This window comes from Rhinopithecus bieti, unplaced genomic scaffold (assembly GCF_001698545.2).
Source record: "Rhinopithecus bieti isolate Rb0 unplaced genomic scaffold, ASM169854v2 scaffold_7580, whole genome shotgun sequence".
Classification (NCBI taxonomy): Eukaryota; Metazoa; Chordata; class Mammalia; order Primates; family Cercopithecidae; genus Rhinopithecus; species Rhinopithecus bieti.
The window spans coordinates 2,094,592-2,162,469 of record NW_016805470.1 but is presented as its reverse complement, the minus strand read 5'-3'; the positions used below and the strand labels follow the sequence as shown (position 1 = coordinate 2,162,469).

Genomic DNA, 67,878 nt, shown 5'->3' with positions numbered 1-67,878 from the left:
TCCAAGTGCCCACTGCCTGGCCCGATGTGGCAGACCAGCAGGCAGTTTTAGGGCAGAGGGTGAAGTTTGTTTCTAAGACATGTCATCCCCCACCTAGGGCTGTTAGCACTGAGGGGCTGTGGAGAGAACTTTGCATGTCCCTTGCCCCCGGGCTCCTGCCCAAGCCTGGCTGCTTGTTCTCCAGAGCTTGGCACATGCGCATGTGCATGTGCACACACACATTCACACACACACATGCATGCACACACACATGCATGCACACACACACTCATGCACACACAATGGGGAGGGCAGGTGCCTCCACCAGCTGCCTTAGGAGGGAAGAGAGGGCAGGCAAGGCTTTCTTCACCAGTGGGCCTTGTTGACTGAACCTCAGGTGTGCTGGTGCCCTGCTGGGTCGCCTACCCTGATGCTTCAGTTAACCTCGCCACAACCATGGTGGGGAGGGACTCTTCACTCTCTTTTTACAGATGAGAAAGCTGAAGCTTAGAGACAACAGGTCACTGCCCCATGCAGACCTCATGGGCCCATGCTCTTGCCTGTGCCACAGCTCAGGAGGCTGGGCCAGAAGCGTGGTACCTGAGCACCCAGGGGTGGCTCCCAGCCGGTTACCCGGGTCCACCTGCTTATTCATAGGGATAGGAGGTGGGCAGCTCCTGGGCCACCCCTGTCTCTAGTGTCCCTCTACCCCAGTGCTGAGGGGTGAGCTTCCTTCCAGGAATTCCTCTGCCTGCCCCACCCAGCTGAACTTCCTCCCTGTGGCCAGTTGCCTCAGGCTGCATCATCTTCCTCCCTGGAAACGGGAGTGTGAGAGGCTGAGCTGCTCCCAGTTGCCTGCAGGAGGCTGGTGCCCCAGGGTTCAAGGCTCAGCCTTGGTGGCTCCCTGCTGTCGCTGCTCTGTCAACAGCTGGTGCCTCCTCCTTAATAAAAAGAAAGCCTTGGGGTCCCACCTTCCTGCTGAACCTCCCCAGTAGCCTGTCCCAAATGACACCCAAGGACAGGTCCAGCCAGGATTGGACCCACCTCCCACACCTCTGTACTGACTCCCCCACTTTTGGCCTCTTCTCCCAGTGTGATGTGAGGGTTCCCAGCAGACAGGTGGAGACTTCTTGGAAGAGGTGGCTCCAGATCTGAGCCTGAGGGGTGGCTGAGAGTATACCACGTGGAGGAGCGGGAAGGGCATACCTGGTAGAGGAGATGGTACAGACAAAAGTGCAAAGGGTGGCACAGGCAGGAGGCAGAGTGGAGTTGATGTGCTTGGTGGCCAGCGGGATGAAGGGCTGGGTGACTTTGCCCCTGGTGCTTTCAGTAGAGACCTGCCCTTGTGTCCTACTCTGCTGGCATTCTGCCCCCTTGGACAAGAACTCTCAGCCCCATTTGCTCCGCCTGGACATCTTCTGTTTGAGGTTTTCAGTGTTTCCTCCAGACCCCTGGAAATTCAGCTTCCTTGCACAATTCTCTCTGCTCACCCTTCACTAAGCTTGGGTGAGACCTCCCCTTGCCACTGAGCCCACCCCACAGAATTGCCCCTCTGCTAGGGTATGGGGTACAGAAAAGGAACAAGACTAAGGGAAATGAAATGCTGCGGGCAGATGCTCTTTTTATTTCAGCCACATCAAGCATGAGGAGGTTGTGGGGCTGCAGTGTAGCCAATGCTGGTTGTCCTCCCGCAACCCCGTCTATTCTCATTTTCCTAAGAACAGAGCGTTCTCTTTTTTGTCATGCATGTGGTAACCCAGCAGAAACAGTATATTTCCCAGCCTTTCTTGCTTCTAGGTGTTGCCACGTGACTAAGTCTGGCTAATGAGATATAAACAGAATTATTATGTGGCATCTTCCAGGAACTGTCCTTGAAACATCTGGAGGGCGCCTGTGGTTCCTCCTTCCTCAGCCTGTTCTTCTCCATTCTGTTGCCTGGAATGTCAGTGGGAGGACTGGTCCTTCAGTCACCACTTTGGACAGTATGGTTGAGGGACACACCCTGGTGATAGCAGAGGGGCAGCCTGCAAGGAGACGGAGCCCCCCAGCAGTATCTCCATTCCAGCCCAGGGCTGTGTACTTCCAGACTTTTCAGCACAAGAAAAAGAAAGTCTTTTGTTTAGGACTCTTCATTTTCAGTCTCTGTTAGTCACAGCAGAATATAATCCTATCTGATTCGACCCCACAGGGAAAATGTTGACTAGGCAATTAGTAGATGGGTCTGGAGCTCAGAGTGGAGTTTGGGGTTGTGGGTAGAAATTTGGCAGTTGATCTCCTGGAGGTGGAAATTGAAGACACGAGGACGATGAGCTCACCCAGGCGGAGCGTGTGGTGTGAAAGAGAAGGGAAGGGAAGAGAGGGGAAGACATGAGCCTGCTCCCCTCTACTCACTGCCCCCATCTTTCCACAAAAGAGATTCTGGCTTTGTCTGCTCAGTTTCATCCACCTGCTTCCAATATCATACGAGGAGGCTTCTGCCTCCCCAGAACTCTTCTTGGCTTTTATGATGCAGAATCAAAATGGAGCAGGGTCGAGGGGAGGACAAGAAGTGGATAGATATGTTGGGGAAAGCTTTTTTGAGTTTTAAGGAGATAATGGTAAAAGCAGCTTTGGTGTGTGGTAAAGAGGATAGGAGAAGAAAAGGAAGGCACTTGAGAATGTGTTGCCGTTTAGTATGAGTATCCTTTTGACAGTATGTAAGAAAACACACAAGCCAGATGTGGTGGCACATACCTGTAGTCCCAGCTAGGAAGGAGGCTGAGGTGGAAGGATCACCTGAGCCCAGGAGATCGAGGCTACAGTGAGCTGTGACTGTGCCACTGCACTCCAGCCTGGGTGACATAGGGAGGCTCTGACCCTAAAATAAAGTAAATAGAAAAAAAGAAAAGAAAAGAAAACACACAGAACTTGAAATTTGTTGCAGCTTTTTTTTGTTTTTGTTTTTGTTTTGTTTTGTTTTTTGAGACAGAGTTTTGGTCTTTCACTCAGGCTGGAGTGAAGTGGCACAATCCCGGCTCACTGCCACCTCTGCCCCTTGGGTTCAAGCGATTCTCCTGCCTCAACCTCCCAAGTAGCTGGGATTATAGGCGCTCGCCACCACACCTGGCTAATTTTATATTTTAGTAGAGAGGGGTTTTGCCATGTTGGCCATGCTGGTCTCGAACTCCTGACCTCAGGTGATCCACCCACCTCGGCCTCCCAAAGTGCTGAGATTACAGGCGTGAGCCACTGTGCTCAGCCACAACTGTCTTTTGGTTGTTCTCTTCTCATAACACTGCTCTGAGACAGGTCCACTTGTTTAATGACATTAAGTAAATGTTCCACAAGTAACAAAAACTCATTAGAGCACATGAAGGAAAGGAGAAGTTGATGTCAAGGATCCAGGGTTTGTATGTAGGGGTGGGCGGGGACATCTGGGCTTCCTGAGGGCTGGGAACAGGGAATTGAACATATGCCAGGAACCTGGGAGCTGCCACCACGACCACTTTCTTCTCCCTGTTGTTCATGGACTCTCCTCTGTCCTGCTCTCTGTTTACCTGCTACCTTCATCTTCTCTTGCTGCAGATTGCCTTTTTAAATTTTATTTTTGAGACAGGGTCTCACTCTGTCACCCAGGCTGGAGTGCAGTAGCGCCATCACAGCACACTGCAGCCCCGAACTCCTGGGCTTGAGAGATCCTCCCTGCTCAGCCTTCTCCCATGGTGCTGGGATTGCAGGTGTGAGCCACTGCCCCAGCCAGACTGCCTTTTAAAAATGGACATTTTAGACCAGGCATGGTGGCTCACCCCTGTAATCCCAGCACTTGAGAGGCCTAGGCGGGTGGATTTTAAGGGTTTGTTCTGTATTTTGAGTCTTCAGATATGTGTTTTGCAAATATATTCTCTCAGTCTGTGGCTTGGCTTTTTATTCTCTTAACAATTGCTTTGTTGTTGTTGTTGTTGAGACAGAGTCTCACTCTTTCACCCAGGCTGGAGTGCAGTGGTGCAATCTTGGCTCACTGCAGCCTCTGACTCCCGCGTTCAAGCAATTCTCATCCCTCAGGCTGCCAAGCAGCTGGGATTACAGGTGCACACCACCACGCTTGGCTAACTTTTGTATTTTTAGTAGAGACAGTGTTTCACCATGTTGCCCAGGCTGGTCTTGAACTCCTGACCTCAAGTCATCTGCCTGCTTTGGCCTCCCAAAGTACTGGGATTATAGGCATGAGCCATTGCGCTGGGCCAACAACTGCTTATTTATTTATTTATTTATTTATTTATTTATTTATTATTTATTCTCCATGCATACGACCATTCCACATCTCTTGAATTTAGTTGCCCAATTCCAGCTACCAGCAGATTTCAAATATAGCTAACCCTTGAACAACATGGGCTTGGGGGGCACTAATCCTCCTCCTCATCAAAAATCTGTGTATAACATTTGACTCAAAAACTTAATTACTACTAATAGCCTTCTGTTGACTGGAAGCCTTACTAATAATATAAACAGCCAATTAACATATATATTTATGCAGTCATGACATACCTAACTTTGTTTCAATTTTTTTGATATTTCTAGCTATGTGGTTTGCAAGTTTTTTCAAATTGTCACAACTCTCCAAAATTTTTTCAATAAGTTTATTTTTTTAAAAATCTGTGTATACGTGGACTAGCACAGTTCAAACCCTTGTTGTTTAAGGGTCAGCTGTAGTGTCTTTTAGTCCCAATTCTAACATTTTTTTTTTTTTTTTGAGACAGAGTCTCGCTCTGTCGCCCAGGCTGGAGTGCAGTGGCTGGATCTCAGCTCACTGCAAGTTCCGCCTCCTGGATTCACGCCATTCTCCTGCCTCAGCCTCCCGAGTAGCTGGGACTACAGGCGCCCACCACCTCGCCCGGCTAGGTTTTGTATTTTTTTTAGTAGAGATGGGGTTTCACCGTTTTGGCCAGGATGGTCTCGATCTCCTGACCTCGTGGTCCACCCGTCTCGGCCTCCCAAAGTGCTGGGATTACAGGCTTGGGCCACTGCGCCCGGCCGCCAATTCTAACATTTTTAGAAGAGACGATTATTGACCAGTTTGGTGAAGTGGAGAATCACTAATGGCTGAATGAGGTGGTGGCATTAAGGTAGCTGGAAGGGAATCTGGGTGATATAAATTTAGTTTTCTAGCCTCTGCAGTACAGGAAGATGAACTGGAAGGAGACAGGAATGATTGCTCAACCCTCCATGTAAACACAGCAGGTGGAGCCTGGTGCATGGGTGGGGGCTACGGATATGACGTAGTACATGTAGGTTAAAAAAATGTCAAAATATACAGAGAGAAGAAACAAAATGCAAAATTTCCTACCCTGCAGTTCCACTCTTCCGCACTCTTTTTATTTTTATATATTCTGGAATTTTCTTCTTCTTCTTCCCTTTTTTTTTTTTTTTTTTTGAGAGAGGTTCCTCCACTCCTTCCTCAGGCTGGAGTGCGAGTAGTGAGATCTGAGTAGCTGGGGACTACAGGTGTGCACCACTATGCTTGGCTAATTTTTTGGAGCTTCATCATGTTGCCTAGGCTGGTCTCAAACTTCTGGGCTTAAGTGATCCACCCACCTTAACCTCCCAAAGTACTGGGATTACAGGCGTGAGCCACCACACCCAGTCTTTTTTTTTTTTTTTTTTTTTTTTTGAGACGGAGTCTAGCTCTGTCGCCCAGGCTGGAGTGCAGTGGCACGATCTCGGCTCACTGCAAGCTCCGCCTCCTGGGTTTACGCCATTCTCCTGCCTCAGCCTCCCGAGTAGCTGGGACTACAGGCGCCCGCCATCTCACCCGGCTAGTTTTTTGTATTTTTTAGTAGAGACGGGGTTTCACCGTGTAGACCAGGATGGTCTCGATCTCCTGACCTCGTGATCCACCCGTCTCAGGCTCCCAAAGTGCTGGGATTACAGGCGTGAGCCACCGCGCCCGGCCAACACACCCAGTCTTTTCTGGAGTTTGAACATCACACCTCTAAACAATATACTTTATCTTTGTTTCTCAATTTAGTAACTCAAGAGAGTATCTAGTGACACCTCATCATTAAAGCAGGGTACTGAAGTCACACTTTCTCATGTGCCCCCCCATGTCTGTTTTCTCAGGTGTTTGCTGTGTTATTATTGGAATCCTATGTTGGTGCTCCTTGAAGTTCTAAACAATCAATATTTAAAATTTTGTTTTTCATACATCAATTTTAGACAGAATTTCTTGAGCCCTATCACTATGTAAGAAAATTGTGCCTCCCCCAGCCCCATGCCACCTGCTATCTCCCTCTAATTTATGCTGTTTTCTTTTTTGTTTTTGTTTTTGAGACGGAGTCTTGCTCTGTTGCCCAGGCTGGAGTGCAGTGGCACAATCTTGGCTCACCACAAACTCCGCCTCCTGGGTTCAAGTGATTCTCCTGCCTCAGCCTCCTGAGTAGCTGGGACTACAGATGTGTGCCACCATGCCTGGCTAATTTTTGTATTTTTAGTAGAGATGGGGTTTCACTATGTTGGCCAGGCTGGTCTCGAACTCCTGACCTTGTGATCCACCCACCTCGGCCTCTGAAAGTGCTGGAATTACAGGCGTGAGCCACTGCGCCTGGCCTCTTTTTTTATATTTTCATGGTCAAAGTTTGTAACATTTACATGCTGTTCTGTAATTATAATGAAATCTTCCATGCTTTATCTTCAGGTTGATTCTGAACATTGAAAACCAACTAATGTTATGATTGTATAAACGTTATTTACTGCAGAACCAAGTAACGAGATAGCTCCTTTGAGAAGGAAATATAGTATCATTTCCTCTACCCTAAAGTGGATTGATGGAGAATATTTGCTGTTTCAGATGTCAAGGTCAAATAGATTCTCTTTTCTTACACTCCACTAATTGCTCAACATCATGCCTCAGATGTGTTTTCTTTCTATTTGGTCCTGGAATAGATTTTGTTGTTTCTGGTTCTCCAATTGCCTTTCTTATTTCTTTCTGAGAGAAGAAACAGTTGTTGTCTCCATTATGTCAACCAGAAAGACTACTTGCTGTGCCCACCTTCCTGTGCCTGTATTCTTTGCAGGTGCACTGAGATGAAGTAGTTGTGTTTATCCAGCATTCCTTCTCTCCTCTCTTTTGGGGAACTGCAGCTCTTTCAGTTCAATGATGTGACTTGGGTTTTTTCCCCATTTTCAGTGGGTGGGCTTGTCACCAAGGTCTGGCAGTTTCCCTTGATGGCAGCTCATCCGAGGGCTGGAAACATAACTGAGGCAAGGATAATTGGAGTCCTTCTCTGGGATTCGATCAGCAGCTATTAACGCCGAGAAGCACTCATCCCTTTAGCTTCAGGTAAGGCTTGATCCAGGGACTCAATGATGTACAGAAGGACCCAGGGTCAGTATATAGCTTTCCTCTGCTCTCAGTGTTGTCTTTACCCGCTGGCTCCTCATAATGAACTGTGAGCAGCAACATGCTTCTCTTGTGCAGTAAATGGAAGAGGTGTCAATTCCACCAACCCACAGGGCTTGAGAATACAGGAGGAAAATCAGGGTATTTTTACCAAAAGAGTGAACTAATTTTGGAAACCAAAACCACAGATGTTCACACCCTTTTCTATTGGATTTCTTTTTATTTCAGCAATTCTATTTTAAATTTCCAAGAATTATTTTTTGCTTTCTTTTCATAGCTGCTTTTTTTTTGTTTGTTTTATGAATATATTGGAACTAGAATCTTTCTTTTCATAAGTTCTTTGTATTCCTTGAATTATCTGTTCCCTCTGGGATTGGTTTGTTCACTTTTTGTTTAGTTTATTAAAGAGGGAATATTGGCCAGGCACGGTGGCTCACACCTGTAATTCTAGTACCTTGGGAGGCCGAGGTGGGTGGATTGCTTAAGCCCAGGAGTTACAGACCAGTCTAGGCAATACAGTGAGACCCCCATCTCTACAAAAATTTTTTTTTTTAATTTGCTGGGCATGATAGTGGGTGCCTATGGTCCCAGCTACTTGGGAGGATGAGGTGGGAGGATCACTAGAGCCTGGGAGATCGAACCTGCAGTGAACCATGATTGCACCATCCCACTCCAGCCTGGGTGACAGAGCGAAACCCTGTCTCTTTGTTGTCCAGGCTGGTCTCGAACTCCTGGCCTCAAGTGATCTGCCCGTGTTAGCCTCCCAAAGTGGTGGGATTACAGGCGTGAGCCACCGCACCCGGCCAAACCCGTCTCAGTAAATAAGTAAATAGGCAGTATGGCTCAGTAGTTCAGAGCTCAACTCAGGAAACAGGTTGCCTCGGTTCAAGTTTCATTTCTCTGCCCCTTACCAGCCATGTAAACCTCGGTCAAGGTTATTTTACTTTACTATTCTATGACTCAGTTTCCTATAACTGGAGATAACAGTAGCACCTAGCTCAGAGGGTTGCTAAGTGAGTTAATAAGTATAAAATTGTCAGAACACTGGATGGGTGTGGTGGCTCATGCCTGTAATCCCAGCACTTTGGGAGGTTGAGGCGGGTGGATCACCTGAGGTCAGGAGTTCGATACCAGCCTGGCCAACATGGTGAAACCATGCTGTAACCCCATCTCTACTAAAAATACAAAAATTAGTCAGGCATGGTGGGATGTGCCTGTAATCCCAGGTACTTGGGAGTTTGAAGCAGGAGAATTATTTGAACCCAGGAGGCGGAGATTGCAGTGAGCTAAGATTGAGCCACTGCACTCCAGCCTACGTGACAGAAAAAACACTCCAGGTCAAAAAAAAAAAAAAAAAAAAAAAAAAAAAAAAAAAAGTTGTCATAACACTGCCAGGCCCACAGTAAGGATGCAATAGCTCTTTGCTGTTGCTTTTCATTTTTTTATTTATTTTTTAATTTTTTGATACAGAGTCTCACTCTGTCACCCAGGCTGGAGTGTAGCGGCGCGATCTCAGCTCTCCACAACCTCCACCTCCAGGGTTCAAGCGAGTCTCCTGCCTCAGCCTCCCCAGTAGCTGGGATTACAGGTTGATTATACTGGAACTCACATGGGGCATTTCCTCTGCCCTGCAGTGTTACATGTGGGGGTGGAGAGGTACATGTGCCAGCTGCCGACCCTTTGGGGTGTGTTGAGTCCCCGTAGAGAGTCCACTCCTGCTTCAGCCTCTGGGGCAGCTTTCTCTCAGCGTGCTTTGGCTCTGGTTTCCTTTACCCTCATCTGTTCCTGAACGTGATCCTTCCTCTTTCTATCTTCTAGAAGTAAATCAAAATCAAAATCCCTGTGCAGTGGATACTCCCCATCCCCCAGCCATCCTGTTCCCAGCCCTTCTATTTCCTTTTCCCTTTGCTTACTGTGCTCTCAGTGGTATTGGATGGGCCAGGGATGGCAGAGACAAGTTCTCAGTCCACCACCTTGAACCAGATGTTGATGTGGTGGTTTAAATGTGTGTGTGTGTTTTTAGATGAAGTCTTGCTCTGTCACCCAGGCTGGAGTGCACTGGCGCAATCTTGGCTCACTGTGACCTCCGCCTCCTGGGTTCAAGTGATTCTCCTGCCTCAGCCTCCTAAATAGCTGGGATTACAGGCACCTGCCACCAAGCCTAGCTAATTTTTGTATTTTTAGTAGAGATGGGGTTTCACCATGTTGGCCAGGCTGATCTCGAACTTCTGACCTCAGGTTATCTGCCCACCTCAGCCTCCCAAAGTGCTGAGATTACAGGTGTGAGCTACCGTGCCCAGACTAAATGTTCTTAACTCCATCTGACTGTGCACAGATGGTGTCCCTTGGGGCCTGCATGTGTTCACACTGGATGCCTAGACCCTGTGCAGGGAATAAAAAGGGAGGACATGTACTTGGGTCTTTCAACTTTCTTGTAACAGGCATCCTTGGGCTTGTTGACTTTCCCTGGGAGTCTGGTTTCAGAGCCGGTCCCTTAGTGGGTCATTCCACCTAGACCCTGTGGCTGTGTTGGGAAGGGAGGTCTGTTCAGTGTCTCTGAAAACCCCAGAGCCTTGAAACACTCAGGGACGGAAGTGGGTGAGTACAAGATTCATGAACAGGAGAGGAAGAGCCGGAGGAACAGATGACAGGCTGCGTGAGGCGACTGAATGAGCGAGGGTCCATGGTGTGGCTATGAGAGCAGAGGTCACCTTGGGTGGAGGAGAGAGGAGAGCCAACATTCTCAGAGCTCTTTTGATGTTCCAGGCCCTGGGAACTCTTCATACAAGCTTTCCAGAGGACTCCAGCTTTTGAGTCATTGAGCGACTCTGGGGATCACACAGCAGATAAAGGATATGTCTGGATTTGAACCCAGCTTTATGCAGGGCTTAGGCTTTTAGCCACGGAGCTACATGACTCCCATCTGCCCCAAGCTGACTACAGCATGGGTCTCAAAGATCTCCCTTGGGCCTCTATAGACTGAGCTGTCCCCACCTGAGACGCAACAAGTGGGTCTGAAGGCTGAGGAAGCAGAGGGCTCTGGCACCCTCTGGGGGAGGCAGGAGGCCCTGCAGAGATACTAGCAAGGAGGTGGGCAGCGGCCTGAGGCTGGAATCTGGGTAGGTCCAAGGAATGAATGAATGAATGAATGAAGGTCCTGGTTGCTCCACAGGAGGGCAGGGCTTCATCTCCCCCTACTTCTTAGCACTGGGCCCCCAGGATTTACTTGGGCACATCACCTGTTAGAATAAAGACATGAGACCATGTGACTAACTTCTAGCTTGTGGAATATAAGCAGCAATGAAGTGTGCAATTTAAAGAATTACCTTTTTTATTGTTGTTAAGAGACAAGATCTCACTCTGTCACTCAGGCTGGAATGCAGTGACAACATAATTATAGTTCACTGCAGCCTCGAGCTCCTGGGTTCAAGTGATCCTCCTGCTTCAGCCTTCTGAGTGGCTGGGATTGCAGGAGTGACCCACCACATCAGCCATTTAAGGAGTTATCTTAAAGTAGAAGGCATGGCCTACTTTGTCCCTTCCTCCATCCTGCTTTCCTGAATGCAGATACAGTGGCTGGAGCACAAGCAGCCACTTTGGACCGTGACTGGAAGAAGCCTATTGACAATGACAGAGCCAAAAAATAAAAAGGGATCTAGTTTCATGATTGTGGAGTTGCCATATCATCTCGGATGCCAACACTTACTTGAGGGAGAGGGTGAAACACTTCTGTTTTATTTAAAACACCGTTATTTGGTGTTTTCTGTACTCGTAGCAAAACTTTTTCTTTTCAACCAAAAAGTTTTGCCTCCGGCAAATTCTCTAACCTCCCTATTCCTTAGTTCTCCTATCTGGAATGAGAATAATTGGCCAGGTATGGTGGCTCATACCTGTAATCCCAGCACTTTGGGAGGCCAAGGCGGTGAATCACTTGACTGGAACTCTCAGGAGGGTGAGACCAGCCTGGGCAACATGGTGAAGCCCCATCTCTACAAAAGAATACAAAAATTAGCTGTGTCTGGTGGTACTCACCTGTAGTCCCAGCTAGGGAGGCTGAGGCAGGAGGATCACTTGAGCCTAGGAGGTCAAAGTTGCAGTGAGCCGAGATTGTGCCATTGCACTCCAGCCTGGGTAACACCGAGACTCGGTCTCCAAAGGAAAAAAAAAAGAATAATTATTATTAGATGAATGTATAACAGTGTGACCTATTGAGAAATTGCATTTTTAAAAAATTTTTTGAGGCAGAGTCTCGTTCTATCATCTAGGCTGGAATGCAGTAGTGTGATCTCGGCTCACTGCAGTATCCACCTCCCAGGTTCAGTTGATTCTCGTGCCTCAGCATATTGAGTAGCTGAGATTACAGATGCCCGCCACCAGGCCTGGCTAATTTTTGTATTTTTAGTAGAGACGGAGTTTTGCTATGTTGGCCAGGCTGGTCTTGAACTCCTGGCCTCCAGCGATCTGCCCACCTCGGCCTCCCAAAGTGCTGAGATCACAGGCATGAGCCACCGTGCCCAGCCTACCTAGTTATTTTTATTTGTTTACTTAGGCTGCTGTATACTCAAGGAAATGACAGGAAGCAATGCTCCCTGACTAATCAAGGTAGATAAGTCTTTGTTCTCCTCACCCTAAGGAAAGGTAAGCAAGTTCTGGGTGTGTTGTTCTGGGACTTGTATCATGTTGCTAATGTAGCCACAGAATTCTCAGCAGCATCCAGCAATAAACTGATGCATCCATAGGTTGGCTGGGGTCTGGTGGACATAGGCTGGGCTCAGCTGAGTTTTGTTTCAAACCATGGGTCTGATTCAGGTCATGTGCATGTGTTCGTCATCCTCTTTGGACCAGCAGGTCAGTTGGAGCCTGCCTCTTGCCTGGCAATGACAGAAATTCAGGGGAGGCCAACCGCTTAAGTACGTTTCAAGACTTAGCTTGAGTCATGTCCATGCACATCCACTGGCCAGAGCAAGTCATATGGCTAAAGTCAAAGTCAAGGGATGCTTTCCCAGCATGCAGCCAAGCCATGTATACAGTCCCAGTGGACTGAAGGATCAGTACCTATGTGTCACAACCCCACAGGCCTAGAGCTGGGGGTCTCTGTACCAGCTGTTGAGGGAGGAAGTACTGGGATGAACCCTTTGTGTTTTGGTCAAAAGAGGAAATGGCCCAAGCATAGCAGTGGACACAGGGGCTATAAAGAGGAACAGAGTGAAAGAGACCTAATATCTCTGGAGCCTGAGCATTTCAGGGTAGAATGTCACCAGACATCTGCTTTGGGGCACCATGGCCTGAGATTCTGGATCCACCCTAATTCAGGGTTTCACATCCTTTTATACGTGCACATTTGGCCTTGCCCTCAGGGTATAGGGGCCTAATTTGCTGTGGCCAGCTCCTCGCCAGTACAGGTAGAGAGGGACTGAGTTGAATTAAGTTTGAGTTGTGAAATTTTTTTTAAAAATGGCCAGGAGGCCGGGCGCGGTGGCTCAAGCCTGTAATCCCAGCACTTTGGGAGGCCGAGACGGGCGGATCACGAGGTCAGGAGATCGAGACCATCCTGGCTAACACGGTGAAACCCCGTCTCTACTAAAATACAAAAAACTAGCCGGGCGTGGTGGCGGGCGCCTGTAGTCCCAGCTACTCGGGAGGCTGAGGCAGGAGAATGGCGGGAACCCGGGAGATGGAGCTTGCAGTGAGCCGAGATTGCGCCACTGCACTCCAGCCTGGGCAACAGAGCGAGACTCCGTCTCAAAAAAAAAAAAAAAAAAATGGCCAGGAGTGGTGGCTTACACCTGTAGTTCCAGCACTTTGGGAGGTCGGGGTGGGAGGATCACTTGAGCCCAGGTGTTTGAGACCAGCGTGGGAACATAGGGAGACTCTGTCTCTACAAAATAATTTAAAAAATTAGCCGGGCATAGTGGCAAGCGCCTGTAGTCCCAGCTTTTCAGGAGGGTGGGGTAGGAGGATTGCTCAAGCCTAGAATTTTGAAGCTGCAGTGAGCCAAAGTGAGCCAAGATTGCACCAGGACACCCCAGCCTGGGCAACAGAGCGAGACACTGTCTCAAAAAAAAAAAAAAAAAAAAAAAAAGTCTTGTTGCTTATATCTGGGATTGTTTGGAGTAATTAACATCTGCTTCACATGTCAAGTGCCTGCACAAAGTAGCCCCTCAATAAGATGGGCTGCAGTAATGTAACAGTAACTAGCTGTGGCGGGGGCTTTCCTTTCCTGTCCTGTCCCAAGGTAGGGGTGAAGATATAGGATAGTGGCCAGGTGCAGTGGCTCACCTCTGTAATCCCAGCACTTTGGGAGGCTGAGGCAGGCAGATTACTTGAGGTCAGGAGTTCAAGACCAACCTGGACAACATACAAAAATACAAAAATTAGCTGGACGTGGTGGTTCATGCCTGTAATCCCAGCTACTCGGGAGGCTGAGGCAGGAGGATCACTTGAACTCGGGAGGTGGATGTTGCTGTGAGCCGAGATCGTGCCACTACACTCCAGCCTGGACGACAGAGCGAGACTCCATCTCAAAAGCAAAACCAAAACAAAACAAAGCCAACAACAAGAAACCAAAAACCAAAAAATGTACAGGACAGTAAGCGGGGGAAGAGAAAACCTGAGGAGTGTCCTGGACATTGGGGCCCTATGTCCCCCACAACAAGGGACTGCCTCTTGGGGGCCCTTAAGGGTACCCAGTGGTACAGCGAGGCTCCCAAATGGCTTGGAGAATAACTGCCTTGGTCACGGCATCGTGTAGTGTGTCCCCACCCCAGGCTGCGCGTGCCTCCCTCTCAGGTGTCAGGGAGGAGCCGTTTGCAGGAAGCCCCCTTCCACCTCCCCAGCCTCCCTAGGGGCTCAGAGAGAGTGGGGTGTGGACTTGGCTGGTGAATGGGAGCCCCTCACCCCATTTCTCACTTTGCCTGGGGAGGCTCCAGCGTCGCAGTGGTCCCACTTCTGCTTGCTCGAGTCCCTAAGTCCCTGGCCTTGCCGAGGGCCTTCCCCTATGGAGGTCTTTCCCGTTTTGGCATTGTGCAAGGCCTGCAGATGCCTCCCTGACCAGCCTCCGGGCTGGACAGTAGAGCTGAGGCTTTGGGAAAGAGGAAGCCGCCCCCGAGACGGGATCCTTCTCTCTTGAGCCGGCAGAGCCCTGGGGAGCCAGCTGCACCAGGAGCTTCTGCCCGGCCTTCCTGTTCTCCTCTCCGCAAGTCCAGCACCCCCACAGCCACTTCCTCCTGTGGAGCAGGTACCCCTGTCCCTGGTCTCTGGGCCCGGAGGGTGAGTGGAGCATTAGGAGCAGGGCTGGGCTGAAACTGTCTGAGCGGGATAGGGGCAGGGGTGGGGCGAGTCCATCTGGGTATGAGTGGCAGATCCCAAACCAACCCAAGCCCAAGGCACTAATCAAAGCTAGACTCAACTGAAACCCTTCCACCACCCCAAATCCTTCCAACCAGAATCCCAATCCCAGACCATCATCCTCCGCTGACCCTGCCTTAGCCCCAGCCCCAGCCCCTATTCCAACCTTACCTCACCCTCACCTCACTTGCACCCAACCCCAACCATTTACTCATCTCATCCAATTCCAACTATCCATCATCCCAACCCTAACTGCAACTCCAACTCTATCATCCTCATCTCAACCCAGCCTCCACCATATCTTAACCATCACCTGCAACCAAATCCAACCTTCACCCTTACCCCCACCCATCACTCAACCTCAATGTCCACCCCAATCCCAGCCTTAATTTGCTTCCAAAATTCCAACCTGACCATCACCCTGACCTCAGCCCCAGCCTTGCCCAATGATAATCTCTCCTTACTCTAACCCCAGCCCCATTCCACTTCATCCATCACCACTTTGTCGGTCTACGGGAGGGCTTCTGGTGCTGTCCAGCACAGTTCGGAGAGTGGGCACTCCAGCCAGTAGTATTCACAGCCAGACTAAGGAATGAAGTGTGAAATTTCTACTGCCCATGTCAAAGCCAATAGACATTCATTATGGATTCTATGGCTCTGATAATCAAACATTTGGCCTGTGATTGGGGATTTCCACTATTTTGACCGTAATCTGCTCCAGGAATTGCCCATCTGTACCCTGACTCCCTATCTGTGGACCAGCAACCTCCAGCTGGCCTTGTCACCCTGTGCCCTTCTTTCTCTAGCCCAATGGGGAAGTTGGGGAGAAGCCTTGGTGTCAGGAAACAGAAACTGAATCCTACGCCAGGGCCTAGCTGTCCAAAGGGAAACTGCCTCTGCCCTTTCTTCCCCAGCTGAACTTGGCCTCTGGAATCAGAGGTCAGGAACCTGGGGCCCCAGCCCACCCTCCAAGACCTCCTGAGGCACTTGGTCTCAAACAGGCAGCAAACGTGAGTGCCCACTGTGTACCAGGCCAGCCCAAGGTACGCTGATGCAACATATACCAATACTAGGAGGGGGGATTTAGAATCCTGTCTTCAGAGCACCCAAGACTTGGAGACCCAAGGATGAACCTCAGGAACTTCTGTCTGGGGGACAATGATTTCCAAAAGAGTCACCCAAGATCGTTCAGGGCTGCAGAGCCACTAGCTCCCTGTTCCTAGCACGCCGCTCCCTTCCCCGGGACCTGCAATCCTGCCTCGACCACCAGGGGACGCTGGGTACTCACTAGGCCACAGCTGCAACCCAACTTGTTGGGCAGGGGGCAGGTGCAGGGGCAGGGGAGGGGACAGGGGGAGGCGCAGGGTGGGCAATGTCCCCTCAACTCCAGGGTTTCAAACTGGGACAGAGGTCTCCTTTCTGGGCTGTCCCTGCTCTTTCTCTTTCCAGAACAGTTATCTGGGCTGAAGCTGGTCTTTGTGGTGGAACAGGCTGAACCAATAGGCTGGACTCTGGTGGGGCTGGCCCCTTTGAGGTTGGGGCCGGGCTAAGCATAGGTGGCCTCTACATGATGTGATTGTAGTAGTCCTGGAAAGGGTCCTCCCCTGCACCCTGTTCCAGGGTCACTGTGTCCATAACCCCACCATTCTTCCATCAGGTTCACGTTGCACTTTTCGGGACCCCAAATGGGAGGAACAGGGGAGCTGGGACAAGATAGCTGCCCTGGCCATAGTAGAGCTGACCCTGACATCCCCTGTGGCCAGGGACACATCTGACCCTCAGTGTGCCCAGCAGGCTGCTTTTCTTCACGGGGAGGTGTCCAGGCCCCAGCCCCCAGCTACACCATTCTCCAGTGGCCAAGAACCAGGTGTGGAGGCTGGGGGTGCATCTTCCCAGAAGGGGAGGAGGCCTAGGGCTTCCCGGAGAACTGGAGACGAGCCCTTGGGCCTCCACAAATGGCCAGACCGGTCCACTCCAGCAGCCCATGAGAGGGCTGGGTCCCTGGGGAGAGGCATCCTTCCTGTCCCAATCCCGCCCTGTACTGTGCTCCCTGCCGGAGCACCTTCTGCCTTCTGCAGTGCGCTAAGTCCCGCCTGGTCAGCCTGACCGGCCCTGGGCCTCGGCTCAGCCCCTTCCCAGGTGTGCCCCCTGGTAGTCATAGGAATCTGCTGAGCCCAGCCCCTGAGGCGGATAGGCTGGGGGCTGGGAGGTCATGAGTTTCCTGTCCCCACTTCCAGCCTCCCCGTTCACTTGGCCAAGTCAGCATTTAGGACCAGGGAGGACTGCAAAGTTGGCAACATGGGTGTGTATGTGGTGAAATATACATAATATAAAATTTACTGTTTTAACTGTTTTTAAGTGTACAACCCATGACATTAAGTACGTTTGCAATATTGTATAACCATCACCACTGTCTATTTCCTGAACTTTTTCATTATCTGAGAGACTCAGCAATCATTAAACATTAACTCCCCCTCCCCGCAGCCCCTGGTTACCTCTATCCTACTTTCAGTCTCTGAATGTACCTAGTCTAGATATTTTATGTAATTAGAACCCTACAATATTTGCCCTTTTGTGTATGGCTGATTTCACTGAGCATAATGTTTTTAAGGTTCACATATGTTAGAATTTATTCCTTCTTATGGCCAATTGATATTCCATTGTATGTACATACCACAGTTTGTTTATCCACATCCATTCATTGATGGACATTTGACCTGTTTCCATCTTTTAGTGGAATAGTGCTGCTGTGAACATTGGTGTACTCTGTTAGAGTCCCTGTTTTCAGTACTTTTGGGTATATACTTAGGAGTGGAATTGCTGGATCATATGGTAATTCTATGTTGACATTTTGAGGAATGACCAAATTGTTTTCCCCAGTGATTGAACCATTTTATATTCCCACCAACAATACACAAGAATTTTAATTTCTCCACATCCTCACCAATATTTATTATTTTCTGTGTTGCTTTGTTTGTTTGTGAACAGCCTCCTAAAGTGTTGGGTTCACAGGCATGAGCCACTGTGTCTGGCCAAGTTTTAAATTTTGATGAAGTCCAACTTACCTATTTTTTTTTCTGTGCTTTTAATTTCATACTTAAGAAAGCATTGCCTAATCCAAGGTCATGAAGATTTTCACCTATGTTTTCTTCTGAGAGTTTTATAGTTTTACTTATATATGTTTCTGGCATCTCTTCCTTTTGGACTCAGGTCTGTGGTACCCCTTAGACACTCCCTGACCAGGGACACTCCATGGTTGAGGGCCTGCCTTTTTGGATATGGTACACTCAGCACACATCGAGCTCATGTTTGTGGGGTATGTGTTCCACAGGGCTCTCACGCTGCCTGTCAAACCTAGACTTGCCCTGCACCTCCCCACTCCAACTCTGAACCTCAACTCTGAACCCCTAAAGACCTCACCCCTCTCTTAGTCACTGAGGGGTTTGCTGAATGCCTGGTGGGCTCTGCACTGCTATGGGGCACATATCTTCAGTTCTAGGTCCTGAGAAATGGGCTCTCACATGCTGTAAAAAACAAGGCAAGGACAGAGATAGCTCTGGGGTAGCTACAGGAACCTCAAAGGAGAAGTTCCAGCTGGAAGTCAAATTCATGCTGCACCTTGAAGGTTGATTAAGGTTTCAGTAGGCAAAGATTATTTGTGGTGGAGATAGAGCTGGGCAGCTAGGGAGCCCGTGAGCAGGCAGAACTGCCCCCAGAATGGGTCTGTGGAGAGCAGGGAATGGGGACAGAGCTGGGGGCAGGAAATGAGGACCTTTCACATCTCACAGGCAATGGGGAGCCACAGAAGGTTTTTGAGCAGGGGAGTGACTATTAAAGGCAGCACTTTGGCAAGTTCAGTAAAGCCCCATTATGGCCTATAGTTAGTAAGGCAGGTGGTAGGAGACAAGCCTCGGGAAGAAACCATCTTTCTGGCTGGGTGTCTTGGAGTGAGTCACTGGGCATCTCTGAGCTCCAGTTCCTGTTGGTTTGGGTGGTGGGGAGGGGGCAGGGAAGTGGGGAAGAGGGAGAAACAGCTGTTCATCTGCCTTAGGGTGGTATCCTTGAGGGGCTGGGAAAGCAGAACTTGGGGTAGGGCCAAGGGACACAGAGGCTTTTCTGAGGCAGGCCACCAAGTGAGGGCATTCCTGGGCACAGCCTGAGCTGGGAACGTGGCCTCCTGGCTCTCTGCTGGTGGCTGACTCAGAGGTCCTTAAGAGCCCTGCTCTCTTGTTGAGTTGGCCAGCAGAGGAGGTGGGGACACAGGCTTGGACTCCCAGCAGGTGCTGGGGCTGAAGTGCCCAGAGGTGTCCCTGGAGGCCCCTGTGTGCCCAGCCAGTGCGGTGTGCACCACCCTCTTAGGCAACAGGAACAACACAAGAACCTGCTATGGGCTTCTTGCCCGAGCTTCTCCTACTGGCCTCATTCTTCCCACCAGGTAAGCTTTGCGGGCCTAGTGCCTGTCTTCCAGGGCCCAGCCTTCATAAGTCCAGCCCTTGGCAGATTAGACTATGCCTGGGTCACAGGTTTGGTTGCTGAGGTCAAGGGAGAACCCAGTAGGGCAGTGGCCGGGAGCCGGGCAGGAAGCTATGATCTGTCTTGGAGCCACCCTACCAAACCTCTGAGCAGCCTTGGGCAGTGGACTGACCCCGGGGGCACTAAGAAGGGCTGCTCTAAGTGTGCATTTCTTGGGGTAGGGCAGAGTTTGGGAGCCCATCTGGAGCACCTTCCCTGGGGCAGTTCTCTGGGCTCTGTATCACCCTCCTCTCTGTCCCCCTGCTATTCTTCCTCCAGGCCAGGCCTCATGGGGCGTCTCCAGTCCCCAGGACGTACAGGGTGTGAAGGGGTCTTGCCTGCTTATCCCCTGCATCTTCAGCTTCCCTGCCGACGTGGAGGTGCCTGATGGCATCACGACCATCTGGTATTACGACTACTCGGGCCGGCGGCAGGTGGCAAGCCACTCAGCGGACCCCAAGCTGGTGGAGGCCCACTTCCGCGGCCGTGCCGAGTTTGTGGGGAACCCTGAGCACAAAGTGTGCAACCTGCTGCTGAAGGACCTACAGCCCGAGGACTCTGGCTCCTACAACTTCCGCTTCGAGATCAGTGAGGTCAACCGCTGGTCAGATGTGAAAGGCACCTTGGTCACAGTGACAGGTGATAAGTGGGGTGGCCTGGCTGCTCCCCGGGAGGGATTCCCAAGCTGCTTCTGGACCCCTTGGCTCTCAGCCCCAGCCCTTGTGCTGACTCTAACCCCAGCCAGTCTCAGCCTCCGTTCCAGCCCCGGTGTAGGCCCAGGCCTGGTTCTCCCTTGTTTTCACCCAAGTGGGGCTGGAGTAGAAAGCGCCTTTCCTTTCCTTCCCCTAAAAGCCGCCTCCCCAGGGCTCTCTCCTCAGCTGGGGTTTCCAGGGCAAGGGATCTCAGGGGTGGTGAAAGGGGGTCCTGAGCACTGCTGTCTGTGTCCTCAGAGGAGCCCAGGGTTCCCACCATCGCCTCCCCGGTGGAGCTTCTCGAGGGCACAGAGGTGGACTTCAACTGTTCCACCCCCTACGCATGCCTGCAGGAGCAGGTCAGACTGCAATGGCAAGGCCAGGACCCTGCTCGCTCTGTCACTTTCAACAGCCAGAAGTTTGAGCCCACCGGCGTCAGCCAGCTGGAGACCCTCCACATGGCCATGTCCTGGCAGGACCACGGCCGGATCCTGCGCTGCCAGCTCTCCGTGGCCAATCATAGGGCCCACAGCGAGATTCACCTCCAAGTGAAGTGTGAGTTGTCTGGGGACACACCCTTGTGGCTGAGCACATCTGTGGATCCCTGACAAAACCCAGCCCCTCTTCAGCCCACAGAAACAGAACCTTTGCTCCTGACACAAAACCAGGCTGCACCTGGGCCTCCAGGGTAGGGCAAGTGGAGAGACACTGCTGAGCCCCGAGGGCTTCGTTAAATGGTTCCCTTCCACCTCCTACTGCTTCAAAGGGGCTTGTCCTTGAGGCCAGGTTGGGCAGAGAAAGGGAGACACAAAGGGTTGGGGAACAGGAGCTCCCACACAGCTTCAGGGTTGGCAGCAAGCATCCTGGGATTTCCCCCGCGCTGGAGGATGCTGCGCAGGTAGGGTTTATCCCTTTCCTGCCTTAAGCCTGTTCATGACAATGGGGACCAGGGTGTCACGCAGGCACGGCTATGAGTCAGTGGGGAGAAAGCCCGGGTTTCCATTGGTTATGCATCTTCCATCTCAAATGGGGCAGCCTATTCTAGGACAATCGCTGCTCACAGGCATCTGGCTGCTGGCTCCACCCACCCACTAGCTGTGAAAACTTCAGGCAAGTTCCTTGCCTCCCAGAGCCTCTGTTTTCTCATGTCTATGGTGAAGATAACAATAGATGGTTCCTGTCTCATAGATTTATGATAAAAATTAAAGGAGATGGGCTGGGCGCGGTGGCTCACGCCTGTAATCCCATCACTTTGGGAGGCCGAGGCAGGTGAATCACTTGAGGCCAGGGGTTCAAGACCAGCTTGGCCAACATGGTGAAACCCCGTCTCTAGTAAAAATATAAAAATTAGCCAGGTGTGATGGCGCGTGCCTGTCATCCCAGTTACTAGGGAGGCTGAGGCAGGAGGATTGCTTGAACCCAGGAGGTGGAGTTGCATTGAGTCGTGATTATGCCACTGCCCTCCAGCCTAGGTGACAGAGCGAGACTATGTCTCAAAACAACAACAACAACAAAAAGCAAATAAAGGAGATGACCCAGGTAAGGTATTTAGAAGAGTGTCTGGCACATATTAAACACTTGAGACCGGATACAGTGGCTCACACCTGTAACCCCAGTGCTTTGGGAGGCCAAGGTGGGAGAATGGCTTGAGGCAAGGAGTTCGAGACCAGCCTGGGCAACATAGTGAGAACCTGTCTCTACAAAAAATTAAAAAACAAAAATTAGCCGGATATGGTGGTTTACACCTGTAGTCCCAGCTCCTTGGGAGCCTGAGGCAGGAGGATCACTTGAGACCAGGAGTTTCAGGCTGCAGTGAGCTATGATTGTGCCTCTGCACTCCAGCTTGGGTGACTGAGCCAGACCCTGTTTCTAAAAAAATAAGAATAAAACACTTGAATACACAGAGAGAGGCTTTGGAACAAGATTTCAGGAAATGCAGTTTATTTGCATTGTTGGCCTCCTGACAAACTGGGTAACTATTTTCAGAGCTCGTTTGATACTGCCTTTGGCCCCCTCCCACTAGGTGGTTGGTCCCTTACCAATAGCTTCCACAGGCCACTAATGCTAGCAGTGGGGTACCCTTGGCCCTGTGTGTGGAGCTCGCCTCAAATAGAGGAGGGAGAATGGACAGCATTGGGAAGCAGAAAACTACAGCTAGTGGGGTAGGCTGGACGCTGGGCCAAGTGTCACGTGATCAGCTCTCAATGGCATAGGAATGCGTCAGGCGCAGGGGGGAAGAAAGGGATGGACATGGGCGGACAGAGCATGCCCTGGGTGGGGACTGAAGGGGACTGCTCTTTTATCTGGGCATACTTCCTTAGGACAGAGCTTTGAAAGGGGGACAAGAAGAAGTGTGCCATCCCCTGCCTCCCCAAGCACCTTACCCGATACCCCCCACTGTGCCTTTCAGATGCCCCCAAGGGTGTGAAGATCCTCCTCAGCCCCTCGGGGAGAAACATCCTTCCAGGTGAGCCGGTCACACTCACCTGCCAGGTGAACAGCAGCTACCCTGCAGTCAGTTCCATTAAGTGGCTTAAGGATGGGGTGCGCCTCCAAACCAAGACTGGTGTGCTGCACCTGCCCCAGGCAGCATGGAGTGATGCTGGAGTCTACACCTGCCAAGCTGAGAATGGTGTGGGCTCTTTGGTCTCACCACCCATCAGCCTCCACATCTTCAGTGAGTTCTTGGGAAGGTTGTGTATTGGCCAGAGAATAGGGAGGGGCTCAGGCCTCAGGGACCGAGAGGCGACAGGGCAGGGCAGAGCCAGCAACTGGCATAACCCGGTGCTTCCTGGATGCATGTGTGGAGTCCCAGCCTTGCCTTACCATGAGACAGGTGACAATACCCCCACAAAGAGTGGGGTGTCAGGGGGTCCTGGTGAGCCAGACGAACAGATGCAGAGCACTCCGGGAGGCTCCACTGTAGTGGCAGGCGGGTGGTTTAGGATGTGCAGAGATTGAGGCTGATTAACTGAGACCTGGGGACTGTGTGGGGCTGGGACTGGAAGTCGGCTAGGATCCCCCATCACTCCCTGTGCTGCCCTTGCAGTGGCTGAGGTCCAGGTGAGCCCAGCAGGTCCCATCCTGGAGAACCAGACAGTGACGCTAGGCTGCAACACACCCAACGAGGCGCCCAGTGATCTCCACTACAGCTGGTACAAGAACCATGTCCCGCTGGAGGACGCCCACTCCCATATCCTCCGGCTGCATTCCGTCACTAGGGCTGATACTGGCTTCTACTTCTGTGAGGTGCAGAACGCCCACGGCAGCGAGCGCGCGGGCCCTGTCGGCGTGGTAGTCAACCGTAAGTGGCCAGGGTGGGGTGGCACTGGACACAGTCAGAGCAGGGCCAGACAGTGGAGCCCCAAGGAAGGGTTGGGGTCCTGCGCATGGGAACTTCAAGGCCACTTACCTGGAGGTGGCCTTGAGCTCACATCCCAGCTCTACACACCTGGGCAAGGTTTTGACCTCCCTCCTGTTTTATAAAAACTTTTTATTTGGAAGTTTAAACTTATGAAAAGTTGCAGAGAAAGACAAAGAATGATTATATACCTTTAACCTAGATTTCCCATTTATTAACATTTTGGCACATTTGCTTTATCTTTCTTGCTGTCTACACAGACACACACACGTACATACATACATATAAATGTATGGATATAGACTTGCATATATACATGTGTACATATATGGGCACTTGTGCGTATGCACATCCACTCTATGTGGACATGGGCACATATACATATATGCACACTCTCTATATACATATGAATATGTTATCTATGTATGTATCTACCTACATATTTATATTCTTGTAGCTGCAGACATGATGCTCTTTACCGCTAAATTCCTAAGATCATTCTCTTACATAACCACAATGCAATGATCATGATCAGGAAATTTAGCATTGATGGAAGACTTTTTTTTTTTGAGATAGAGTCTCGCTCTGTTGCCCAGGCTGGAGTGCAATGGTGCGATCTTGCCTCACTGCAACCTCCACCTCTGGGGCTCAAGTGATTCTCCTCCTGCCTCAGCCTCCCAAGTAGCTGGGATTACAGGCACCCACCATCCTGCCTGGCTAATTTTTGTGTTTTTGTAGAGACAGAGTTTCACCATGTTGGCCAGGATGGTCTTGAACTCCTGACCTCAGGTGATCCACCTGTCTCGGCCTCCCAAAGTACTGGGATTACAGGTGTGAGCCACCACACCCAGGTGATAGAAGACTATTATCTAAGCTATAATCATTTTACCAATGGACCTAATACTGTCTTTTGTAGTTATCCTTTTTCTGGTCCAGAATATAATCACAGTTCACACACTGCATTGGGTCGTTGTGTCTCTTAATTCTCTGTTAGTCTGGGACTGTTCCTCAGTCTTTCCTTGTCGTTCTTGACATTGAAACTTGCAGAGTTCAGGCCTGCTGTTCTGAGGGGGTCCCTCACTCCACATTTGCCTGACTTGAATGGCCTGAGACCATGCCCTCTGGCGGGAGGCTGCAGACTGCCCTGTCAGGAGGCACTCCCTGGCAGCTTGTCCCATTGCTGATGACGCTCACTTTGGTCACCTGGCTAAGGTGCTGTCCCTCACCAGATCTCTCTGTTAGTTTTCTCATCTTTGAAGTGGGGCTCCTATCCCCACTTGCAGGGTGGCCTCGAGCACTGCTTGGGACAGCAGAGTGATGTGCCCAGCCCAGCCAAGGACAAAAGTGTATTCAGCGCTTTGGGATCACCCCCTTCTCCCAGGGCATTGTGGGACAAAGGGGTGCAGAGGTCACGGGTTATATCAGGGTATCCAGGGAATGAGGGTGACAGGCCCGCCTCTCGTCTCCACACAGACCCGCCTCTCACCCCAGTCCTGACAGCCTTCCTGGAGACCCAGGCGGGACTTGTGGGCATCCTTCACTGCTCTGTGGTCAGTGAGCCCCTGGCCACACTGGTGCTGTCACACAGGGGTCATATCCTGGCCTCCACCTCCGGGGACAGTGATCACAGCCCACGCTTCAGTGGTACCTCTGGTCCCAACTCCCTGCGCCTGGAGATCCGAGACCTGGAGGAAGCTGACAGTGGGGAGTACAAGTGCTCAGCCACCAACTCCCTTGGAAATGCAACCTCCACCCTGGACTTCCATGCCAATGGTAAGATGGGCACCGGCAGCCAGGGAGAGTGGAGGGAGCCTGAGGAGGAGCTTGCTCCAGCCTGTTCCTTCTAGAAGTCTAGTGGACTCAACTGCAGGACTGAGCTAGCTGGCTAGGTCACATGAAAGGGGCTGTGCAGTGACCCAACCTCAGAGCTTCCTGAAAGTCAAGGCAAAAAGGGAAACACAACAGGTCACATCATTCCTTTGCGTATACACTGACTCTAAACGTGGAGAGTCCCTCAGAAGCATTCATTATTTTTTAATTATGAAATTTTGGGAGCAGGGTCTATGCTAGCAGTCAGATGTGGGAAGCCAGATAGAAAAGTAGGGTTTTCTGGCTGGGCGCAGTGGCTCACACCTATCCCAGCGCTTTGGGAGGTCGAGGTGGGTGTATCACAAGGTCAAGAGATCGAGATCATCCTGGCCAACATGGTGAAACCCCATCTCTACTAAAAATACAAAAATTAGCTGGACATAGTGGCGAGTGCCTGTAGTCCCAGCTACCTGGGAGGCTGAGGCAGGAGAATCGCTTGAACCTGGGAGGCGGATGTTGCAGTTAGCCGAGATTGTGCCACTGCACTCCAGCTTGGACGACACGAGTGAGACTCTGTCTCAAAAAAAAAAAAGGAAAGAAAAGTAGGGTCTTCCAACATTCCAGATTTTTGTTTTTGTTTTTTGAGATAGGGTGTTTCTCTGTTGCCTAGGCAATGGTATGTTCATGGCTCACTGCAGCCTCAAACTCCTGGGCTCAAGCCATCCTCCCATCTCAGCCTCCCAAGTAGCTGAGACCACAGGCCCATGTCACCACACCCAGCTAATAAAAAAAAAAAAAATTGTGAGCAGGCACGGTGGCTCATGCCTGCAATCCCAGCACTTTGGGAGGCCGAGGCAGGCGGATCACCCAAGGTCAGGAGCTCAAGATCAGCCTGGCCAACATGGTGAAACCCTGTCTCTACTAAAAGCACAAAAATTAGCCAGGTGTGGTGGCATACACCTGTGGTCCCAGCTACTAGGGAGGCTGAGGCAGGAGAATTGCTTGAATCTGGGAGGCAGTGGTTGTAGTGAGCTGAGATCACACCACAGAACTCCAACCTGGGTGACAGAGCAAGACTCCATCCAAAAAAGCTGGCCACAGTGGCTCACACCTGTAATCCCAGAACTTTGGGAGGCTGAGGCGGGTGGATCACCAGAGGTCAGGAGTTCCAGATCAGCCTGGCTAACATGGTGAAACCTTGTCTCTACTAAATGTATAACATTAGCTGAGTGTGGTGGCACTCCTGTAATCCTAGCTACTTGGGAGGCTGAGGCAGGAGAATCACTTGAACCCAGGAGGCAGAGGTTGCAGTGAACCAGGATCATGCCACAGAACTCCAGCCTGGGAGACAGAGTGAGACTCAGTCTCAAAAAAAAAAAAAAAATTGTTTGAAATGGAGTCTCACTGTGTTGCCCAGGCTGGTCTAGAACTCCTGGCCTCAAACGATCCTTCTGCCTCAGTCTCCCAAAGTGCTAAGATTACAGGCATGAGCTACCATGTCCAGTCAAGCCAGGTGTTGGACATAAGTCTGGGCTCTGGCTCTGAATCTTCAACCACGCTGCAACCAGCTACTACCAATAGATCTGATTTGGCATTCCAGGGCAAACCCTCCTGATCCACCACAAAGCCCAGAGCTACCTACAGTAGTGTGGGGGAAAGGAGAACCCTGGAAGGCTTTTTATATAGGGCAGCATGGTGGGGGGGTGGAGAGGCGGGACCCTTCCCAGCCTCTTCCTCTCCCTGCAGCCGCCCGTCTACTCATCAGCCCGGCAGCCGAGGTGGTGGAAGGACAGGCAGTGACACTGAGCTGCAGAAGCGGCCTGAGCCCCATGCCTGATGCCCGCTTCTCCTGGTACCTGAATGGAGCCCTGCTTCACGAGGGCCCCAGCAGCAGCCTCCGGCTCCCCGCGGCCTCCAGCACTGACGCAGGCTCATACCATTGCCGGGCCCGGGACGGCCACAGTGCCAGTGGCCCCTCTTCGCCAGCCGTTCTCACTGTGCTCTGTGAGCAGCCACCACCTGCTGCAGCCTCCTGCCGGGACCCACCAACCACTGCACCTCCTCCAGGCCCCCCAACCCTGTCCTGCCCTGCCCCACCCCAGGGTTTACATCAGGAGGCCTGGGTCACAGGCCTGGCCACGATTGGCCTCTCTACCTGGGACTGAAGTTTAGGAAATGAGGCTGGGGCCTTCTCTACCTCTCCATGTCTTTACCCTCCAATCCCAGCCCTGTGGGTTTCTCTGTCCCAGCCTCAAGCTAAGTATGGGCACCACATCCATGCTCTGTCCTCATGGGTGAGCCCTGGGACACCACACTCCTCTGTGCACATGCCCCACAGGCTGCGCTGGGCTCCCATAGACACCAAGGCAAAGCCCCTCAGCACAGGGACAGATGGCCCCTCTGCATCCGCCAAGCGGGGAGGCTCCATATGAGACCAAGGGCCTGATTCCAGAGGTTTCCCCTGTCACGCATGTGCCGGAGCCACATCCCAGAACTGTCAGAGGGCAGTTGCCTCTGCAAGGTTTTCTGGTGTCTGAGTGAGATCACATGGGGGCCGCGGCTGACGGCTCTCTTTTGGCCACCTGTCTCCAGAAGCCTTCAGGAAGAGGCCATTCTATGCATTCGCTAGTATCACAGGATCTGGCTTGGAGATCAGAGATAAGCTGCAGGGCAGACCTTGAGGGGAGGCTCGTGGTAAGGCATTGGGTGCAGGCGTAAGGCATTGGGTGCAGGTAAGGCATCGACTGCTAGGTGGACACCCTGCTCAGCAGCAGTTACGCAAGGCACTTAACGCAAGGTGGCAGTCAGCCCATACGGCACCTTTGTTTGAGCTAGAAAACGGTGCTTCTTCTTCTGGGAAGACTCAGTCAGCATCAGGGCACAGCCTAGCTTGAGGAGCATGAGCTGAGTTCCACCCACCCTGGTCTGATTGCCCTTGTGCAGGGCACAGTCTGCGCAGCTGTCTGGGGCAGCCCTAGGGATCTGCCTTTGTCCAATGTATTCTGGGAGCCTAGCCAGGCTTGTGGGGCCCTGGCAGCGACCGTGGGATGAGTGCCCATGTTCTTCCTCCCTGCAGACCCCCCTCGCCAACCAACGTTCACCACCAGGCTAGACCTCGATGCCACTGGGGCCAGGGCTGGACGGCAAGGCCTCCTTTTGTGCCGTGTGGACAGCGACCCCCCCGCCAGGCTGCAGCTGCTCCACAAGGACCGTGTTGTGGCCACTTCCCTGCCGTCAGGGGGTGGCTGCAGCACCTGTGGGGGCTGTTCCCCACGCATGAAGGTCACCAAAGGCCCCAACTTGCTGCACGTGGAGATTCACAACCCTTTGCTGGAGGAGGAGGGCTTGTACCTCTGTGAGGCCAGCAATGCCCTGGGCAACGCCTCCGCCTCAGCCACCTTCAATGGCCAGGGTGAGTTGGGCAGGGAATGGGCGGCCTGGGGACAGGGGCTGGAGTTCTGGACTGTTCTGCTCCCGGGAGGATCTAATCAGGCAAAACCACTCTGTGCAGCTGTGGGGGCCCCTCGCTGCCCTCCTCCACGTTCAGGTAGAGCAAAGCTGCTCCTTCCCATGATCTCTGTTCAGGCCGGGGACAGGCGGCACAGTACACAGCTGGTCTCTGAGGAAGGACTCCCCAGCTGGGACAGTTGGGCTGCCTTGTCCTCCTTCCCTGTACTGCAACCCTCTCTGCCCAGGGCCCGCACAGTCCCCAGGGCCCAGTTCTCCCAGGCTGCCCTGTGAGCTGGCTTGCTTTTCTCCCTAACCCTGTGGGCACCCCAGGGGGCCTCCTTCCTGTTCCTTCCAGACGAGTGGCTGGACCTCTGACTCCTGGGGGCAGGGGATGGTCAGTGAGCCTGTGCTGCCTGCTCTCCAGCCACTGTCCTGGTCATTGCACCATCACACACGCTTCAGGAGGGCACAGAAGCCAACCTGACTTGCAACGTGAGCCGGGAAGCCGCCGGCAGCCCTGCCAACTTCTCCTGGTTCCGAAATGGTGTGCTGTGGGCCCAGGGTCCCCTGGAGACCATAACACTGCTGCCCGTGGCCAGAACTGATGCTGCTCTTTACACCTGCCGCATCCTCACCGAGGCTGGCGCCCAACTCTCCACTCCTGTGCTCCTGAGTGTACTCTGTGGGTGACTAGCATGGGCAGCCTGGGGACTTGGAGGGTAGAGGGGTGGTCTGGGGAGAACCAGGGGTTGGGCTGGGGTTTGGGGAGGAAAGAGTGTGGCTTAGGCTGTGTGTGTGGCAGGAGGTGGGGGACATAGTGTGGCAGTTGAAATGTGGTGAGCTAGGCTGCGTGGCCTCAGCTCACTCTGTTCCTCTAGATCCCCCGGACCCTCCAGAGCTGTCAGCCCTCCTAGACATTGGCCAGGGCCACATGGCTGTGTTTGTCTGCACTGTGGACAGCCGCCCCCTGGCCCGGCTGGCCCTGTTCCATGGGGAGCACCTCCTGGCCACTAGCCTGAGTCCCCAGGCCCCATCCCGTGGTCGGCTCCAGGCTAAAGCTGAGGCCAACTCCCTGAAGTTAGAGGTCCGAGAACTGGGCCTTGGGGACTCTGGCAGCTACCGCTGTGAGGCCACAAATGTTCTTGGATCAGCCAACACCTCACTCTTCTTCCAGGTTCGAGGTGAGTGTCAGTCTTCTGAAGATATGGTAGACTCTGATGCCCTGGAGGCTACTCTGGTCAGACTTTGGGCTGGGTCTTGTGAATTTTATGCAGAAATGTGTATTTTTCAGTCCTGGTAAGGGCAGTTTCCAGCCTGCCAGCAGAAGGCCTCCCTTTGCCTCCAGCTAGATATTTTCACCTGCAATAACTGCAGCAGCCACTAGGAGACAGTAGCAATTCACAAGGTGACTTGCTTGGTGGGAGCTCTTTCTGCAGTAACTTACTTTGTGATCATAAAATTTTGTTACATAGTAAACATTCTCATAAATATGTATATTTATATTATGCACATATGTTTATGTATGATATATACACATACAAATATACATTATGTGTTCTTATGCATAATATATTCATATTTATTTATATACACATATACGTGTGTGTGTGTGTGTATATATACATGTATATATAGTCTCTATAAAAATCCTCCCTCAGGCTGGGTACCATGGCTCATGCCTGTAATCCCAGCACTTTAGGAGGCTGAGGCAGGCGGATCACTTGAGGTCAGGAGTTCAAGACCAGCCTGGCCAACACAGTACTAAAATTATAAAAATTAGCCAGGTGTGGTGGTGGGCATTTGTCATCCCAGTTACTCGGGAGGCTAAGGCAGGAGAATCGTTTGAACCTGGGAGATGGAAGTTGCAGTGAGCTGAAATTGCACTTCACTCTGGCCTGGATGACAGAGTGAGACTCCGTCTTAAAACAAAAACAAAAACAAAACAAAACAAAATTCTCCCTAAACAAATAAACCAGGACAAAGGAAAGATAATACCCATAATGCGAAGGTCAAAGGAACACACATGCTTCTTCCACCACGGTGACCGACAGCACCAATTTTGGGACATTTACTTTGAGCCTTGATTCTGTGTATCTTTTCTTACTTAGCATACCTATTTTGCAGGGAGAAATTGAAGGTTCGAGTTTTAGGAGCTTTTCCCCAGTTGCATGACCCTGCTGGCTATGGTCTCAGGCGTGGTCTGTGCTCTTGCTTAGCATTCCAGCTGTCCCTCCATCTCACTCCCTGTACCCTGGGGTTCTCCTGCTTCAGACCCAGGGGCCACCGAGGAGCTGCCCTTTGCCTGGTTCCCAGTTCCTGTGCTCTTGTGGCCTGGAGTCTGAATGCAGGGCCGGCCTGTTGAGGGCGCTCAAGATCACATAGCTGCTAACATTCCCTTCCAAGCCCTCGGTCACCCATGCTGAGTCCAGCTCCTAGTTAGGACAATGGCCCTAGGATGATCTAAATCCCTCCCTTTTCAGTACTTTATGGGTTGAACCAACATTTGTCAGGAGCTAACACATGCAGGCATGGTGCCTGGAACTGGGGTCACAGGTCACACAAGTCCAGTGCCCATGAGGCTTATGCTTTGGTAGGCGAAATATGACTGACACAGTAAAACCATCCCACCAGGTGGTGGGAGGTAAATGCCAGCATGGAACCTATGCAGGAGAGTGGGGAGCAGGAGGGGCAAGGCATGGGGCTGAGTGGGCCTTGGTGGTGGTCTGGAAGGGGGCTGCGGCTCCATCTCACGGAATTGGGTTGTGTAGTCCTAGGTGGATACGCACATGGTCCCAGACTGTGGGAGGTGTGGTGGAGAGCCCTCACCTGCTCTTGGTTTTCCCCTGCAGGAGCCTGGGTCCAGGTGTCACCATCACCTGAGCTCCAAGAGGGCCAGGCTGTGGTCCTGAGCTGCCAGGTACCCACAGGAGTCCCGGAGGGGACCTCATATCGTTGGTATCGGGATGGCCAGCCCCTCCAGGAGTCGACCTCGGCCACACTCCGCTTTGCAGCCATAACTTTGACACAAGCTGGGGCCTATCATTGCCAAGCACAGGCCCCAGGCTCAGCCACCACAAGCCTAGCTGCACCCGTCAGCCTCCATGTGTCCTGTAAGGACTTTCATCTCGTCTATGTGTTGGGGAAGGAATGCAGTCCCCTGGTCCTGGGCTCTGTCACGTGACAGGGCCCTGGATGAGGGACCCCCTGACTGGGTCCTGACCACTCCCCACCCTGTGTAGATGCCCCACGCCAGGTCACACTCACTACCCTGATGGACACAGGCCCTGGGCGACTGGGCCTCCTCCTGTGCCGTGTTGACAGTGACCCTCCGGCCCAGCTGCAGCTGCTCCATGGGGACCGCCTTGTGGCCTCCACCCTACATGGTGTGGGGGGACCTGAAAGCAGCTCTCCCAGGTTGCAGGCGGCTGTGGCCCCCAACACACTGCGTCTGGAGATCCATGGGGCGATGCTGGAGGATGAGGGTGTCTACACCTGTGAGGCCTCCAACACCCTGGGCCAGGCCTCGGCCTCAGCTGACTTCAACGCTCAAGGTCAGTGTGTGTGTGTGTGTGTGTGTGTGTGTGTGTGTGTGTGTGTCTTCTTTAAAAGAGGAGAGGAGGTGGGACAGGGTTCTAGAAGCCTGGAGGCGTAGAAATAATCCCCATTCCCACCCTTCCTAAGGGTGGTGGACTCCAGACTTGAGTTTCATGGGAGAACCTTTTTTAAACACCAAATTTTACATGCATGCCCAGTGGATAAAACTAAAGAGGGAATTTCAGGAGAAAGTGCAGCAGGGGAGGGGAGGTGTGCGGTCTCCCCATTTGCCCCCAGCCATGGTCAGGGAGGGGCTCAGGGCCTTCCAGGACTCTGCGGAACTCCACTGGGGACCACTCAGGAGCCAGTGGGCGATTCCCAAGCTCGACCTCTGAGCCCCATTTATAGGTGGGCCACCTGGGGCTCCCAGAGGCCAAGGGGCTCCCCAGCAGTAAGGGCAGCTCACCCACATGGAGACAGGTGGCTTGCTGTACACAGCCTCAAGACCCTCGCTGGTGTCCTGTGCTCTCCCTCTCCCCAGCTGTGAATGTGCGGGTGTGGCCCGGGACCACCGTGCGGGAGGGGCAGCTGGTGAACCTGACCTGCCTTGTGTGGACCACTCACCCGGCCCAGCTCACCTACACATGGTACCAGGATGGGCAGCAGCGCCTGGATGCCCGCTCCATCCCCCTGCCCAACGTCACAGTCAGGGATGCCACCTCCTACCGCTGTGGTGTGGGCCCCCCTGGTCAGGCACCCCGCCTCTCCAGACCTATCACCTTGGACGTCCTCTGTGAGTCTGGCTGGATGCAGGGTGGGGCTGGCAGGTGTGACAGCAGCACACAGGGATCAGGGCATGGCCAGAACCCCACAGGCGTCCAGTGGGGAACTTGGTACCCAGTAGCTAGTGGAGCACTGGGCAAGGAGCATTAGAGTAGGGGGCACTGGGGTGAGTCCTGTCTGGGCAGAGGAGCAGTGCCTCAGATTGGGTGGTTGGGAGCCATTGGGGTGAGGAGCCTGGGCTCTCCTGAGTTTGAATGCCACCTGCAAACTGGCCTCCTGCAGGCTGCCGCCTGTGACTCCTTGTAAGCCTCTCATGCCCTGCAGATGCACCCCGCAACCTGCGCCTGACCTACTTCCTGGAGAGCCATGGTGGGCAGATGGCCCTGGTACTGTGCACTGTGGACAGCCGCCCGCCTGCCCAACTGGCCCTCAGCCACGCCGGTCGCCTCTTGGCCTCCTCAACAGCAGCCTCTGTCCCCAACACTCTGCGCCTGGAGCTGCGGGAGCCACAGCCCAGTGATGAGGGTTTCTACAGCTGCTCTGCCCGCAGCCCTCTGGGCCAGGCCAACACGTCCCTGGAGCTGCGGCTGGAGGGTGAGGCAGGGCCCAGGCCAAGCCCACTGAGATGGAAACCCACTGTGGTGTCTGGCTGATCCTGGCCTCCTTGGTACAGGTGTACGGGTGATCCTGGCTCCAGAGACTACCGTGCCTGAAGGTGCCCCCATCACAGTGACTTGTGAGGACACTGCTGCCCGCCCACCCACCCTCTATGCCTGGTACCACAATGGTCGTTGGCTGCAGGAGGGTCCAGCTGCCTCGCTGTCATTCCCGGTGGCCACGCGAGCTCATGCAGGCGCCTACTCTTGCCAGGCCCAGGATGCCCAGGGCACCCGCAGCTCCCGTCCTGCTGCCCTGCAAGTCCTCTGTGAGCAGGGGGTCCTTGGCCAGGGCTGCCCAGGAGGAGGGTGGTAGAGGGTGTGCTGGGCTCTGGTGGGAGTGGGCACAGGACTGCAGTGGGCCCAGGAATAGGCAGTTGGGGAATGAGGACATAGGTGCTGGAGAAAGAGACAGTCCTATAAGCCCTGCCTGGAGTACTCTGCCCATAGGACTCCTGGGAAGGTGTCACTTCTAGGAAGTGGCCATTGGTCCAGAGGCTTCAGCCTGGCCAACCCCAGGCAACTGGGCAATGCACAGTGCAGGGTGCCTAAGCAAGGCCCGCATCTGTGCCCTGCCTGCCCACAGATGCCCCTCAGGACGCTGTCCTGTCCTCCTTCCGGGACTCCAGGGCCAGATCCATGGCTGTGATACAGTGCACTGTGGACAGTGAGCCACCTGCTGAGCTGGCCCTATCTCATGATGGCAAGGTGCTGGCCACGAGCGGCGGGGTCCACAGCTTGGCATCAGGGACAGGCCATGTCCAGGTGGCCCGAAATGCCCTACGGCTGCAGGTGCAAGAGGTGCCTGCAGGTGATGACACCTATGTTTGCACAGCCCAAAACTTGCTGGGCTCAATCAGCACCACTGGGCGGTTGCAGGTAGAAGGTGAGTGGGAGATGGGGAGGAGGAGGGTCTCTGATGCTGTCAGGTCCAAGTCTATGAGAGGGGCTGGAGCTCTCACTAGAGCGGGCTGTCTGGTCTGAGAAAGCCCTGCCTTGAGAAGCCTAATCTGATGGAGGAGGCACAGCTCCCACTGGAGGGGGCACAGTTCCACTTTGGAAAGCCCAATCCCAAGTCAGACTGAGACCTTCCCACAATGTGCAGAGGCCCCTCAGAGGTCCACCCAGAGGCTCCAGCCCCCGAGGCCTACAGATCCCCAACCACCTATCCATCCTCCACCCGCAGGTGCGCGCGTGGTGGCGGAGCCTGGCCTGGACGTGCCTGAGGGTGCTGCCCTGAACCTCAGCTGCCGCCTCCTGGGTGGCCCTGGGCCTATGGGCAACTCCACCTTTGCATGGTTCTGGAATGACCGGCGGCTGCATGTGGACCCTGTGCCCACTCTTGCCTTCACCCACGTGGCTCGTGCTCAAGCTGGGATGTACCACTGCCTGGCTGAGCTCCCCACTGGGGCTGCTGCCTCCACTCCGGTCATGCTCCGTGTGCTCTGTGAGTGTGAACCTCCTCCCCTGCCTTAGTCTCCCCACATCTCACACGCCCACCTCAGTTCTTCCTCCTCTTCTGTCTGCCAAGAGTGAAGACTTCATGGATATTGAGTTCTGGGTTGGAATCCTGGCTCTCCCACTGTCTGGTTGTGTGATCTTGTAAAATGGGGAATACATCATTCACCTCATCTTGCAAGTAGTATAAGAAGTAAATGGATGGGCACGGGGGCTCATGCCTGTAATCCCAGCACTTTGAGAGGCTGATGTGGGTGGATCCCTTGAGGCCAGGAGTTCGAGACTAGCCTAGTCAATATGGCGAAACTCCGTCTCTACTAAAAATACAAAAATTAGCACGGCATGATGGCACACACCTGTAATCCCAGCTATTCAGGAGGCTGAGGCAAGAGACTCGCTTGAACCTGGGAGGTGGAGGTTGCAGTGAGCCAAGATCACCACAGCACACTCCAGCCTGGGTGACAGACTGAGACTCTGTCTCAAAAAAAAAAAAAAAAAAGAAAAAAAGAAAGAAAAAAAAGAAAGAAAAAACCAAAAGAAATAAAGCATGCTGAGTGTCTGGCACACAATAGATCCTCATCAGTCTTGGTCTCCCACTCCAGCCTTCACCAAAGCCTACACTGTGTCAGTCAGCTATTGCTACATAACAAGCCACCCCAAAACTTACTGTTTCAAACAAAAGCCATGTTATTTGCTCAATTCTGTGGGCTTGGCTCGGCTGGGGAGTTCTTCTGTTGTTCACACCTCATGTGGCTGCAGTTGTCCAGTGGTCTCAGATGACTGCACACTCGTGGCTGCAGGTTGGGCCACATGTGCCCAGCAGGCTGGCCTGGGCTTCCCACGTTGTTGTGTTCCAACAAGCAGAACAGAAGCTACAGGGTCTCTTGAGGTCTGGCTCTGAAGTTGCACAATGTCACTTCTTTCTTCAGTTGGTCAAACTGAGTCACAGATTCAAGGACTGAGGAAATAGGTTCTGCCTCTTAATGGGAGGAGCAGCAGTCACTGTGCATGGGTGCAGGGGGGGAGGAATTTGTGGTCATTTTCTGCAATCACCACACTCCCTTCCTCCCACAGACCCTCCCAAGACGCCCACCATGATGGTCTTCGTGGAGCCTGAGAGTGGCCTCCGGGGCATCCTGGATTGTCGAGTGGACAGCGAGCCCCTTGCCAGCCTGACTCTCCACCTTGGCAGTCGACTGGTAGCCTCCAGTCAGCCTCAGGGTGCCCCTGCAGAGCCACACATCCATGTCCTGGCTTCCCCCAATGCCCTGAGGGTGGACATCGAGGCACTGAGGCCCAGCGACCAAGGGGAATACGTGTGTTCTGCCTCAAATGCTCTGGGCTCTGCCTCTACCTCCACCTACTTTGGGGTCAGAGGTAAGGGGAGGGGGCTCCATCTCCCAGGCCACTCTGCACAAAAGCTCAGTTCTTAGGCCCAAAGGCTTCCTTCCCTGTATCCCTTCTGCTGCAGCACAACTTGCCTGTCTACTCTAAACTGATTGCTAGGGGCTCCCTTGTGTGGAGAGATAAAGCAGAAGTTAGAAGGTTTCATCTTGGGTGGGTCCCCTTGGAAGGAAGCACTGGGGGCCTGCAGCTGTGGCTGCCCTGAGTCCCCCTCTGTGTTCCAGCCCTGCACCGCCTGCACCAGTTCCAGCAGCTGCTCTGGGTCCTGGGAGTGCTCCTGGGCCTCCTGCTCCTGCTGTTGGGCCTGGGGGCCTGCTACACCTGGAGGTAGGTCTGGAGCCAGGGGTGGGCCAGAAGATTGGGGTAAGGCAGCCAAGCTCATCTTCCCCTCAAATTCCCCCAGGTCCTTTAGGACCTCCTATCAAGTTCACAGGCTGCCTACTTCTCAGACTGCCCCTCCAAATTGGGAATCCCTTCTAGAATTGCCCCTGAATCCTCCTTGCTGTAGTTTTCTTCTTTCCTCCTCTCTGCCCTGGCTGTGCTTAAGCAAGGGCTAGGGAGGAAGACAGAGGAAGCACCCACTCTCCACCCCACTCTGGTGGTCTGGAGCCAGCCTGTGGGGAGTGGGAGAGGAATGGGGGCAGCAGGTGGGGAGGGGAGAGGCTCTCTGAGTCTACTCTGGGCCTTGCAGAAGGAGGCGTGTTTATAAGCAGAGCATGGGCGAGAATTCGGTGGAGATGACTTTTCAGAAAGAGACCACGCAGGTATCCATTCAACACACGCGGGCAGATACAATACCCAGCTAACCCACAGTGTCGACTGGTATCTGCAGACTGCTGTCATTTATGGGATGGTGCCTGGGACCAAGGGGAGGTTGGGGAGAGCATGTAGGGAACCAGGAGCCCCTCGGGAGATAGGAGAGCTCTGTTCTGCTTGGGGCAGAGAGAATCCCTCTGTCTGCTGGTGGCTGGCTTAGAGGACTAGGGGAGACTTTCTGGACTTAGCAGCATCCCCTCCATTTCCAAGACGCATGTTCTGACTCCCCCACCTTTGATCTGAGGCCTCTTCCCCACTCCCGAGCCTGCCCATCACCTGGGCAGAAGTGAAAGTCAGTTTCTCCTCCCCTGTGGTGTGTCCCTTCTGCAGCTGATTCACCTGGTGGGCTAGGGCTCCAAGTCACACTTCCAGCCATGCACACTCCCACCAATCCTCTTGGGACCCTACCTAAGGCTAGGGGCCTGGGAGCCTGCCCTGGCTCCCAGAGGCCTCCTGTAACCAGGGTTTTCTCTATGGGAAGTTCATTGATCCTGATGCAGCCACATGTGAGACCTCATCGTGTGCCCCACCCCTGGGCTGACCAGTGGTGTTACCTGCCCTCCAGAGGAGAAGGTGGCCAGCATCTGTGATGACTCCAGCCTATGAATGTGAATGAGGCAGCATTGGGTCCTGCCTGCCTCTATGAAAACAGCTCTGTGACATCTGACTTTTTATGACCTGGCCCCAAGCCTCTTGGCCTCCCCCCCAAAAATGGGTGGTGAGAGGTCTACCCAGGAGAGTGTTGACCCTGGAGGACACTGAAGAGCACCGAGCCGATCATGATGACCACTTCTCTCACTCTCTCTTCTCTGGATCTCCTCCCTTCTCTCCATTTCTCCCGCAAAGGAAGCCCTGCCCTTTCACGTCCTTCTCCTCGAAAGCCACCCTGGACTTTGATTGGATTACAGCATCCTCAGAGGCTCGTCAAGGCACTCTGTATTCAGTAGAGTATCAGTCAGCCTGCTCTAAAAAGAGACCAAATACAGTGGCTTCAACATGATAGAATTTTATTTTTCTCTCCCATGCTAGTCTGGCTGTTACGATGGTTTAAGATGATGGGGCTCAGGATCCTTCTATCTTCCTTTTATCTATCCCTAAAATGTTGCCTTTGATTGTGAGGCTCACCATCGTCCTGCTCTGTCCACGTGCCCTCCAGCCAGAAGAGGGAAGAGTGGAGGTAGAAGCACACCCATGCCCATGGTGAACCCAACCCAGAAGCTACACAGGACTTTTCCAGTCACTTCCCATTGGCTGGAGTATTGTCACATGGCTACTCCAAGCTACAAGGGAGACTGGGAAATGTAGTTTTTATTTTGAGTACAGAGGACATTTGGAATTGGACTTCCAAAGGACTCCCAACTGTGGGCTCAGCCCTGGGACTTTTGACATTGTTGGGAATGCCATCAGCAGGCCATGTTTCGTCTCAGTGCCCATCTACTGAGGGCCTGGGTGTGCCACTGGCCATTCTTGTCATGGGCTTCCTGGAAGAGGTGATCACTCTCACACTAAGACTGAGGAAATAAAAAAGGTTTGATGTTTTCCTAGGGAGAGAGTGAGCCAGGCAGTGGAGTTGCCTAAGAAGACATCCTTGTGCCAGATTTGGCCCCTGAAAGAAGAGATGCCTTCATTCCCCCCACCCCCACCACCACCCGTACCCCCAGTGGCTGGGTACTGCCTTACTGGCACTTACAAGAGTGGAGGGCAGACACAGATGTCGTCAGCATCCTTGTTCCTGCTCCAGATGCATACCCGTCCATGGCTGAGTGGACTCCTGTCCTTTTCCTGGAGGCCCTGTGTCGGGCTGTTAAAGAGAACGAGTTACCAAGAAGGACTTACATGCCCCTGCGAATCAGGGACCAAGAGAAGAGAACTCTTGAGTGGGCTAGGGACTCCCCCGCAGCCTGGTGGAAATGGTGGGAGGAGCTAAGAGCCCTCTGCTCTAGGATTTGGGTTGAAAAACAGAGAGAGAAGTGGGAGTTGGCACAGGAGCTAACAGGCTGGGAGGCAGTTGGAGGCCAGGTGAACTTTGTGTAGCAGAGGCCGCACCCTCCCTCATTCCAGGCCCTTTCATTTTCATGCTCCATTGGCAGACTCTTGCTGGGAGCCTGTTCAGAATGTCCTCCCAATAAAACTCCATCCTATGACGCAACTGGAGTGAGTCTCTTTCTTGCAACCCAAACAACTGGGCTAGAACACAGAGGAGTCTCAAGTTAGTGGGGTTTATTCTTAGACACCATCTGTAGGAGGGGGCCAGGGGCTGCAAGTTACATGACATTTATCACAAATTACCTTATGCTGAAGTGATTTATGTCCCTTTCTGCTCCTTGAGGCTCCATGTGTTGCTCACATTTGCCACCCACGATGACCAGCCCCATGCATGGCATGCAGCAGGTGGGCATGTGAACTAAGCATTTGTCTTGTCTACATTGCTGACAATGGGGAGAGTGGAGAACATGGACTAAATCCAGAGGTGGGACAGGGAGAGAGCAAGCCAAATGCAGCCAGATGTTTGGGGGCTGTCTGGGGAAGAGGGTGAGGGGAGGATTATAAGCAGCCGCTGAAGCTGCGGCTACTGGGGGATCTGGGAATATGTGGCTTGGGAGTCTTCATCTGCTGCCGTGTACTTCCAAGGGGACATATGTCCATCTTGGATCGCAGGGTTCTCAGAGGGATTTGTTGTGTTCGCTTCCAGTGGTCTGAGGCCTCCTGAGACTTTTCGTACATTTAATTGAAGTGTAACATACAGAAAAGTTCACACATTATAAATGCAACTCAAGGACTTTTCCAAAAGCAAACACCCAGATCAAGAAACAGACCATCCCACAGTCTCCCCTTACACCCTGTACCAGTTGCAGTCCCTACAAGGGTAACTACTATCTTGACTTCGAACACCATAGATTTGATTTGCCTGTTTTTGAACTCTATATAAGTAGAATCACAGAGTGTGTATAATGACTTTGGAAAACTGTTTGACAATATCTATTAAAGTTAAAATACCCTTGCCCTATGGACCTGAAATTCCACCCACCTTGCCAAGGGACAAAAAGTTTCCCTCTAAATGCACCAGGCTGTCAGGGATGAACCCTTGGCTTTGGGGCCCCCATTCATACACAAGATTTTTTCTGGGGCACCCAAGCATCAGCCTGTCATCTCGAGGTGCCACCCTGGCCATCTCTGAGGGCTGGAGTCAGAGTGCCTCCCTCAGACATCCTGTTCTGCATCATTCCTTGGGAGGAGTCATGTTTACAGATGGTGGTGTCACCCATGCCAAGTACTTCGAAGGGTTAACGCTCACTGGTTTGCCTGTTTCCCAGGACACTTTCCGATGCTCCTCTGGAGGGTGAGGCCAACAAGCTAGTGGAGAAGTCATCTTTCCCAGGTGCTGTTGGGCGCACCCGGAGCTGCTCAGTGCATCCTAGGATCCCTCTTCCTCAGCTTTGGTTTGACGGCCTCATCTCCTCCCCTACAACCTCAAAATGTAAATAAACCCTTGCTCAGAGACTTCGGCAGAAAACTCCTCTGACCTGCACTTGGACACAGCTCATCTGGGTTTGGGAGGTGTCAACTGTGTAAGGAAGACTCTGATCCCCATGTGGCTCTTCAACTGCGCCCCCTCCACAGTCAGTTATTAGCACTGACTGTGCTAGGAAGTGAGTAACACACATATTCCCAGACCACATGGAGCTCAGGAGCTTGGGGAGACAGACAGGGAAGTAGATGACTATAGTGCCTTGTGAAACGTGTTGCAGGGAGAAGTGTCATTCAGGGGATGCTAACCTGGCTTTGGGTAAGGGACAACCTCTGAATGACAGAACATTAAAGCCATGGCCTGCAGTTTAAGTAGGAGTTGACCAGTTCGAGGTAAGAACACCAGTAAGCAAGGATGCCAGAGTAGCTCCTAGAGCTGCCTTCTCTACCTGACATCCACACTGAAGCCAGCCCCTCTGTGTTCAACCTTGCTTTACTCAAGAGGTGTCGCTGAGGGGCTGCTCTGGGGGGCTGCTCTGCTTTCCTGTCCCCAACTTGTTCTGAGCTCAAGTCACCTCCATATTGGTGCTCCTGGTTCTCAGGCCTTTGGACTCAAACTGAATCACACCACTGGCTTTCCTGGTTCTCCAGCTTGCAGATGGCAGATCCTGGAACATTTTGGCCTCCATAATCATGTGAGCCAATTGCTATAATAAATATTTCTCTCTCCCTCTTTCTTCCTCTCTCTCTCCGTGTAAATATGGCTCCAATTATAAGAGCCCCAAACTGGAAAATAACCCTATGTTGCACTGGTGAGTAGAGAAACTGTGGTTCTCTCAAACCACGAAACACTATTCAGCAATACGAAGGAACAAACTATTGATATGCAAAATAGTGTAAATGAATCTCAAAAACATTGGAAAGAGGGAAGGAAGCCAGACACAGAAGAGTACATGCCACATAATTCCATTTATATGAGATTCTAGAACAGGCAAAACTTATCTATGGACAGAGAACAGATCAGTGGTTGTCTGGGGTTGAGAGTGGGGAAGTTTGGTTGCAAGGGCACAGGGCTCTTTCTGCGGGTGAGGGAATGTGTCTGTGTTATAGTGATGCTTATGCAGGTATATACACTTATCAAAATTCATCTTCTTGGCCACTTAAATAAGTGCATTTTATTATGTGTAAATTGCACCTTAATGAAGTTGATTTGAAAATCCAAAGTAGTAATAATAAGTAGTAATCTCATAGCTGGGCAGGTGTGGCGACTCACTCCTGTAATTCCAATGATTTGAGAAGCTGAGGCAGGAGGATCACTTAAGCTCAGGAGTTCTTTTTTATTTTTATTTTTTGAGACAGAGTTTCACTCTTGTTGCCCAGGCTGGGGTGCAATGGCACTATCTTGGCTCACTGCAACCTCCACCTTCTGAGTTCAAGCCTCCCGAGTAGCTGAAACTACAGGCGCTCACCACCATGCCTAACTAATTTTTGTATGTTTAGTAGAGATGGAGTTTCACCATGTTGGCCAGGCTGGTCTTAAACTCCTAATCTCAAGTGATCCGCCTGCGTCGGCCTCCCAAAATGCTGGGATTACAGACAAGAGCCACTGTGCCCGGCCAAGACCCAGAGTTTGAGACCAGCCTGGGAAACAAAGTGAGACCCCCTCTCTACAGAAAAACTAAAAATTTTAGCTGGGCCTGGTGCTGCATGCCTGTAGTTCTAGCTACTCAGGAGGCTGAGGTGGGAGGATTCCTTGAGCCCAGGATTTAAGGCTGCAGTGAGGCATGATCAGGCCACTGCCCTCTAGTGTGGGTGACAGAGTGAGACCCTGTCTCTAAATAATACTCATAAGAACAACAAGAGCCCTCTAAATGCACTGATATCTAAGATGTATTAAGTGACCAAAAAAAAAAAAAAAAACAAAAAATCAATGTGCGGAAAATGTTAATAAGAGAAAAAAAAGTCTGTATTGTCTTGAGTATACACAAAAATAATCTAAAAGCCTATGAAAGAAACTAATCATATTAGTTTCCTGTTGGGGAGGAGAGCTGAGAGCACGAAGACTTTCCCTATGCTTTCTGTACTTCTTGATTTTGAGACATACGAACGTAGGTTTCTCTCACTGCTCGAACTAATCAGATCACTACATTCCAAATTCTCAAAAACAAATAGATTTGCTTAAAAGTAGGCCGGATGCGGTGTCTCACGCCTATAATCCCAGCACTTTGGGAGGCCGAAGCGGGCAGATCACCTGAGATCAGGAGTTTGAGACCAGCTTGACCAACATGGAGAAACCCCGTCTCTACTAAAAATACAAAATTAGCAGGGCGTGGTGGCAAATACATGTAATCCCAGCTACTTGGGAGGCTGAGGCAGAAGAGCCACTTGAACCCGGGAGGTGGAGGTTGCAGTGAGCCGAGATTGTGCCATTGCACTCCAGCCTGGGTAACAAGAGAGAAACTGTCACAGAAAAAAAAATTGCTTAAAAGTTAACATCTTGGACGGGCGCGGTGGCTCACACCTGTAATCCCAGCACTTTGGGAGGCTGGGGCGGGCGGATCACAAGGTCAGGAGATCAAGACCATCCTGGCTAACAGGGTGAATCCCCGTCTCTACTAAAAATACAAAAAAATTAGCCGGGGATGGCGGTGGCGGGCCCCTGTAGTCCCAGCTACTTGGGAGGCTGAGACAGGAGAATGGTGTGAACTCGGGAGGCGGAGCTTTCAGTGAGCCGGAGAATCGCTTGGACCAGGAAGTCAGAGATTGCAGTGAGCTGAGATCGTGCCACTGCACTCCAGCCTGGAGGCAGAGGGAGACTCCATCTCAAAAAAAAAAAAAAAAAGTCAACATCTCATCCAAATTTACACCGAGTAGGAAAACAAAACTTTAAAACATGAAACAGGTGTTACTGAGGCCAAAAAGGTCTCCAAGGTCTGGGAGTCTGTAGCTTTATACAATTCTGTCATCTGGCCACCGCCAGGGACAAAGGGTTGTTCTGTCCGCTGCACCGCCTTTGCCCAGCAATGAAGCCCCCAAGACCTCCGTCTCTACTGGCTCCCTCCTCCCCGGGGTCAGCGGCTGGCGGCCACTGTGGTTCGGAGACAGCAACACTGACAGCCGCAGCCAGTGGCCTGGACCTTCCCATCCCTGGGGGCACCCAGCGCAGGTGGATGACCCGACTCAACCTCCACCAGGTTCTCCTCAGGGCAGGACGGGTAGCGAGGAGGGCACCGAGATTGGCCCCAGGAGACCACAGAAGATCGCGCTTCTAGGGCCGACTTCAGCAGCGACAGGCGGCCTTTGCCCATCGCCCCACCCCACCACGCCGCGGTCCTCAAAGAACCTTCCCAGCGGTTCTCTACCCCTCACAGGAGTAGAGGCCCTTTGAGACCGACGGGGAGGGACGGCTCAGGCCGGTCACCCGAGGCCGCATGGATTCCCTTCTCCGCCCAGCTCCACCCCTCGAGGGGCCGCGGTCCGGGAGTGGCGTCCCGGCCCCCCCAGGGCGCACGCCGTCGGGGCCCCAGGCCAGGCTCCGAGCGGGGTTGGCGGGGAGGGGAGGCGGGAGCGAGGGCGGGCCGTAGGGGGTGGGGGCGGGAAGGTCCGAAGGCGGCGGCCTGGGGCTGCATGGGACGTGGGTCGGCCGCGATCCAGCCCGGGCGGAGCCGCAGCTGCGAGCCACAGCCTAGAGGCCGAGAAGCTCACAGCTATGGGCTGGAGACCCGGGAGAGCTCGGGGGTCCCCGTTCCTGCTGCTGCTACTGCTGCTGCTGCTCTGGCCAGTGCCGGGCGCCGGGGTGCTTCAAGGTGAGGACCCGGGCGGGGTGCGCCCTGAGGGGCAGGCGAGGCGAGGTGGTGGTGGTGGAGGGGATGGGTTCTGCTCAGAGCCCGGATCAGCGCGCAGAGGGTCGCACAGCCCCGGGACCACACGGCCAGTAGGTCAGGGCGTGGGGACGGTTTGGGGGCGTCTCCGTGGGACCTGCCCAGGGACGCACAAGTGTACTTGGGCTGGCCTCGGGCCAGGACTTGCCCACACTGCCCGGCTGCCGCTCCTCTGGCAAAGCGGAGGGCGTGGCCCCCTCCCCTCGGGGCAGCCCAGCCCCAGCCCCCAGCCCATAGCTCCCTCTGCCTGGATTCTCCCTCTCACAACCTCCCAACCCCCATCCGCCGGCCACCATGTGACCAGCTCCTGCACCTCCACCCTTTAGGACTCAGCGGGGCTCCATCCTCCAGGAAGCCCCCATGCCCAAGAGTCCCCCAGAGTCCCTGCTTTGCTCTCAGGGTGCAGAACTAGCTGTGGCCTCTGCCCTGCTCACCCTTAGTCCCTCCTCCCAGGGCGACAGGGCAGTGTGCATGTTGTTTATATTGTTGCCTTGTTTGGTGAGATAGAGAAGGGCCTCTCCAGACAGAAGGTGCCTGTTTAGTTGTGCTCTGGGAAGACGGCAGCACTGTCTCCTCAGCGTACTCCCTCCAAACAAAGATGTTAAGATGGGGCTGGTAACAACCTCTGCAAGCGGGTGGGAGGATTAGCCAGTACTGCACAGCAAGTGCCTGGCAGGGCACAGGGGGGGCAACCAAGGAGGAGGCATGCAGGGCTGGGCTGGGCTGTGCAGCCTGGGCCATGGCTTCCACAGCACTGTGTGGGGACCAAACAGGTACAGGGGTCTGCTCTGTTCTGGCCCCAGGGGAGGGTCCTAGGCGGTCCACTACTCCCTCTCCTCTGAGCCCTATCCCGGGGCCAGGGGAGGCGACGGGACCCCTGGTAGAGGGGGGCTCTATGTGCCCAATACCAACCTGGCTCCCTCGGGGTCCACTCCCATCCACCCAGTCACTGGAGCTCCAGCTCTGCCCCTCTCCCCCTCATTGGGGTCAGGGTGCCTGTGGCCAGCATGTGTGTGCAAGGCCATGTGGAGAGCACCCATACCCACACTGCACCCACACACCTGTGCCTGAGCCCACCCTACCTCCTCCCCAAACCCTTAGAGGCCTAGGAGCAGCAAAGCTTGGTTCTCTACTCTCAGTTAAGTTCTCTCTGGGCTGAGAGACCTCCTCTCCTTCTCCTTCCCCTCCCCCAGATCCACTCAGAGCCCTCCCTGCACTGGCCCCTCTAGCCTCCTTTCCAAGGTGGCAGACTCCTCTTGGTCCCCATTTGCCTGATGGCAACTCACTCATCCAATCAAGGAGTGCTTCTTGGAGGAAGGGTCTTTGATGCTTGGAGTCTGGGAGAGAAGGTGGAGGAGTAAAAAGAAGTTAGGGTGGCCTAGCAGGAGCTGAGTCACTTCCACAGGCAGCCATCAGCCCAGCAGGACTGAGGCCAGGGCTGCGTGGGGGCGGGGCTTGTCCGTTCTGGGAGCTGGGACTGGGTACCTAGGGAAGGAGGGCCGCTGCAGGCTCTGAGTGCCTGGGGCCTGGCTCCTGCAGGATGGGCCTGTGGGAGTGGTTGGGGCTGGTGGGGGGCTGGAAGCATTCCAGGCGCCCTCTGAGTAATGTTTGGCTCTGGGATTCCTCCTAGAGCCCCCTTAGGCACATCCTGCCAGGGAGCACCAAGGCTCGGTCCGGAAGCCTCCCCTCACCTTGAAGAGATGAGGAGGGGCCTTCTGGGCCAGGGTACCAAAACTCTGCCTGAGGACGGAGTCCCCGAGGGAGCTCCGGGCAAGGTGGGCCTCACAAGGCCACATCTGGCTGTTGTTTTTCTCAGATGATGAGGCTGCACAGGCGTGCTCTCTTCATAGATCTCTCACCCTGAAAGCATCCGCTGCCCATCTAAAAATACCCGAGGCTGCCTCCCTCTTCCCTTCCCCTTTGCACTGGCGGCCTTGGCTTCTTGTGATCACCGACCCCAAGCCTGCCCCTCTACCAAAGGTCAGGGGACTCCCGTGTCCCCAGCTGAGCTGTCCTTTCCCAGCCTTCTCTTTTCCTCCTCCTTGGTAGCTCCTCAGATTCAAGGATGCCCATGGGTGTCCCTCCTTCTCTAGGCTGAGCCCACGCATGTTGAAGATGGAGTCTGCCCCGAAAGGCCTCCAGTGCCTCCCTGGGGATGTCCTCTAACCCCCTCCCTCTGCTTTGTCCCATGCCCCTGTGTTCCTCAGGTCCCCCTCACCCTGTGCTCTGTCTTCACTCCAGGACATATCCCTGGGCAGCCAGTCACCCCCCACTGGGTCCTGGATGGACGACCCTGGCGCACCGTCTGCCTGGAGGAGCCGGTCAGTGCCATGTCACCTCGTCCTCCACGGGGGCCCTGAAACTCCCATCCCTTTTGTCTCCTCCACATTACAGCTTCCAGTTTTGCTGGGGTCCCCAGAACCACCAAGTCACTGCTCCTGTAGGCCCCTCCCTGCCGAGTGGGCAGAAGAGGGCACTGGGGATTGGACATCTAGATCTCGTGAGTCCGTACACATGGAAGTCATTTCAGCTTTCTCCGCCCCACCTCCCCCTTTCCCTCCCGCCCTGGATGATCTGGGCCACCCCCACCCCACCAGGCAGAAGTGAGTCCAGGGTTTGTGGGGCCTGAAGCTTTTCAGGAGCCTAAAAAACAAAAAAAAGCACCAAAAAGAAAACCTTTTGAAAGTTGACCAGAACATGTGACCCTGTGGACACACTGCTGTCCCTCTCAGGGCCCCACCACTGAGGGCCTGAACCTTCAGCCTCACTGGCTCCTGTGGAATCCACTTCTGGTGGGGGGGGCAGTGGTCACTCTCCTGGTGCCCCCCAGATGTGAGACCACGCTATGTGCTTCTGCAGGATGCTCTGCCCCAGCCTCCTCCCAATCCCGCCCTTCACAAGCTTCCAGAATAACCATGCCCCATCTGTTTGTACCGTAATATCTGTGCTACAAACTAAGAGGCCAGTACCCTTGATATGCCCATTTTACAGATGGGCAAACGGAATCCCAGACAATCCCAGGGAAATTGTCCGTGGTCACACAGCTCTTTAGGCTGGGAGCCTGAGACCCACTAAGGTCTGAACGATTTTAAACCATTGGCTACACCCCTGCCCCACTTAGAGAGCCCTCTTTGTTTGGAATTTTCAGCCCTACTGTCCAAACCCAGCAAGAGGGAAGGCAGGGGAGCATTATCATGAAGGCTGGGAGGCCCCCAGAGACCTAGCAGCTCCCAACCCAGGGCCCTCACTGGGATCCCCTAGGTCCACAAGGCCCCCATTGCACTGGTCAAGCACAGCACTGGTCTGAGCTTTGAGATTGCCCTCCCCATCCCCGGGAGGGGAAGGCTGGGCACACACTGGGGTCACTCTGCCTCTGGGCCTCCCTGTCTGTCTGGCATGGGCTGTGACCAAGAGAAGAGCTCCAAAGGGACCCTGCTCCCCATAACTGTGGGCCTTTGCCCCCAGGAAGCCTGCCAAGATGGTACAGAAGACAGAGTAGAGGTTGGGTATCCCCTCCAACAGGCAGGAAACACTCACATTTCAAGAAGCGGGGTATATATCAAGGGGCAGGGTACCAGGAGGGCAAGAGTAAAGACAGCAGGGGCTGCAGAGGAACGGGGACCTCGAGTATGGCCTTCCATCTGGGCCACCGCCTTTCTCCCACTGCAAACCTTTCCCCAATAAAGCAAGTGACATTCCAGCCACATGAGCTCATGTCAGAGGTCTTGTGGGGTCTGTGGCCAGGGAGGCAAGGGCCATCTGCTCCCCACTTGCAAAGGAAGAACTCGCTCCAAAGACTCTGAGACCCTTGGACAGGGCCCCAGCCCAGTGCATTTTTGGAGAAAAGGAGTCGGGCGTTAAACATTCCGAAGGCACAGCAGCCTCCCAGGAAGCTCCTGGGCCGGCTCCAACTCTGGGCCCCCAGCCAGGCTGAGTGGACAAGGGGAAAGTGGGGTGTTCCCACAGGGTGGGAGATACCAAGAGGGTGGGGGAAGGAGAGAGGGCTGGCCGGCCAAGCCAGCCTCCTGACACCTAGCTGAGAGCCAGTGTGTTCTCTTGGCTGGAACGGCGTCCATGTTTAACTTCGTGGGTCCAGTGAAGCAGGTGTCGGAGCAGGGGGGACAGGGACTGCTGGAGGCCCAGGAAAACTTTGGAAGAGGGAGCAGTTTGCCAAAATTGGAAGTGGGGGAGTAAAGTTTGAATTCTATAGGGAATGAGCAGCAGCTTATTTGGAAACAAGCCTCAGGTAGCAGAGGCTGTGAGGAGGCCCTGGCCCTGGCTACCTGATGCCCCCACAATGTCCTCAGCACTCCTCTGTCTTCCCCTGCTTTTGATGCCCCTTCTGGGCATGAAAGAAGAGGGCGGGCCAGGCGAGGGGCACCTTTCTGGGACCTCAGGTCTCTAGGGAGGATGTCGGCATGCCTGGCAGGCTGCGCCAATGCCCTTCCAAGTGGCTGTTGTCAGGGCAGCAAACATTCTGAGCTTGGGAACATCTTTGTATGTTCTCACCTCCTCCACACCCTCCATAGTATGTGGGGGGTCCTGCTGACCCCCCAGCCCACGTTCTCCTCAAGAACTTCCTCCCCAGCCAGCTGCACAGGCCACCTGCTCTCTGACAGGCAGGAGGCCTGGAGGCCACCATCTCAGCCCCACACTCTTTCTTGCCCAGGTCTTGAAGCCAGACATGGGGTTGGTGGCCCTGGAGGCTGAAGGCCAGGAGCTCCTGCTTGAGCTGGAGAAGAACCAGTGAGTGCCAGGCTGGGGTAGGGCTGGGAGGAGGGGGTCAGTGTTGTGGGGCAGGGATTGACACGGATCTGTGCGGGTGGCTGGATGGGCAGAGGACCCCAGAGAGGGTGCAGATGACAGGGAGGGTCACGCAGGCCTGTGGCTGGCCCCCTGGAAGCTGAAGAGGACGGCTGAGGCTGTCAGCCCGGCTGTGGGGCACATCCATGCTCCCAACCCCAGGAGTGGCTTGTCAGCTCCTTGCTGGAGATGAGTGAGCACCATCTAGTGGACAGTTGCAAGATATGCTGAGTCTAAAGAAATCCTAGAGGGATCCCAAAGACAGGCCGGCACTCCAGGCTAAGTGAAGGGCAGGGACAAAGATGCGGTGGCTTTGGGAGGCCAAGGCAGGTGGCTCACCTGAGGTCAGGAGTTTGAGACCAGCCTGGCCAAAATGGTGAAACCCCGTCTCTACTAAAAATACAAAAAATTAACCGGGCGTGGTGGCGGCGCCTGTAATCCCAGCTACTTAGGGGACTGAGACAGGAGAATTGCTTGAACCCAGGAGCGAGAGGTTGTGGTGAGCCAAGATCACACCACTGCACACTCCAGCTTAGGCAGAGTGAGCCTCTGTCTCAAAAAAAGAAAAAAAAGAAAAGAACAGAAAAGAAAAAAGAAGAAGATGCAGTGGCTACACTTGGGGGCAGCAGTTTGTCTGACTTGCCTGGAAGGTCTCCATCTACAGGGAGGGGAACAGGGGGAAAGAATTTGGGGAGTCCCAGGAGGGTCAGATCACAGAAAAGGCCATTTTGGTGCTCAGTGTCCTGGACCATCCAGAGCCAAAGATTTTGAGCTGGGGAAGGGACAGGCAGACCTGTACTCAGGAAGGTGCCTTGGGCTAGGTGGGGTGGCTGTCCCAGTTGGAGCACCGGCTCTTAAAACCACCCAGACTGTATTATCAATATATATTACCTACTGAGTGCTTGTATGACTGCAGGCACTGTTCTGAGCACTTGACATGTACTTTATTCTCCCTTGTGGAGTTGGATGGACTGGGAACAAACTCTAGTTCCACTATGCCCAACCATATTTTCCCTGGGGCCAACGTCCCTACCATTTCAATGGAGTGGTCACATCACCTACCTCCTAGGGTGGCGGGTGTGTGTGGAGCAAGGGTGGGGGGCAGAGCTGGGGCAGGTGGTGGAATGCCCGGGAGGTGGGAAGCAGTCATCATTAGGGGGTGGTCTGGAGGTAATGAGGCCAAGGTGAGGTTGGGGTAAAGGATTTTCTTTAAAGAAGAGATATTGACTTATGATTGATCTGTCCACATGGGAAAGATCCTGTTGAGATGAAGCCTGAAAATGAAATCATTACCGGAGTAGGGTGTGGAGAAAGCGGGGAGGGCGGAAGCAGCGTGGGCAGGTGGGGGTTCTGTTTTCTCTGGAGGCAGTGGGTGAGCTTCAATCACTGAAGGACAGATGGGAGGTATGTGGGGTCTAGAAGTCTGAGGAAAACATTTCAAGGATCTAGGGTAGGTGGGGGCAAGAGGATTGACCAGATGCCCAACAAAGGAGGGCAGCAGGCAGGGGAACCTGGGGAGGTTGCCGCATTTCCCTAACTCCAAGTCCCATTCCTCGGCAGTGTCTCCTGACTCCTCCCCTCCCGACCTGTGGATCCTGCTGCCTGCTGCAGGTCCCCTGGGAACCACAAACTCTTCCCCTATTCCCATTCCTCCTCCCTGGCATCCTCCCTGGCACTTCCCATACTCACACCTCCCACAACAAAACCATCACCAAGTCTTCCTCTACCCCAAGAGTTTCTGATCTGAACAAGTCACCATTGCTCCTGTCCCTTCCCTAAGACACACTGAGTGCCTCACTCATAAAGCTGCTCCATTAGCATTTAGGGAGGAAGGCTGGGAGACATCCTGGAGGCAGCAGGAAGAAGCCAAATTCAATGCTCCCTGTAACACCCCCTCTCAGCAGGCTGCTGGCCCCAGGATACATAGAAACCCACTACGGCCCAGATGGGCGGCCAGTGGTACTGGCCCCCAATCACAAGGTGAGATGCTTCCATGGGCTCTGGGATGCACCCCCAGAGGTACCCCCCACCATTCCTACCCCTACTCCTCCTTGCATTCTTAAGGGAAGGTTGGAGCCAGCCCCTACCACACCCTCCCTCTTGCCCCTCTTGCTCTAGCCCTGGCTGAGATGTGGGGCTGGCCCCTTCCTCCCTAGGATCATTGCTACTACCATGGGCGAGTAAGGGGCTTCCCCAACTCCTGGGTAGTCCTCTGCACCTGCTCTGGGATGAGGTGAGCTCTGGGAGAGGAGGCTGGGCCTGGGATGGGGAAAGAGCTCCCTCACACCCACTCCTACCTCTCTGCACCCTAGTGGCCTGATCACCCTCAGCAGCAATGCCAGCTATTATCTGCGACCCTGGCCACCCCGGGGCTCCAAGGACTTCTCGACCCACAAGATCTTCCGGATGGAGCAGCTGCTCACCTGGAAAGGAGCCTGTGGCCACAGAGATCCTGGGGACAAAGCGGGCATGGCCAGCCTTCCTGGGGCTCCCCAGAGCAGGGTCAGGGGCATCCAGGGGATGGGAGTGGGAATGCTGTATCTATAGCTCTCCAAATCAAAAGAGACAGGAATTCACAGGCCTTAAGTCCCAGTATTTTTATTGGAGTCTGAAGAAACAAGTTCCAGCAAACATGTTAAATTTCTTTCTGGGAGCTGGGGTTGGTGGTTAGGATTCAAGCCCAGCAGCTTCCACTCAGGGACCCCATTTGCCCCTCTGCAGGACAGGCGAGAAGCGCGCAGGACCCGGAGGTACCTGGAACTGTACATTGTGGCAGACCACACCCTGGTGAGGAGAGACCCCAGGGGTTGGCGGGGTCTGTGATGGGGCCAGCTCAGCACCTCAAGCCACCGGGATTTCTGCCTTCCCAGTTCTTGACCCAGCAGCGAAACTTGAACCACACCAAACAGCGTCTCCTGGAAGTCGCCAACTACGTGGACCAGGTTGGGGGCGGGGAGAGAGTGGTGATGCGGGTGGCGGCGGCAGGACAGGCAGGTGCTAGTGGGGTGCGGGGAAGAGAAAGGGCGCCCCCGTGAAGGAGCAGCGGCGCGGTGGGGCGCCCTGTCCTGGCTTCAGCTCCGCTTCGCTCTCAGCTTCTCAGGACTCTGGACATTCAGGTGGTGCTGACCGGTCTGGAAGTGTGGACCGAGCGGGACCTCAGCCGCGTCACGCAGGACGCCAACGCCACGCTCTGGGCCTTCCTGCAGTGGCGCCGGAGGCTGTGGGCGCAGCGGCCCCACGACTCCGCGCAGCTGCTCACGTGGGTGCCTCTGACCCGGACTCGGGTCCTGGGCGGGGCGGCCTCACCTCCCGGCCCTGCCCGGTCACTCCGCGCTCCGCCCCCAGGGGCCGCGCCTTCCAGGGCGCCACAGTGGGCCTTGCGCCCGTCGAGGGCATGTGCCGCGCCGAGAGCTCGGGAGGCGTGAGCACGGTGAGCCCCGCGGGCGGGGCGAGGGGAGACACGGTAGGCTCTACGGCCGCAGTGACCGCCCTCCCACGGTCCCCCAGGACCACTCGGAGCTCCCCATTGGCGCCGCAGCCACCATGGCCCATGAGATCGGCCACAGCCTCGGCCTCAGCCACGACCTCGACGGCTGCTGCGTGGAGGCTGCGGCGGAGTCCGGAGGCTGCGTCATGGCTGCGGCCACCGGGTACGCTCGTGGGGGGTCGGGGCTGCGGCGGGGCGGCTAGTCCTGAGGACTTCCTCCGCTGCGTTTCTTTGGTCGTCCCTCAGTTTCCTCTTCTGTAGAATGGGGATAATGATCATAGTGTCCGCTTCAGGGTGGTTTATGAGGCTTAAAGGGAAGAAGCTCAGGCAAAGTGGATTTTCAACGGTATGAAGATAATTTTCTGAGTAACCTGGCGAGGTTACGCCTTACACCCGGAGGCGCACCGTCGGGTCGCGATTCCACCTTGGGTCCCGGGCTGCCCACTCTTGGGGCCACACCGTCCTCCGTCCCGCTCGCTGTGTGACTTTGCGAGGGTCACTTCCCCTCTCTGGGCTCTGCCTCTAGAGGATTCGAGCCTCCCATCGCTCAGGCGTGTCTGCGCATCTGGCGGCTGTAGCCAAGCCCAGGGGTGGGTATCGGAGAAGCGCGGGGGTTGGGGGACTGTCTCTCCACTTTCAATGCCCTCCCCGTGCCAGTAGGCACCCGTTCCCGCGCGTGTTCAGCCCCTGCAGCCGCCGCCAGCTGCGCGCCTTCTTCCGCAAGGGGGGCGGCGCGTGCCTCTCTAATGCCCCGGACCCCGGACTCCCCGTGCTGCCCGCGCGCTGCGGGAACGGCTTCGTGGAGGCGGGCGAGGAGTGTGACTGCGGCTCTGGCCAGGTTAAATCGGCTCGCCCGGCCCCCACTCACCCTCTTGGCCCAGGTCTGGAGCGCTGCGCCCTCACCTGGTCACTTCTTGCCTTTCTCGTCCCAGGAGTGCCGCGACCTCTGCTGCTTTGCTCACAACTGCTCGCTGCGCCCGGGGGCCCAGTGCGCCCACGGGGACTGCTGCGTGCACTGCCTGGTGAGGGCATGAAAGGGTCAGGGTGAGGGTTTCGGGCCGCTTGGGAGCCGGTTTGTTGGCCTTAGTTAATTGGTGCCCTCAGGTTCCCCCGTTGGGTGCTGGCGTGGGTCGGCCTGGCTCCCCCAGCTCTGAGCCACGCTCTCGACGTGGACTTCTCACTGCCCACGGCCTCTCTCTGCTTTCCCCACTACCCTTCACCTGCGCAGCTGAAGCCGGCTGGAGCGCTGTGCCGCCAGGCCATGGGCGACTGTGACCTCCCTGAGTTCTGCACGGGCATCTCCTCCCACTGTCCCCCAGACGTTTACCTACTGGACGGCTCACCCTGCGCCAGGGGCAGTGGCTACTGCTGGGATGGCGCATGTCCCACGCTGGAGCAGCAGTGCCAGCAGCTCTGGGGGCCTGGTGAGAGGACATGAGCACCCTTGCACCCTGCTCCCCATCCTCTGGTGGGGCCAGTTTTCTACTGTGGGGAAGATGGGCAGGGGAAACTGAGCCCGATGAGCGCTGCCCCTCTCCGAGCTGCCCCCAGCCTAGCCCATTCTTCCTCAGGCTCCCATCCAGCCCCCGAGGCCTGTTTCCAGGTGGTGAACTCTGCGGGAGATGCCCATGGGAACTGCGGCCAGGACAGCAAGGGCCACTTCCTGCCCTGCGCAGGGAGGTAGGGAGTGGAGCTGAGTGGAGGGAGCAGAAGCTATGGAGTGGGTTTGGGGAACAGGGGTACTGCAGCTGTCGATTCCTCTCTGCTTCCTCCCCAGGGATGCCTTGTGTGGGAAGCTACAGTGCCAGGGCGGAAAGCCCAGCCTGCTCATACAGCACATGGTGCCAGTGGATTCCACCGTTCACCTAGATGGCCATGAAGTGACCTGTCGGGGAGCACTGGCACTCCCTGGTGCCCAGCTGGACCTGCTTGGCCTGGGCATGGTAGAACCAGGCACCCAGTGTGGACCTAGAATGGTGAGCTCTGCCCACCCGACCCTTCCTTGCCACTTGAATTCTGCAGGCCAGTGTCCCACTCACTGCCTGGTGCACCGCCCGTAGGTGTGCCAGAGTAGGCGCTGCGAGAACACCGCCTTCCAGGAGCTGCATCGCTGCCTGACTGCCTGCCACAGCCATGGGGTGAGAGCCTGAGGAGTCGGGGTGACCTTGGGGTTCTAATCCCACGTGACCCTCCTTCCCTTCTCTTCTCTGCAGGTTTGCAATAGCAACCATAACTGCCACTGTGCTCCAGGCTGGGCTCCACCCTTCTGTGACAACCCAGGCTTTGGTGGCAGCACGGACAGCGGCCCTGTGCAGCCTGAAAGTACACCAGTGGGGAGCATGTGGGCAGGAGCTGGGGTGGTGCACCTGCTCAGGACTCAGCCCCCCTTCCCCCGATCCCCGCAGACCGTGACACCTTCCTGCTGGCCATGCTCCTCAGCGTCCTGCTGCCTCTGCTCCCAGGGGCTGGCCTGGCCTGGTGTTGCTACCGACTCCCAGGAGCCCATCTGCAGCGATGCAGCTGGGGCTGCAGGAGGGACCCTGCGTGCAGTGGGTAGGCTCCAAGTGCCTGCTTCCCTGAGCCTACTCCTGCGGTTCACCTTCTCAGAGTTCTGCTGGGGCTGCAGGAGTTGGAGCAGGCCCTCAGCCTTGCCCCCAGGTGCAGAGAGCAGCCCCAGAGGCTGTGGAAAGAAGTAGCTTTGAACAGGAGGTTCCAGTGGCCTCCCAGTCAAGCAAGGGGGTGGATCCCTGCCCTACCACCAGCACCGCAAGGCGTGGCCCTCTACCTCCCAGTACAGCTCCTCTTGTTCACGCTCCTGCTTCTCCCACCAGCTGAATGCCTCACCCTTGACTTCGCCCTGTTTTCCCCGGCTCAGATTGCAGTCCCTGTACCATGCTGCCCCTGAAGGCCTGTCTAGCCTCTGTCTCATGAGTTTTCAGCCCTTTGCCACTTCCTCTGCCCAAATCGCCTCTATCACCCCCTTGAAGTTCCCAAATGCTGGGCCCAGCACATCTTTTCACTCCATACCACTGGTCAGCCAAGGCGCTGGCTGCCCCTGTGCCAGGGCCCTGCCCTAACCCAGTTCTCTGTGACCTGGGTGGTGGTGGAGGGGGGAATCATATAATACTAAGCATGGCTGTCCTAGGATTCACCCTGCACCAGGGCCCTGGGCAGGGCAGGCACTCTGTGGCCATGTCTGACATAGCCTGGTCTTGGGAGTGCTCCAGGCAAGCCAAGGGAGATGGCAGGATTTGGGCCAGAGATGGGGGCAGAGGGCATAACAGGGACAGGGCACCACCTGGGCCCCAGGTAGCAGCTAAGAGGACCCTGACACAGTGAGTCGTGATTGAGGGTCTGTGGGCAGAGCAGCAAGGTGGCCAGAGCCTGGTGTGTCAGCATCGAGGGGGCGCTGCAGAGGGCGGCGGCTGCTTCTCATCCCCAGGCGGGGGGAGTCTTAGGGCAGGGGAGAGTGTTTGGAAGGAACATCACAGGAAATGACAAGACCCTGGGAGATGGGATGGGGACAGTCAAAGATGGCTTGGAATCATCAAGGGCAGCAGGGTACCCAGGGGCAAGGAGAGCGGACATAGCTGCCGAAGGGGCAGACGTCCAGGGTTCTTTGGAAGCTGAATGATGCCAACATCCAGAGAGTGCCAGGCTGCTGGGTGGTGCCAGAGCCTGGAGGAAATGTTAGGACTAGAGAGAGGAGGTGCCAGCCGAGGGCATGAGGCTCAAGTGGAGCCTGGATCGCAAGGCTTCCCTGAAGAGGGAGCAGGAAGGGAGCTGAGCGGGTGACTTGGAGCAGACGGGTGCCCCCAAGAAGCTCAGTAAACGCAGAACTCCCTGGGCTGGACACCATGCTGTGGGGAGGCAATAACCCACTCAGGGTCACTGTGCCAACCTCCTGGACTCTTAATCACATTGCTCAGGCCCAAGGATGGCCCACACAGGGACCACCCCCGGGGCGGCGTTCACCCCATGGAGTTGGGCCCCACAGCCACTGGACAGCCCTGGGCCCTGGGTGAGTGAGGCACCAGGGGGAGGTGGAGAGGGAAGGGAAGGGCTCATGCCTCCTGCCTCCTTCCAGATGGGCAGCACCCAGTCACCTTGAGTCCCCTGTGCCCTCCCCCAGCCCCAGGGTCTCCTGCTGACCATATTCACAGCATTCACCCTCCACCTTTGCTCCCAGGCCCCGAGAACTCTCATGAGCCCAGCAGCCACCCTGAGAAGCCTGTGGCCCGCAGTCCCGCCTGACCCCCAAGGTAGGCAGGGACCGGGATTCAAAGCCTCCCCCTCTCATCACCCACCCTCCCACCTCTCCCACCCCTCAGCTTGCTGCCCCCTAATCAGGTTTCTGGGCTCAGGTTATTATGGACATGAGTTTATGACCTCTTGGAGAAGCTGTTATCATGGAGACCAGGATGGTGGAAGCCCCTGAGCTGGGGAGGGAGAAGCTGTGGCTTTTCCTGGATCATTAATGGGTCCTCACTGAGTGAGGATGGGCTCCCTGTCACACAGCTTGCAGCCTGGGGCCCCAGTCCTTAGGGGACAATATATCCTCCTCATTCTCAGCAGATCAAGTCCAGATGCCAAGATCCTGCCTCTGGTGAGAGGCAGCTCCTGAAATGAACAGATTTAAAGACAGGTGGCCACTGACAGCCACTCCAGGAACTTGAACTCCAGGGGCAGAGCTAGTGAATCACTGGACTTCCAGCACCTTCAGGCAGCTTGGAAGTTTCTTCCCCGAGTAGAGCTTCGACCCACCCACTCCAGGAACCCAGAGCCACATTAGAAGCTCCTGAGGGCAAGGGGACACTGCTGGGCATACTCTCCAGCTCAATAATCCATCAGTCTCAGAAGCAAAGGTCACACAGCCCCTGACCTCCTTCACCAATGGAGGCTGGGTAGTGCTGGCCACCTGAAAGGAGTTCTGTCCTGGGAGCCCGGTGCATCTCCTACATGCAATTTCCACAGACCCAGCTCTGTGGAGGGCATGACTGCTGGCCAGAAGCTAGAGGTCCTGGGGCCCTATGGTTTCACTGAGCTCCCACTGCCCTGGAGCCTGGCCCCTGCAAACAAACATAATTTTGGGGACCTTCCTTCCTGTTTCTTCCCACCTTGTCTTGTCCCCTAGGTGGTTCCTCAGCCTCCACCCACAATCCCAGTGCTGCACCTGAGGTTCTGGAGCTCAGAGTCTGACAGCCTCTCCCCCATTCTGTGTATGGGAGGGGACAGAGGGAACCATTTAAGAAAAGATACCAAAGTAGAAGTCAGAAGAAAGACACGTTGGCTAAGCATGGTGGCTCATGCCTATGAGAGAATCCCAGAACTTTGGGAGGCCGAGGTAGGAGGATCACTAGAGACCAGGAGGTCCACACCGGCCGGGGCAACATAGCAAGACCCTGTATCTACAAAAAAAAAAAAATTAACATTAACTGGGCGTGGTGGTGTGTACCTGTAGGCCTTGCTGCTCAGGAGGCTGAAGCAGGAGGATCACTTGAGCCTGAGTTCAACATTGCAGTGAGCTATGATGACACCACTGCACTCCAGCCTGGGTGACAGAGCAAGACCCTGTCTCTAAAATAAATTTTAGAAAGACATATTGCACTTGGACCTTGGTTAGTCTTTTCTATATGTAAATTCAACCTTACGGGGTGCCCTGAGGACCCCACAGGGTGGTGGCTAGCAGGGTGGTGGCTGGCAGGCCAAGCCTAGATGGCAGCCAGGGTCTCAGGCATGTGTCTGGGCACAGGACGGTGTTGCCTAGTTTGAACACCCTCTTTGCTCTGTCACTCCTGCTTCCCTTGGGTGTTCACATTCTCCCATTGCTTCATGCAAGAGCTGCTGAGTGGCCTATATCAGCCAGCTTTTGCCACATTAACAAAACCATCCCAAAACTGAGTGCGGGGAGGCAACCTCAGCTCGGGCTCCACTCCACCAGTCCAAGGGGCCAGGTGAGAGTGCTCTCTAAAGCCCCCTCCTGCCTCAGTTGTAGTTGTGAAATTTTAATTTATGAAGGTGACTGAATGATGACACAGAGCCCAATGCTGTTGAAAGAAGTTATTACTCAGTTTCCCACCCTGCAGGGCCACAGTGGGGATGCACTAGGTTTGGTCCAGGGACAGAATCAGGAGCGAGTGGAAGGCACAGGCCACAGCCCTCAGTGCTGTTTCCACTGGGGAGGCAAGGGGCTGGGGGAAGAGGGTAGGGTTGGCATTTTGAATCATTCTGGTAGGCTTTGGGGCGTGGGGTTGGGCCTAGTTGTCTGGGTTGGTACCTGGCCCTGAGCTGGTTTAAGACAGGGGAAATACTGGCCTGGTACATGAGAGTTCCTTGAAGGGGGTGGTTGGTGTATGGACTCAAGATTGGTCGGTTTGCATATGAAAGGCATGAGTTGTTTCTGATCCCCAAGAATCAAGCAGTTTCTGTCCAGCCAACAAGTCCCCACCCCAAGATGTTAAACCATCATAAAATAGAGAATCTAAGGCCAGGCATGGTGGCTCACGCCTGTAATCCCAGCACTTTGGGAGGCCAAGGCGGGTGGATCATTTGAGGTCAGGGGTTCGAGACCAGCCTGGCCAATGTGGTGAAAACCCATCTCTACTAAAAATACAAAACTTAGCCTGTTGTGGTGGCCTGTGCCTATAATCCCAGCTACTCGGGAGGCTGAGGCAGGAGAATCGCTTGAACATGGGAGGTGGAGGTTGCAGTGAGCTGAGATCGCGCCACTGCACTCCAGCCTGGGTGACAAAAGCAAGACTCCGTCTCAAAAGAGAGAGAGAGAGAGAAAAAAGACAGAATCTAAAAAAACACATGAATATACCCCCCCCCGCTCTTACCCTTCAGGAGGGGATGTCTAGACCCCATGGCACCCCAGCTACAAGGGGCCCTAGGGGAGGCCAACTCCGCCCTTTTGGTTATTCCCTAAGCGCCCCCTCCACCCCTTCCCCATTCAGAGGCGAACCCGGGGAGGCCAAGTGGGAAGGAAAGAGGGCTGTGGGAGGGGAGGTCCCAGTCTGGGGCAGAGGCCTGTCTGGAGCCCGAGATCACCTGGCTGTGCTGGAGAACTGGAAAACAAGCTCAGCGGAAGGGAGCGGGCATGGAGAAGTGACTGGGAAGCAGGAGGGCAGGCATGGACCCTGAGGCTGAGCAGGGGGTGCTGAGGGGCAGAGTGGACATCGAGCTGGGGGCAGTGAGCGAGCCCAGCTCAGCTGTGACGCCCTCTCCTGGTCACCCAACTATCAGCTGCTTGGGCTGCCCCGGGAGGGACTGGGCTTCCTCTGACACTCTGTGCGGCCATCTGTCACGCCTTCTTCTGTCCCGCCCCCTCCCTTGACTTGTGGCACCCACAGACAGGTGGGAGAGTGCACCTGCCCTGTGTGGTCAGAGCTTGGTCTTGAGTTTCCTTCCCTCATCCCTCTTTCCTGCCACACGCCAGAACACAAGAGGATGTGTCAGAGGCCTGTGAACTAGAGCAACTCCATCTTGAATAGAGGCTGAGTAAAATAAGGCTGAGACCTACTGGGCTGCGTTTCCAGACAGTTACAGCATTCTGCATCACAGGATGAGATAGGAGGTCAGCACAAGATACAAGTCATTAAAGACCTTGCTGATAAAACAGTTTGCAATAGGCCGGGCGCAGTGGCTCATGCCTGTAATCCCAACATTTAGGGAGGCTGAGGTGGGTGGATCACCTGAGGTCAGGTGTTTGAGACAAGCCTGGCTAACAAGGTGAAACCTCATCTCTACTAAAAGTACAAAAACTAGCCGGGCATGGTGATGTGCGCTTGTAGTCCCAGCTACTCGGGAGGCTGAGGCAGGAGAATCGCTTGAACCCAGGAGGTGGAGGTTGCAGTGAGCTGAGATCGTGTCACTGTACTCCAGCCTGGAACGAGACTCTGTCTCAAAAAACAAAACAAAGAAACAGAAAAACCAGGTTGCAGTAAAGAAGTTGGCTAAAACCCACCCAAACCAAGATGGCGAGGAGAGTGACCTCTGGTCGTCGCCACTGCTACAACTCCCACCAGCGCCATGACAGGCTACAGATGCCATGGCAGTATCAGGAAGTTACCCTACATGGTCTAAAAAGGGGAGACATGAACAACCCACCCCTGTTTAGCTTATAATCAAGAAATAATCATAAAAATGGGCAACCAGCAGCCCTCAGGGCTGCTCTGTCTATGGAGCCATTCTTCTATTCTTTTACTTTCCTAATAAACTTGCTTTCACTTGACGGACTGATTTCGAACTCTTTCTTGCAGGAGATCCAAGAACTCTCTCCTGGGTTCTGAATCTGGACCCCTTTCCGGTAGCAGATGTTGTAGAGTGAAGCACAACTATTGCAGGGGGATCTTGGTTTACATTTTGCTTCAGTGGCCGTGGTTAGCACAGTAGAAAGCACATCACAGTCCTCCAATTCATTAAAAAATTAGGAAGTGAACCACCACAAACCACAGACAGATGTACTGAGGCAGGATAGGTAGTCAAGAAAGTAACCACGTTCTAGGTGCGCAGCAGCAACTGTGGTGACCGTACAATCAAGCCTCAGCATTGGCACTGCAATTGAGCTCATTCAAGCAAAGCTATCTTCAGCAGGGACTCCCCGCCTCTAGACAGCAAGCGCATTTTTATTTTACTTGTCCTCAAACTGATCCTTTGCTCATTATAATAGTAAGAAACACACCCTTGTGTGGAGATTTAAGATGCTAATGAGGCCGAGCACAGTTGCTCATGTCTGTAATTCCAGCACTTTGGGCGGCTGAGGTGGGCGGATCACTCGAGGTTAGAAATTCGAGACCAGCCTGGCCAACATGGTGAAACCTCATATCTACAGGTGGCAGGCACCTGGAATCCCAGCTACTAGGGAGGCTGAGGCAGAAGAATTGCTTGAACCCAGGAGGTGGAGGTTGCAGTGAGCCAAGATTGTGCCACTGCACTCCAGCCTGAGTGACAGAGCAAGACATTTCAAAAAAAAAAAAAGTCAAGACAAACCATGGGGGGGCTTTTTTGGTCACTTTAAAAATCTCGGCCAGGCGCGGTGGCTCAAGCCTGTAATCCCAGCACTTTGGGAGGCCAAGGTGGGTGGATCACGAGGTCAGGAGATCGAGACCATCCTGGCTAACACAGTGAAACCCCGTCTCTACTAAAAATACGATAAACTAGCCGGGCGCGGTGGCGGGCACCTGTAGTCCCAGCTACTCGGGAGGCTGAGGCAGGAGAATGGAGTGAACCCGGGAGGCGGAGCTTGCAGTGAGCCGAGATCGCGCCACTGCACTCCAGCCTGGGCAACACAGCGAGACTCTGCCTTAAAAAAAAAAAAAAAAAAAGAAAAAAAAAATCTCAGTATTGAGACTTTATTTGAGACAGGGCCTTACTCTGTTGCTCAGGTTGGATGAGATTTTTAACCTCAATATTTACTTATAGAATAACTTTTTGGTTAGTCAAAACAACGCTGTGTCTCATTCTGATCAGAATAAAACATCAGACAACTCAAGAGAAACATTCTACAAAATAACTGGCCAGGATTCTTCAAAAGCGTCACGGATAAGGATAAGGAAAGATGAAGGAACTCCCAGACTGAGGAGACTAAGGAGACAACTATGACATGGGATCCTAGAATGGATCTTGGAACAGAAAAAGGGCATTAGTGGAAAAATGGGAAATGCAAAATGGTCTACAGTTTTGTTAATAGGACTGTACACAGGTTAGTTTCCTAGCTGTAATGATTGGACTATGATTAAGTAAGATGTACCATTAAGGGAAGCTGGGTGAAGGGTGTAAGGAAAATGCTTATATTTTCCAACTTTTCTGCAAGTCTAAAATTAGTCAACAATAAGAAGTTTAAAATAGGCCAGGCATGGTGGCTCACACCTGTCACCCTAGCACTTTGAGAGGCCGAGGTGGGAGGATCGTTTGAGCCCAGGAGTTCAAGACCAGCCTGGGCAATACCATGAGACCCCTACTCTATTCAAAAAAAATTTTAAGTTTAAAATAAAATTATATAAAAAAGGAAGAGAAAAATGCTGTTTCATAGTGTTCCTAATTTAGCATGGGAGGGACCAGGTCTCCCTGGGTGGTTGTCTGTGTGTTGCTGGGTGTGCGTGGTGGGACTAGTGTGTTGGGGTCCATCTAGGCACATTCAGGTGCGGAATCCCGTGGCTCCCAGGTTTACCTGAAGGTGCAGCCTGGGGTGGAGACTTAGTGAGGGCGGGGAGTTGTCACAGCAAAGGCTCCTCCCAGGGGTATCAGTGCAGACAGCTGGGTTTTCACTGTGCTCCTGCTCCAGAGGCGCTAGGAAGGTGGCGCCTATCAGACTAGGGCTCTGCCAGCCATCCTTCTCTGTTCAAGGTCAAGCATGGTCTGCTGCCTGGGGCTTGTGCTGCTGCTGCTGTTACTGGGTGAGCACCCCTGTCTCCTCTGGACCCCGAACCCTGGCTTCTCTGTCCCTGCTCCTCAGTGACAAGGTGGGAGGGCAAGAGATTCCAGAAAAAGCTGAACCACAAGAAGGGTTGCCAGCGAGAGGCCTGTGCGCAGGGCTTGGGGACACCTGGCAATCGACCCCACTATGTGCTGAGCACCTCGCCTCCCAGCCCAGTCAAGCCACCACCGCGACCCCTGTCCCGAGTCCAGCCTTGGCACCCCTGCCCCAGGAACTTTTGCCGATTGTCTGCCATCTCCCAACTCTCTCACCCTCCCTCAGCCCCAGCCCTCCTACTCACTGCACAGATTCCTTGCTGTGAATCTTCAGTGTCGTTCATCTGTTGTTACACCTTCTAGGACGGCTCCTTCTCTGCGTGGATGTCTCAGAGGGAGGGGTCACTTTACTGAGTGTAGTGTGAAAAGTGGAATCTGGTAAAGGTTTAAGGTGGAGATTTTGCATCTGAGATGAGCTGCTATGAGGGTGGAGACGGGGTAAGGGTGTTCTGGGCAAGGGTGACAAGTAAGCAACAGGCAGAGGTGGGTTCAAACTCTTAGGCCACACGAGGTGCTGGTGTGTGCAGCCGAGACCTGGGGATGTGCCTGGCAAGGCTGTGAGAGGAGGGCAAAGTGTGCCCTTTGAGGAGGGGAGGAAGGGAGACCCCGCTGCCATCTATCGCCGCTACTCAGGGACCATTCTAAGCCCTCGACCTATGTTCATCCTTCCTGCAGAGGCCGGTGCTGAAATCACAGCAGGAATCACTCTCACCATGCGGTCCAATCCACGGCCTGAAAGACAACGGCCATTGCCAGAGAGGCACCCTGCTCCCAGCCTTGGGGTGGGAGATCACCCCCTAACCCCTGTGCACAAACACACAGGGAGATGGATGAGGGGCCAGGCTGTGCACATCCACTCAGGCTGGGCACCAGAAAGGCTTCTAGTCTGAATGAGGTGCTCCAGACTGGAGAACTTGTGGAGGCTGGGGGGGATTCGATTAGCCTGGTTTTGGTGACTCAAGTTCTGGGAAGGGGCTGCCAAGTCCCAACTTACAGTTACCCTGGATGGGGCAGGATGACCTCGACTCAAGGGAGCATCAGGAAGGAGGAGCACGAGGTCAGGAAAGAGGGAGAAACAGAAACCAATAGACCTACCCAAAGTGTCTCCATGGTGGGGGATAAGGGACGAGGTGGAGGGGTAGAAGAGGAAAGGTATGGTGTCCCAGCCTGTCATTAAGAGACTAGGAGCAGCCACTGTCTTCTAAGCCATCTCTGGTTTTAAAGTCTCTATTGGCCAGATCCCCAGAAAGCCTTATTGTTCCCCCGTCAGGTAGTGCCCGTGAGTGTGGGAGGAGCCCCTGGACCCGTCTTTGGACCTGTGAGGCCGTTCTGGGAATGGTGGTGATGCCTGGGAAGGAGGGGCCTAAGCTTCTGGGGAAGGCCTCAGCCTTGATGCTCCCTCTCCATCCCTGACGTGTTGCAGGGCCCTCCAGAGCCCGACGCTGCCCATCCCCACGATGGAGAGCCTATCAATGACAGTCGGCCCCGCTTCTGGGCCACACTCTGTGCCTTCTCGGGTTTTCAGTGTCCCCCACCTTCCAGGGGCGTGGACGGGCTGGGTGAAGTGTGCACTCGGGACGCACGGAGACCTGCAGCCTGCCCGCTCCTTTCCCAGGGTCGGTGAGCTCGGCCGGAGGGAACCGATGTGTGGACGCGGCCGAAGCCTGCACGGCGGACGCGCAGTGCCAGCGGCTGCGCTCGGAGTACGTGGCGCAGTGCCTGAGCCGGGCCGCGCAGGGGGGCTGTCCCCGCGCCCGTTGCCGCCGCGCCCTGCGCCGCTTCTTCGCCCGCGGGCCGCCCGCGCTCACCCACGCACTGCTCTTCTGCCCGTGCGCGGGCTCCGCGTGCGCCGAGCGCCGGCGACAGACCTTCGTGCCCTCCTGCGCCTTTTCGGGGCCCGGCCCCGCACCGCCCTCCTGCCTTGAGCCCTTGAACTTCTGCGAGCGCAGCCGGGTCTGCAGGTGCGCGCGGGCGGAGGCGGGGCAGTGACGAGGGTGGGGGCGGAGCCTCTCTCCGGCTCACCGCCCTCCCGCCGCGCAGGCCGCGCCTCCTGGCCTTTCAGGCCTCATGCACTCCCGCGCCCAGCGCCCCCGACGGCTGCCTGCGGGACCAGCGCGCCCACTGCCTGCGCGCCTACGCGGGCCTCGTGGGTACGCGCGGCTGGGATCTGGGCGTGGGTGGGGCTCTCCAGGGGATATCTCCGCCTGGGTGGGCCGATGACCTCGCCCTCGGGGTCCCCGCAGGCACAGCCGTCACCCCCAACTACGTGGACAACGTGAGCGCGCGCGTGGCGCCCTGGTGCGACTGCGGAGCCAGCGGGAACCGGCGTGAGGACTGCGAAGCCTTCCGGGGGCTCTTTACAAGGAACAGCTGCTTGGGTGAGGGGCCCGGGCGGGGGTGGAGGGCGAGTTGGGGCGTCGCTTACTGCCCCCTCCCAAGCCACCTGGCCGGGAGCCATTTTAGAGGGGAGAATGGAAGACTGTACAGTTAAGTCACTCTTGTCACAACTGTCCTTATTATTTTGTTATTCCTCACCACGCACCTTCCGTCCCAAGGAGCCAGGCTTTGCAGCAGTAGTTCTCTCATTTTGTCCCCTGTGCTGGGCCCTGTGCTAGGGTTTCCCAGCCAAGCCCACCCTGGACCCCTCCCTTCATAGATGGTGCCATTCAGGCCTTTGCCAGAGGGTGGCCCCCAGTCCTGCTGGACCAGCTGAACCCCCAGGGGGACCCAGAGCACAGCCTCCTGCAGGTAGGTGCAGGGAGGGGAGGGTGAGCTGGCACCTCCCCCACTGTCACCTTCCCCACTGTCACCTTCACACCTTTCCGTGTCGGGTGGATCTGGGTGGAGGCATGAAGGGCTTGGGGTCGGGGTGCAGGCAGAGGGCAGAGCCAGGCTTTTACCTCAAGTCTGCACTTGGCTCCCACCCCCAAGGTGTCCTCCGCAGTCAGGGCCCTGGAGGGACTCTCTCTGCTCTCCACACTTCCTGTCCTGGCTCTCCCGGCCCTGCTCTGACTAGGACAGCGACCTTGGACAGCACAGCTAGCTACCCCATCCTGCCTGCCTGGGCTGCCTCTCTGGCCTGCTGGCCCCTCGAAAAGGGACTGGCTTATCCCCCAAGCCGGCCCTGGTGCTCTCACTCCGCTGCCCTTGGTAGGTCTGGATACCCTGTGTGCCATCCCCTGGGGCGAGGGATGTAGGCTGGGGCCTGACTGCAAAGCCCCCGGTATCCCTGTCAGGAGGCATCTTGGTTGTAGCTCCCTTTATCCACAGACCTTGAAACCACTGGCGTCTCTCACAAGGTTGGGTCAGGAGAGGGTCACTTTTGTAGCTGAGACCTCCCTGGAGCCCCAGATCCCCTAGAGAAGGTCAGAGACCATTCAAAAATCCCAGAATTCTAGGAAATTATATCAGCCTCCCAAGCAGATAACCCCTTAAGGAATCCATCGGACAAGACCCCTTCTAACACTGCATCCTCCCAGCTGGGCATTACCCACCATTGTAGCCACCTGTGCACCATGACCATGCTGGCAGAGTCTTCCCTATTCCCCATATGCTGCTTGATGGGCCCCACCTTGTGCCCTGCCTGGCATTGGCCCTGTGGCCATCTTCCCCCTGGTTTCCTGCAGCTGTAGGAATAACATGCAGTGCTTATTAAACCTATGTGTGCTGAGACTGACCTTGCTTTTATGTGATCTGTGTCCTGGAGCCTGGGGACCAGGGTCTGCCGCCGGATGTATCCCTGCTGGCCTGTGTGACCTCCAGTGGCCTCAGAACCTTTCTGGGCCCCATCACCTCACCTAAGGAGGCTGAAATGAATCAGCTCTCAGCTCCTCGTGGCAGGGATTTTCATTGTTTTTGTCTCTTCTTCCCTTCTCCCCTCAGGTAATGAAACTGCATTTCCCAGCCTCCCTTGCAGCTGGGGGTGGCTGTGTCACACACACTGCCCAGTGTGGACCCAGCAGATGCTAAGAGCATTGGTTTTTTTTGGTCTGTTTGTTTTTGAGACAGGGTCTCACTCGGTCACCAGGTGGGAGTGCAGTGGCATGATCACAGTCCACTGCAGCCTTGAACCTCTGGGGTGAAGCGATCCTCCCGCCTCCTGCCTGCCTCCTTCCTCCAAAGCATGGAGACTCCTGACGAGGAAAGGGTTCCTGTGTCTCTAGCAGCTCCTTCTCAGTCTGCTTGAGGTTTGGCAGGAGGTTGAAGTGGAGATTGTGGGGGCCTTGCTCAGAGACCTCTCTGGGCCAGTGCAGCGCATCCCTCAGCCACTGGGAATGGTGGCTGGTAACACAGCTCAGAGCTGCCCCCTTCTGTAGGGAATTGCACTCCCAGAAATGCCTGTCTGCTTTTACTGTGCTCCCAGAGGCAACTGCAGCCAGTGACTGCCTCAAGGGACAATGCTGTGTGCTGTTCCTGCTCCAGAGCCCCTGTGGGGTCAAGCTGAGGCTAGACTCCAGCTGGGACCCCCACCTGGCTCAGCTCCTGCCCCTGCCCTACTCCTACTACTCTCCTCACTGGCAGGTTCCCCCACAAGGCATTCCCTCCATAAACCATGGCATTTGAGAACTCCTGTCTTGAGCTTGGCTTCTA

General features: G+C 54.5%; 3 protein-coding genes and 1 long non-coding RNA gene across 22 annotated transcripts; 3 read left to right on the top strand and 1 right to left on the bottom strand.

Annotated features, from left to right (window-relative positions):
- The first annotated feature begins 18,778 nt into the window (after window positions 1-18,778).
- On the top strand, window positions 18,779-39,325 carry SIGLEC1 (sialic acid binding Ig like lectin 1). Of its 2 annotated transcripts, none has more exons than XM_017872617.1 (21): window positions 18,779-19,136; window positions 19,493-19,852; window positions 20,164-20,460; window positions 22,316-22,582; window positions 22,955-23,209; window positions 24,740-25,039; window positions 26,822-27,079; window positions 28,152-28,487; window positions 28,950-29,207; window positions 29,404-29,706; window positions 31,375-31,635; window positions 31,765-32,076; window positions 32,601-32,852; window positions 33,167-33,436; window positions 33,516-33,767; window positions 34,085-34,384; window positions 34,685-34,945; window positions 36,031-36,333; window positions 36,585-36,687; window positions 37,052-37,124; window positions 37,677-39,325. In XM_017872617.1, exons 1-21 carry the CDS (start codon window positions 19,088-19,090, stop codon window positions 37,764-37,766), a joined length of 5,160 nt encoding a protein of 1,719 aa, XP_017728106.1. In that variant the 5' UTR covers window positions 18,779-19,087; the 3' UTR covers window positions 37,767-39,325. The 2 variants fall into 2 exon arrangements, with proteins under 2 accessions (XP_017728106.1, XP_017728107.1); XM_017872618.1 differs by having other exon boundaries at window positions 18,780-19,136; window positions 37,658-39,325.
- LOC108530018 (uncharacterized) lies at window positions 38,598-45,948 on the bottom strand. The gene is made up of 2 exons (XR_001885739.1): window positions 45,812-45,948; window positions 38,598-38,977 (listed from the first exon to the last, which is right to left on the bottom strand). It is a non-coding gene; the product is annotated as an uncharacterized LOC108530018 (long non-coding RNA).
- On the top strand, window positions 44,141-58,419 carry ADAM33 (ADAM metallopeptidase domain 33). Of its 18 annotated transcripts, none has more exons than XM_017872629.1 (22): window positions 44,141-44,450; window positions 46,767-46,846; window positions 49,195-49,271; window positions 51,230-51,308; window positions 51,485-51,561; window positions 51,641-51,830; window positions 52,050-52,115; window positions 52,199-52,270; window positions 52,421-52,587; window positions 52,674-52,758; window positions 52,836-52,978; window positions 53,476-53,653; window positions 53,748-53,837; window positions 54,044-54,239; window positions 54,387-54,495; window positions 54,593-54,791; window positions 54,876-54,953; window positions 55,029-55,137; window positions 55,221-55,368; window positions 56,745-56,836; window positions 57,005-57,077; window positions 57,391-58,417. In XM_017872629.1, the coding sequence occupies exons 1-21, from the start codon at window positions 44,354-44,356 to the stop codon at window positions 57,067-57,069; spliced, it is 2,397 nt and encodes a 798-aa protein (XP_017728118.1). In that variant the 5' UTR covers window positions 44,141-44,353; the 3' UTR covers window positions 57,070-57,077; window positions 57,391-58,417. The 18 variants fall into 18 exon arrangements, with proteins under 18 accessions (XP_017728118.1, XP_017728117.1, XP_017728119.1 ...); XM_017872628.1 differs by having other exon boundaries at window positions 57,388-58,414; XM_017872630.1 differs by having other exon boundaries at window positions 51,233-51,308; window positions 57,950-58,360.
- Window positions 58,420-63,169: 4,750 nt separating this feature from the next.
- GFRA4 (GDNF family receptor alpha 4) lies at window positions 63,170-66,927 on the top strand. The gene is made up of 6 exons (XM_017872531.1): window positions 63,170-63,212; window positions 64,904-65,249; window positions 65,329-65,438; window positions 65,532-65,666; window positions 65,945-66,036; window positions 66,220-66,927. The coding sequence occupies exons 1-6, from the start codon at window positions 63,170-63,172 to the stop codon at window positions 66,298-66,300; spliced, it is 807 nt and encodes a 268-aa protein (XP_017728020.1). The 3' UTR covers window positions 66,301-66,927.
- Window positions 66,928-67,878: the final 951 nt, after the last annotated feature.

Excerpts from the sequence above, each read along its gene's own strand:
- SIGLEC1 (XM_017872617.1), top strand. The coding sequence starts at position 19,088 with ATGGGCTTCTTGCCCGAGCTTCTCCTACTGGCCTCATTCTTCCCACCA. Across the intron at positions 29,208-29,403 it reads TGTGCTCCTGAGTGTACTCT|ATCCCCCGGACCCTCCAGAG; the intron begins GTGGGTGACTAG and ends CTGTTCCTCTAG. Across the intron at positions 36,688-37,051 it reads GGGGCCTGCTACACCTGGAG|AAGGAGGCGTGTTTATAAGC; the intron begins GTAGGTCTGGAG and ends TGGGCCTTGCAG.
- ADAM33 (XM_017872619.1), top strand. The coding sequence starts at position 44,272 with ATGGGACGTGGGTCGGCCGCGATCCAGCCCGGGCGGAGCCGCAGCTGC. Across the intron at positions 52,979-53,475 it reads GTCATGGCTGCGGCCACCGG|GCACCCGTTCCCGCGCGTGT; the intron begins GTACGCTCGTGG and ends CCGTGCCAGTAG. Across the intron at positions 53,654-53,747 it reads GTGACTGCGGCTCTGGCCAG|GAGTGCCGCGACCTCTGCTG; the intron begins GTTAAATCGGCT and ends TTCTCGTCCCAG.
- GFRA4 (XM_017872531.1), top strand. The coding sequence starts at position 63,170 with ATGGTCTGCTGCCTGGGGCTTGTGCTGCTGCTGCTGTTACTGG. Across the intron at positions 63,213-64,903 it reads GCTGCTGCTGCTGTTACTGG|GGTCGGTGAGCTCGGCCGGA; the intron begins GTGAGCACCCCT and ends CTCCTTTCCCAG. Across the intron at positions 65,667-65,944 it reads TACAAGGAACAGCTGCTTGG|ATGGTGCCATTCAGGCCTTT; the intron begins GTGAGGGGCCCG and ends CTCCCTTCATAG.